This window comes from Tachypleus tridentatus, chromosome 4 (assembly GCF_004210375.1).
Source record: "Tachypleus tridentatus isolate NWPU-2018 chromosome 4, ASM421037v1, whole genome shotgun sequence".
Lineage (NCBI taxonomy): Eukaryota > Metazoa > Arthropoda > Merostomata > Xiphosura > Limulidae > Tachypleus > Tachypleus tridentatus.
Genome location: NC_134828.1, coordinates 20,825,264 through 20,897,352, shown reverse-complemented (window position 1 = coordinate 20,897,352; position 72,089 = coordinate 20,825,264). Strand labels below are relative to the sequence as shown.

The following is a 72,089-nucleotide window of genomic DNA, read 5'->3' as shown; positions in this document are numbered from 1 at the left end:
TGATGATAGTTTCTCCAAAAGATCAGTTTCATGTGCAGCAGAATAATAAAGTAAAAGTGCATTAGATATTTAAACCATTGTGGCTTCTCTGAATCAACCAGCAATTAGTGTAAACCGTTCACTGTATTCACCATACACGCATTCAACTGCAGGAGGCAAACCTTATCCTTTCTGGTAAATTAGCCATGCAAGTGTTAGGACTAGGACTTCACAAAGAAGGTAATAACGCACAGTTATCATTCCTGGATATTCCAGACTGTATGTGCGTGTAGATGTTTATTTGATAAAAAAATGTTTTAGAAATTTCATCAGTACATGCTTAACAAAACAAAGCAAATTTTTCTAAACGTTGTTTCTTTTTGCACTAAACATCACTTTTATTTTACTAGATTATCATATAGAATGGCACTGTTCTTTAAAAATTGTAAAATTCAGGAGAAATTATATATTTATCATCCATAATGACTGTTTGACTTTTCTCTGTTGATATTTTTCTAACAAAGCTAACCCAATAAAAACAATTCAAAACATTGTTAATGTAAGTTAAGTAATATTACCACCAGGTGAGAAATATCCTCCTTCTCCGAATCCCTACCAAGGAGATAAACTTCGTTGGAGAAAGGACCAAGTGCAGTGGCGACACAATGCCGAGCAGTTTGAAAGGTTATGAAACTTTAAGAAATATTGGTGCTATTGTACTGCCTGTATCCATAAAATTTTAAATGTATTAGCTTAGATATTCCAGTGTGGTGGCACTTCCCCACTTCCACCTGTGGGTGTATTATAAAAGTAATAGTAAACTGCACTGTTTAATTGAGAGTAACTATATAGGCTGCAGGTGCTTATTGGCTGCCATTCCTCTGGCCACCAGCTTTTATTCTAGAACCTAGGGGTCTCTGAATCAGCCATTTAGCTGATGTGTCACACAAGATGCTGTGAAGTCAAAAATTCATTTACCAAATCATCCAAATATAAAAAATTAATTTGTTCCATAATACTAGATTTCAAAAAAATAAGTTCTTTCTTTATCTTTAAAAATATTTATTTACTCTACAGACAATATTATATTGGAAATCTGAATATTGTGTAGTTAATTTTCACTAGACCTAAAACTTGAAATGATTCTAGATTCTTAATATTGTGTGTAAGAGACTCAATGAAGATGTTAAGTGAAATAAAATACGTTTCAGTGATATAAAGTTATATTTAAGATTAATATTGTTGGTACACTATGTGGAACTTATCTTTTAAGTGTTTATGTTGCAAGAAGTTAAAAGATATTTTGTCACACCCAAGTTCTTAAGCAAAATATCATAAGTGTTTTGAAATTTGGTTTCAAGGTTGTTTTGTTTTTTTCTTGAGAGAGTGAGAGACATTTTATAAAAAATTATCTTTTTATGTGTAAATGATTAATGAATAAACTTGTTACTCAAAACCTTTTATTAATTAGATATACTTTTTTCACTCAGTCAAACCATATACTCTCTTTACTCAACAAGAACATAAATTATATATACAGTGGAACCCCTCTAAAGCAGCCACCTTTGGGACTGAGACAAATTGGCCTGATTAGAGGGGTTCCACTGTACATAATTAGGGATTATGTAAACAAAAAAAGGGACTGTGATTGAATGACTGCTTTCAAGGGGTGAACGAATCTGAGGGGTGGCCACTTAGAGGGGTTCCATTGTACAAGATCATGTTAAAGGTATTTCCTTTTCTTTAAACCAGACCCTGTAATTTATTTACACACACACCCTCTTCTTTCAGTGAGACCATAATTTAAAAATATGCTCTCTTCTTACTCCCAGACCAAAGATAGAAGTTGAAACTGAAGCCCATATTGAAGCAAACCTTTCTACAGAAGTCAACATGATTATTTTGGATACACTAGAACTCATTGTTCAGGTAGTCTTCAATGTTCATACTGTTTTTTGTTTTGGTTTATCACGTTTGTTTCATTAGCAGTTTTGGAACATTGGTTTTAATTTTTAATCTTCATGTATAAACTATAGAGGAATTGTAGAGGAATGTCTTTTGTCGTCTTGTCTAACAGAGTTTAAGCTGTTTTTCAATATTTAAGAACATATTAGTGTCATTTTTTTAATTTCTGGGTAAAACAGTGTTTTGAAAGTTATTAGATGTTCACAAGTGTTAAATGATTCCACATATCCTAACCTTTTATTAAAAGTAAATGAAATGTAGAATCAATAAGAATTCTGTCTAAAAAGGACACCCTTACACACACACACACACACACACACACACACACACACCTCTTTCAGATTGTACAACTGCTATATACTTGAGGTGGAATGGTAAATTAGTGATGGGTGATAGATTTACATTTTTATTTACATAAACAATCAAGTTATTGTTTAAATGTTATAAATGAAATTAAGCATTAATAAATATAATTTTGTTTAAACTTGTATCTTAGTTTATTTAATATATTACAATGTTTTCAAGCAATGGCTTATTACAGTTATCATCCTGATTAATTGGTTAATGAAAGATGAGGTTATTTAAAGCTATTACAGTAGTTTTAATTATAATTAATTGTAAGAAGAATTGACAGTATGAATAAAAACATGTAACATGATAGTAAAACACGTCAGTCATGAAAAAATTACCGATACTTAATAAATGTATTAATTAATGGTATATGTGATTTATATTTTAAAACTGTATATTATTCAGTTATTTTTACTGTTATATATTACTAGTTGCTCGTTCTTTCTAAAGTTAATGAAACACTGGACTCTAAAAGTGGCTCTTAGCTTCACGACACATCAAGTAGGAACTATATAATTTTAAACAGAATCTGTCTCTAAAAAATCTATTGTTTCAAATTCTGTAATTATTATGTTCTGTATTGTAGGTTGTGGCCAGCTCGGATTCTCTACCTGGGCTCCTTGGAGTAATTCTGCGGGTTCTTTTGCATGCCTTAGGATGTAATCAGAGCACCACGGTGCTACAGAATATGTTTGCAACCCAGCGATCTTTGGTTTTCAAGGTATAACGCCTGTTTTACATATATCATTAAATTTCTTGTACTTGTCTAGAATCATTGCACTAGAATAGAAATGTGGATGGTTAGGTCACATTGGATTTTGCCAATTTTTTGTTAGCACTGTTTAAGAAACAAATACAGTTAAGATGCTGATTTGAAATGCTGTAAAAAATGAAACATTTACTGTAAAATTAAATAAAACTGAATGTGTGTTTTGAGTTCACTATATATTACTTCTGAATGGCTTTTATTCTTTTTACTTCATCAGACTGGGATTTAACTGTTTTGTCAACTTTTTTGTCCTTCTCACAACATCAAATGTTACTATTTTTTAATTTATATAATATTTATTGTTTCTGGAAAGGGCAGAGCAATTTGTTGTTAACTCAGAATAATTGGTCTAATATGATAAGGGAGCCTTACAGTTTGACCTGTAATATTTCTGACAGTGCACTTGATGAAAAAGGTTTCCTGTTTTCCAACCAGCAGCATATTTGTTGGTACTAAACCATCTGAAGACTAATCTTTCTAAGATATAGGAATGTCTCAAAACTTTCCTATGAAAGGTCCAGACCTTGCTGCTGAGTCACTACTTATTAGCCATATTAATTAGGATTGCGTAAGAGTTGAAATACACCAAAGTCTTTAAGAATGTTTTGTCTTGTGTGATAAGCACTTGGGTGAGAGCATTTGCTCATTTAATATAACCTAAGTCACAAAACAGTGAGAAGAAAATTATTTTATGTGTTTAAGGGCAGCTAAGTAAAGACATGAGAGAATAAAACTATTGATTCATGGATTTTCATGTGGCTTATAAAACACATTTATTTAGATTATTTATGGGCCTAATTGCTTGTTGGTTCATAGTGTTGTTGGTTATAGGATTCTTAATAACAAAAACACAACTTAGGTAAAACTGTAAAACAAAATACCATCTCAGTTAATTGCATTAATTATTAATTGGATCCCCTGTGTATTTTACACAGAAAGAAACTAATTGTATCCAGTTTGTTTTTTCAGTTCTTTACATTAAGTGGCATAACAGGCAGAAACATAACATTGCTCAGCATAATGCAGTATGTGGAGCCCTCTATAAACTGTTTTATGGTATGAAAAGAAACTGAGAGTTAATATGCTGTATTCTAACGTGACTTTCAATAGTTTCCTGAACTCCTGTTTGAAGAAGAAACAGAGCAGTGTGCAGACTTGTGCTTGAGACTTCTGAAACACTGCAGCTCTTGTATCAGCACCGTCCGTTCTCAAGCATCGGCTTCACTCTACCTTCTGATGAGGCAAAACTTTGAAATTGGAAATGTATGTACAGACCTTCACTAATTAGTTTATTTCTTAGTTTCGATTTACATTATTTAATAAAAGATATAATAGTAACATCCTGGATTCTGTTACATTACAAGTTGATGTATCTCTTGTACCATTTAAATTAGCATTCAGTAAGAAAATAACTGTCTTTAAGCATAAAGAACATTGTACTAGAGTAATGGTGAATTTTGTTTTGTGAAAATAAAACTTACTTCATCCTTTGTGGTGAATAATGTTTTTTGAGGAAACATCCAGTCTGACACATCAGATTTGTTTAAAGTTTTCTTGTTGTTGTTGTTTGTTTTGGTACTAATGTGTAATGTTAAACATACTTTAATCTCTGGGAGTGATTTTTAATATAACTTGTTAATGGCATGGACTGAAAAGTTGTGTACTTTGGGGAAAAGTTTATAAACTTATTAGAGTTTCAGGTTTTATATATATTTATATTATCAAATTGTAGTTGCAATCTATGTATATTTTAGATCCTATCACCAGTTACACTATAGTGAATTTTTATGATTGAGATAACAATACTTTACCTGCAAGAGGTGCATTTAGAAAACTTGGCTTTGTTGTAACTCTATTTATTTATTTACTACAAGTAGACTGTACAAATAAGCTGATCCTGGTGTTAAACTTTACTTTTAGATCATCTGAATATAGAAAGAAGAGTACACAGTATAAAACCATGCTTTGTTTTAATATTAAAGTTTGTTTTTTAATAGATTGTACAGAGAAATAGCTGTTAGTTGAAAATAACGAACTTGTTACCTGTTGGTGTCGAGGAATCTCCATTAGAATCTGTAAAATTGTGTGGTTTGTTATCGTGTTTTGTTTCATGTTTATTAAGTATTTACATGTTTTACAGAACTTTGCTAGAGTGAAAATGCAGGTGACAATGTCATTGAGTTCATTGGTTGGAACCAATCAGAACTTCAATGAGGCATACTAGCGTCGGTCATTAAAAACTATCCTAGTGTATGCAGAAAGTGACTCAGAACTTCAAGAAACTACTTTTCCAGAACAGGTAAGTAAGTTTTAATGTTTTATAGTAAAGAATTTTCCCTATACATCGTACTTAATAATATAACGCTTCTTATTTATAGATATATGGAAAATTGTACATGACTTGATTTTTATTAGGTTATTAATGGATTATGCCAAAATTAATCTTTTTGGTATTAGGTTAATGTGTTGTAGTGTTTTTCTTATAACCACTATACTGTAGTTTAGTTGAACAAATACGTATTTATTCAATGTATAATAAAATTTTCTGTTGTGGTAGGTGCGGGATTTGGTATTTAATCTGCATATGATACTATCAGACACAGTAAAAATGAAAGAGTTCCAGGAAGATCCAGAAATGTTGATGGACCTGATGTATCGGATTGCTAAGGGTTACCAGAACTCTCCTGACCTGCGACTTACTTGGCTAGCAAACATGGCTCAGAAACATACTGAGGTTTGAAATATTTATTAAAACTGCAATTGTTTCTCAGCAACATAAATAAGTGTATAAAACTTAAATATGTTGTTTATGAGAGTTAATATTGATTTAGAGATTATTAAACAAATGTCCGTAGTTGCAGTTACCATAAATATTTGTGATTGTTTGTGCACTGTAATAAAACTAGTAAATATTATAAATGAGTCGCTGCTGTAAGTAGACATATCATATTTTTTAGTGGGATTTTTGTGGATGAAAATAACAGAGATTATAATTTTTAATGAATTTTCTAAACATTTTGCTATGAAAGATATTAAGTGTAAACTCACTAGAATTTTATTGAAATTGGTTTCAAATACGAGTGGTATCAAACACATAAAGTTTGGGTTTGTAAAAACTGATACAACTAATTTAGCCAAAGAATCCATGCCAACAACTTTAAGTCATGATTTTGTTTGTTTAATCAGGAAGTTTTATTTGTCATCTGGAGGTAGTAAGGACAGTAAAAGCTTAATCAGAAAAATCAGATTTTATTTGTCATCTGAAAACTGTAAGGACATTGACAGTTTAATCAAAAAGTTGTTGTTTTATTTGTCATCTATAAACCATGAGGACAATGACTGTTTAATCAGGAAGTTATGGTTTATTTGTATGCTGAAGGTAGTAAGGACAGTGATAGTTTAATCAGTTGAGATTAAAATGTTCTAAATAGACAATAGTTACTTTTAACATCTGTTGAATATTTTAATTGTTAAACAAGGTTTGAAATCCATGTGATGTCAGGATGAGATGAGTGAGATGAAATTTGAGATCTCTTGAGTATTAGTACTCTTTCCTATTGATTATGTTTTAACTAAAGACATCACTGTTTTATTTTAAGTTAGGCCTGTGATTTTGTTTTGGGTTATTGACTGAGAATCAGCTAAGAGTTTAGTATCAAATAAGAAAAACTGAGAGTCTAAAATATATTGACTTTGTATTTCACACTTTATCAGCTTACTCCAAAAAAGACTGTATACCTTTCAGAGATTTAACCATGTAGAAGCTGCACACTGTCTGGTCCACTCAGCAGCTCTAGTGGCTGAATATCTGCACATGCTAGAAGACAAACCATATCTTCCAATAGGGTGTGTAAGTTTTGAGGTTAGTATTGACGGTGTTTGTTCATTTGTGTGAATTTCAACTTTGGTATGTTAATGATATAGGAATAAGTTACTGTTGTAATTGTTAATTTTTGTGATAAAGAACGTGGACTCACAAGATAAGTACATATATGTATATACTAATACATCGTGATGATATTTAGTCAGTGTTTTGTTTTTGGTGAAAGAAAGTCTACTGCAAGTGTTTATACATGTGTTTATATCCAGTGGTATTACCTGTGGACAATGTATTAAAGTGTTTTTAGACAAGGATCTTTTGATGGTGAAGGAAATTAGTAGGAAAAATCTGTCTCAGTAAATTTCTCATTCATCTTATTATATTTTTCAGACAACTGTTATTTTTGTTTGTTTTTATGTAAGTTTCTGAAAGAATCATATGTATGTCTACTTAACCCTATGTGTAAGGAAGGGTCAAAGTTTGAATGTCAGTCTTTTTTATATATAAAGTTGCAATAAAAAATTTAAGTAACTTGTCGTTAATGTATGCAAGTAAACTTAGCATCAAAATGTAGTTTATAATTCAAAGGTTTAATATTTGAATTAATTCACAGTCTTCTATTCTCTATATCACCTGATGTGTGTGCTTCAAATTGCCCATTATTAGATTTTCTTTTTAATTTTCTTTGATCTTCAAAGTGTTCCATCAACCACACACTTATACTACAGATATTGGTAAGTCAGAATTTAAATTTCTAGCTTCTAATCTTCTTCACTGATATATAAGAAAAAATAGGTCAAATCCATGTGCCATGCCCCTCTTATCTCATTCTGTCTTTTACAAAATGTCAGTATTTTTCTTTGACATTTACTGTTAGATTATTTATGACCAAATTTGTTTTTCACAAGGTTTGTTGATAGGCTAGCTTGTGTTGATGCTCATAATTAGGCATTTGGTCTTGACCAAATAGTTCTTCACAAGGTTCATTGATATGCTAGCTTGTGTTGATGCTCATAATTAGGCATTTGGTCTTGACCAAATAGTTCTTCACAAGGTTTGTTGATAGGCTAGCTTGTGTTGATGCTCATAATTAGGCATTTGGTCTTGACCAAATAGTTCTTCACAAGGTTTGTTGATAGGCTAGCTTGTGTTGATGCTCATAATTAGGCATTTGGTCTTGACCAAATAGTTCTTCACAAGGTTTGTTGATAGGCTAGCTTGTGTTGATGCTCATAATTAGGCATTTGGTCTTGACCAAATAGTTCTTCACAAGGTTTGTTGATAGGCTAGCTTGTGTTGATGCTCATAATTAGGCATTTGGTCTTGACCAAATAGTTCTTCACAAGGTTTGTTGATAGGCTAGCTTGTGTTGATGCTCATAATTAGGCATTTGGTCTTGACCAAATAGTTCTTCACAAGGTTTGTTGATAGGCTAGCTTGTGTTGATGCTCATAATTAGGCATTTGGTCTTGACCAAATTGTTCTTCAAAAAGTTCATTGAGAGGCTAATTCATGTTGATGTTCATAATTAGGCAGGTGGCCTAACTAAATTGTTCTTCACAAGGTTCAGTGGGGGACATGATCTTTTTGATGCTGGTAATTTAACACTTGGCTTCTTTCATTTGTGTGCTTTTCTTCTCCCAGCAGGAAAATACTTTTTAAAACATATTTGTAGCTTAATTAAAGGCTGGTTAAAATATAGTTCTTTTAGGATATTTTGTTCTATTTCCTGATGTTTTTTCTGTTCTAAAACTGATATTTGAAAGCTCTGGGAATTTTTATCTGAAGAACCAACTTTGTGAAAATAATCAGGCCAAGCTCAAATATGGTTTGCACTTGCAAACTCCACATGGGCCGTATACTTCACCTGTAATGTTTGTGATCTATGGCTAATTAATTCCTACTGTGTTTACAGGTTTTGGTGGGAGGATTAGAGCTGATGTACATTTTAAATAGAACAATAAAACCTCAGGTTTACAGATATAATAGACATGAAAAGGTTAACAGTTAACTTTAAAGGTAAGGCCCACATGAAACAAGTGATATTATGTATCAAAAAAAAAAAAGCTGTTGTTCCATTTATTTTATATTTTTCAATCTTTTATTTTACTGTACACTGCACACAATTTGGGATTTTACTACAGTTAGTGTTAGAGTAGACAAAATGACAAATAAAATATACAGTTCTACCCAAAAAAATTGACATTCATTTAGGAGGCTCTAGAGGTTATGGAAATGAAACACAAAAACTGGTTAGAGGAAGAAAAGTATTTCAATTCATAAAATGAAAATGACTTTTCACTCAGTCTGAGTCAGACTGACTTAGTAAATTCACAAACAAATCTTTAGTAAAAATTTAGTATATGTGTGTACAATTGAATTGTACAGTTAACAAAATTTTGTGAAATTTTACAAAAATGTGTAGAATTAATTCAAAATTATGATAAATTATAATTTCCTAATATGGCACTGTTCTATTGGACCAATTCCAAGCACATAGGGTTAAAGTGAGAGTTTAAACTGTGTATGTAACATCTGTTTGTTTGTCACAGTCCCTATCATACAACATTCTTGAGGAAAGTGCTGTATCAGATGACATTTTATCCCCCGATGAAGAAGGAATTTGTACTGGAAAGTACTTCACAGAGAACGGTCTTACTGGTTTGTTGGAACAAGCTGCTAGTTCTTTCTCTTTGGTAAGCATCTTAGTAACCTGCATTTTGTTCAAACATATCTTAGATTTAGAAAGGGATTACACATTAATAAATTTAATAAAAACCCTTTGTAATGATGCTTAGACTATAGTCAAGGGATAGTTATTTTTTTCTATTGCTGAAAATGTTTCAATTATATTTTCCTTTTTGAAGAGAGTTATAAAGAAGTAGATATGCATGTTTATTATTGTCAAATTAATTTTTGCAAATGTCAAGTAAAAGTTAATATTTAAACTCATGTTTCATTATGATTCTTTTAAATACCTCATTTTGTAGGCAGGAACGTATGAAGCAATGAATGAAGTCTACAAAATACTGATCCCCATTGCCGAAGCTCATCGTGATTACAAGAAATTGGCTAATATTCACAACAAACTTCATGAGGCTTTCACCAAAATAGATCAACAGGTGTTAACCATGATTATTGAATAAGTTGTTTTTTTTGTGCATCCAAAACTACTACTATTTTAAGAAATTTGTTTGGATAACTATGGGAAAAAATTTATTGTAAAGTATACATTAAAAAAAGTTTAAATTTGTAGTTTGTTGTAATTTTTGTAGGATTAGGAAGCACGTCTTTAGCACCAAATTTAACATTTGTAGTTTTGTTTACTTTTCTCAAGACTGGAAAGCGTGTTTTTGGAACCTACTTTAGAGTGGGGTTCTATGGCTACAAATTTGGAGACTTGGATGAAAAAGAATTCATTTACAAGGAACCAACCCTGACCAAGCTACCAGAGATATCTCATCGCTTAGAGGTAAAAAGACTTTATGAAACTATTATTGAGCAACGTGAGATAGCCAAATTTCTTATAATAAGATGAGATTGTAACTATATAATCATAACAGATTTCTACTTTTAACATGTCCACCAGTGACAGATTTTGGAGTTTGTCAGTTGTTTTTTTCTTTCTTTTTTGCACAATTCTGCATAGCTTTTGCACTATCAAGTAGTTATACAATAATATTTGTCTCTAAATGAAATATATTGTGTATGTTGTTAAAAAGTTTCATTTTGTATTTCAGAATTTTTATTCAGAAAGATTTGGAGCTGAATGTACAGAGGTCATCAAGGACTCCAACACTGTTGACTCATCAAAGCTGAACCAAGAAAAAGTAATGGATGATAAATTGAGTTTTTCCTTTTAAGTTGTATAGGTCTTTGGATATGTGTCTTTAAAGATATCTTTATTTAAAAGTTTACCTTGTTTGGATGCATATACAATGAGTTTAATATGGGAGTATGGGTTAGCCTTATGGTAGATTTGTTTGTTGCTAAGCACAAAGCTACACAACAGGCTATGTGTTATGCCAACCACAATATTGAAATCTGATTTGTAGTGTTAAATGCCTTCAGATTTATTGCTGAGCCAATGTGCGGCTCCTCTGAAAGAACTCCAAGCTTTATAGATGGTGAACATGGTTTAAAAATCTGCAATACCACAAAATATTATTACCTTGGACTTTTAAACTGTAGGTGTGTTATAAGAGTGAGAATCAATCCCTTAGTGTGGGTAGTGGAGTGCTATTGACAAATTTTCATTTGTTGGTCAGTAGTTAAAAAAAGACAAAATGACTGCAGATTGCCTTAGCAGCTTTGCTATACTTACAAAGATGCCAAAACAAAGTTATCCATTTATTAAGGAAAGAGAATAACTTCTTGAAAACTACAAATAAATAATTAATTAGCAAGACATGATGAACTGTCTGATATTTATTATCATTGTACTAACAAAAAAAAAAGTTGAATGATTGTTGTTTCTTCTAAAATATTAGATTATTAATAACCTTCACAATATGTGCCGATGTCTGATTTTTATCCTTTTGATATAGGCTTACATTCAGATAACCTATGTGGAACCTTATTTTGAAATGTATGAAGAAAGAAACAGAGTGACATATTTTGAAAAGAACTATAATATCAGTAAGTTTCCTTTCTGTTTTTCAAATGCCATGCTTTGCAAAATAGTCACAACTTAGTAAGTATTACCAAAAAGGCATTGGTGAACTCAGTTTTCATAGTGAAATACACTACAGTGTTGTATGTTGTATTATTATAATGTTAATATGGTTTTTTAAAAACTCAATTAAGTTTAAAATGCGTATTTGTATATTAGATTGTTGTGTAGAAAGTTTCATAGTGTACTTGTTTTATACATTAACACTGTCACCTTTACGGCACACAACACAAGGTTTTAGATCTCTTACATTCCAATTATTATTAAACTACTTTTCATTTAAGTTATATCAATTATTATAGCATAAAATCTTGGCTAATAATCCACATTTTAACAGTATATAAGTTTTAATTTCTTAATTCTAAAAGACAGTATTTTTAACACTCCTATGAAAAGACGTTTCTAGTCCTGATTTCTCCAAGCCCGTTCCCCTGGCTGTGGTTTCGCTAGATAGTAGATAGGGACAATTGGAATCTCGTTAATCCATTCATTAATGGATTTAAATGGCAATTTCATTTAAATACAAAATTATTAGCCTAATATTAATAACCTTTCAAGTTGCTCTGGGGCCTATTAGGCCCCACTTTTAAAGGAGTGTTAAAAAATCCTGAATTTTCCTTGTGACATGTGACACATTTTTCTTCTCTATTTTATCTACAACCTCTCCAAAATGTAGAAAATTAATTTGTCATTGTTCAGACAAACTATAATTTTTATATCCTTCAATTTTGTTTGGTTACAGAGCTATCAAACAGAATCACACTTACCTCTTTCATTCTCTTTTTCAGGATTTTTTAATAGTTCTCTCTTATGTTTAACTTTTTATCATCTATTACCAATAGAAAGACAAGATTTTCATGTATCAAATGATGTATTGTATAACATTGTGTTCTAAACAGATAATTGCCAATTTTACTCAGGACCAACATGGGAAGGCTAAGAAGTAGCTATGATGAATTTGTAAGTTCTTGTCACTCAGCTAGAAAGCTTAAAAATGTTTTAGAGTTAGGGGAAATTGTCTACTTTTGACTTGCTATTAGTCTGTTTTATTTGGTGCATTATTTAATTAAATAAAAATTTAGTGCATCACTGCCATTAGTATAAAAAAGTAGGGTTGAATGTGATGGACAATTTACAGTAAGAAAACAGAAGATTGAGTAAGTACTTTATTTTTTAATTTTCATGTTTATTCTTTATTAATAATTACAAAAGGAGCTAAAATGTAACAGTAGGGGTCGTTTTAGGTTCTTTAAGGTTATAAAATATATAATAATGCTAATATAATAAAAATATTTCACAAGGCATGCATGCAAGCATGAAGTTTGGAATAGCTTGTGAATGATGTAATTTGATAGTGCATGAGCTGCATATTCCTCAAGTGATTTACAGCTTATAATGGCACAAATGGTAGGTGGACATGGTTCAAAAAGTTATAAAACAATATAATTTAATTATAAATAGAAGTTTACCATACCAAGTTTAAGGTTACTTAGGATAAACAACTGTAGTTTCAAACTACATTTGAAGTTATTCTAGAAAGAAAAAGAGAGTGATTTAGATGCATTTCAATTTATTTTCTTCTGGTGGTTATGAGGTTAGTCAAATTGATCAACCATGTGTGGAGTTAGGATTCAGAAAATAACAGATAAAATATAAAACATTTGAAGTCTATTTAGGTGGTTTTAGAGATTCTACAAATTAAATTAGAGATTTTTAAGACGAAGAAAAGTATTTTTAATCATAACATGAAAATCACTTTGCACATTGACTATTCAAAACAAATACAGTGGAACCTGTCTAAAACAGCCATCTTTGTCACTGAGACAAATTGGCCTGATTAGAGGGGTTCCATTGTACATAATTAGGGATTATGTAAACAAAAAGGGACTGTGATTGAATGACTGCTTTTAAGGGGTGACTGAATCTGAGGGGTGGCCACTTAGAGGGGTTCTACTGTACTCGCATGTTCAAGTACAAATCTTTTTTTAGTTTATTGAAAATACTTCACAAATATGATTTTTGTATGTGAAATAATTATAATGGTTACTGAAAGACTGCTAAATTTCATGAAAATGTACACACTATTAAAAATTATTAGTATAAAATTGTATAAAGACTTTGAAATGAGTACAAAAAGGTCACAAGGTGGGTCAAATTGACCAAATCCCTGTTGAGAGATTTAATGTCATTTCTACTACTTTGTATTTATTTATTTATTTAAAGTTTAGGATTATTTTTTGAACCATTTAATGTACAGTTACGAACAAATTTAACAGAAAAATGTTGAATAGTATTTAGTCAGACAAGAATAACTTGGGTATCTTAATAATGATCTTGACATAGCATTAATTAACAGATTGACTGTTTCACAGACTGTTTTGTGTATGCCACGCCCTTCACTCCGGATGGTAGGGCTCATGGAGATTTGCATGAACAGTTTAAGAGAAGAACCATTCTAACTACAGAAAACAGCTTTCCTTATGTAAAGACAAGGGTTCAGGTTACTAAGAGAAAACAGGTGAGAAGGTTCTTTCAGAATAATAATCAGTTTACATCTATTTCAAGTTAACATGAGTCAACTTCACCTCTTTAAAGAATAAAGAGCCAACTTTTATCTCTTTCAAACCAATAAACAGCAATTTCAGTCTCTTTCAAGCTATCAAGAATCAACTTTGGTGTTTCTCAAGCTAGTAAGAATCAACTTCACTCTCTTTTAAGGTGTGATGAGTCAATTTTAGTTTCTTTAAAATAATAAGTCAACTTCAGTCTCTCTCAAGGTAGTAAGAGTTAAATTTACTCTCTTTCAAAGTAGGGTGTGCCATCTTCAGTTTCTTTCAAGCTGGGTGTGTGAAAACTGTGTCTTTCAAAGTAGAAAAAGTCAATTTTGGTTTTAATTTTAGAAAGTTTCAAATCGTATATATTACTGACTGAATATTTGTTGGAGTATTATTTGGAAAATGTCAATTACTAAAACATTTTATCACCTTTATTGTAATTTAGGAGTACTCTAAACGTGTCTAAAAATTTATAAAATAAAAACTAGTATAATTAGACTGTAGACATTATAAAACATAAATGAGTATACTTGGATTGCATTCACAGAGTATTACAAAACATAAATCAGTATACTTGGATTGCATTCACAGAGCATTACAAAACAAGTATACATAGGTTGTACTTACAGAGCATTATAAAACATAAGCCAGTGTATTTAGGTTGTAGTTACAAAGCATTATAAAACATAAACCAGTGTATTTAGGTTGTAGTTACAAATCATTATAAAACATAAACCAGTGTACCTACAGTCATGTGAAAAAATTAGGACATCCTATGAAAGCCTGTGTATTTTTGTAACATTTTTGGATATATAGATATTTAATCTCAATTTTAACAATACTGAGAGATTATAGGAATATAACTAAACAATTAAAACTGAAGAAAAGACTTTTCAAGATCTTCTGTAAATGTAATTCTACACAACTGCATATTGTAACTGAGGAAAAAGTTAGGACACCCTACCCCCTAATTATTAGTGTTACCCCCTTTGGCTGAAATAACTGCAGTGAGACACTTCTTGTAGTCATCTACCAGTCTCTGACATTGGTCTGAAGAAAGTTTGCCCCCACTCCTCAATGCAGAATTCTGTCAGCTGTGAGATGTTTGAGGTGTTTCTTGCATGTACAACCAGTTTCAAGTCACCCCACAGCATCTCAATGGGATTAAGATCTGGGCTTTGACTTGGTCATTCCAGGACTCTCCATTTCTTAGTTTTCAGCCAGTCCTTGGTGAATTTACTGGTATGTTTTGGGTCATTGTCGTATTGCAGGGTCCAGTTCCGCTTCAGCTTTAATTTTCGTACAGATGGTCTCGCATGATCCTCAAGCACCCTCTGATACACAGTAGAATTCATAGTGGGTTCTGTGATTGTGAGCTGTCCAGGTCCTGCTGCAGCAAAGGAGCCCCAAACCATGACACTTCCACCTCCATGCTTCACAGTTGGTATGAGGTTCTTTTCCTGGAATGCTGTATTTGGTTTACGCCAAATACGTCCTCTATCCTGGTGTCCAAATAATTCAATTTTGGACTCATCCGTCCAAAGAACATTATTCCAGAAGTCCTGGTCTTTGTCTACATTCTCTCTGGCAAACTTCAGTCTGGCCTTGATGTTTCTCTTAGAGAGCAAAGGTTTCCTCCTTGCACACCTCCCATGCAAGTTAAACTTGTGCAGTCTCTTTCTGATTGTAGAGGCATGCACTTTCACATCAACAGTTGCCAGAGTTTGCTGTAGGTCCTGTAATGACATGTTAGGGTGTTTGGAGACCTCTTTTAGCATCTTGCGGTCTGCTCTCGGGGTGAACCTGCTTGGACGACCAGACCTGGGCATGTTGGCAATTATTTTGAAAGCCCTCCACTTGTTGACTATTTTCCGGACAGTGGAATGGCTGATTTCAAAATCTTTTGGGATCTTTTTAAATCCCTTACCAGACTCATAAGCTGCTACAGTTTTTTCTTTCTGAAGGCCTCAGACAGCTCTTTTGCTCTCACCATGGTGCTCACTCTCACTTCAACAGTCAGGGGCGCACCAAACTAAATGTCTGAGGTTTAAATAGGGCACACCTCATTCACAATGCTGAGTAATGATCTTCTAATCACATGCATCTGGTGTGATACACCTGTGTGGGAGTTGAGCCATTTTATATGGGTTAAATGTGGGGGTGTCCTAACTTTTCCCTCAGTTAGAATATGCATTTTTGTTAAATGACATTTCACAGAAAATCTTGAAAAGTCTTTTCTTCAGTTTTAATTGCTTAGTTATATTCCTATAATCTCTCAGTATTGTTAAAATTGCAATTAAATATCTATATATCCAGAAATGTTACAAAAATACAAAGCATTATAAAACATAAACCAGTGTATTTAGGTTGTAGTTACAAATTATTATAAAACATAAACCACTGTATTTAGGTTGTAGTTACAAATCATTATAAAACATAAACCACTGTATTTAGGTTGTAGTTACAGAGCATTATAAAATATAAACCAGTGCATTTAGTTGTAGTTACAAAGCATTATAAAATATAAACCGGTGTATTTAGGTTGTAGTTACAAGGCATTATAAAATATAAACCAGTGTACCTAGATTATAGTTACAAAGCATTCCAAAACATAAACCAGTGTATTTAGGTTGTAGTTACACAGCATTATAAAATTTAAACCAGTGTATTTAGGTTGTAGTTACAAAGCATTATAAAATATAAACTAGTGTATTTAGGTTGTAGTTACAAAGCATTATAAAATATAAACTAGTGTATTTAGGTTGTAGTTACAAAGCATTATAAAATATTAACCAGTGTATTTAGGTTGTAGTTACAAGGCATTATAAAATATAAACCAGTGTACCTAGATTATAGTTACAAAGCATTCTAAAACATAAACCAGTGTATTTAGGTTGTAGTTACACAGCATTATAAAATTTAAACCAGTGTATTTAGGTTGTAGTTACAAAGCATTATAAAATATAAACTAGTGTATTTAGGTTGTAGTTACAAAGCATTATAAAATATAAACTAGTGTATTTAGGTTGTAGTTACAAAGCATTATAAAATATTAACCAGTGTTATTAGGATGTAGTTACAAAGCATTATAAAATATTAACCAGTGTATTTAGGTTGTAGTTAGAAAGCATTATAAAATATTAACCAGTGTATTTAGGTTGTAGTTAGAAAGCATTATAAAATATTAACCAGTGTATTTAGGTTGTAGTTACAAAGCATTATAAAATATAAACTAGTGTATTTAGGTTGTAGTTACAAAGCATTATAAAATATAAACTAGTGTATTTAGGTTGTAGTTACAAAGCATTATAAAATATAAACTAGTGTATTTAGGTTGTAGTTACAAAGCATTTTAAAACATAAACCAGTGTATTTAGGTTGTAGTTACAAAGCATTATAAAATATAAACCAGTGTGTTTATTTTGTAGTTACAGAGCATTATAAAACGTGTACAAGTATACTTAAGTTGTAGTCACAACATGTTGTAAAACATTGGCTGGTATGGTTAAATGTCAGTATAGATTGTCTATATAGGTTGCAGAAAGATGTGTTTGTTTGATGACTGATTTCCCTCCATCTATCCAGCATCTTAAAATTATCATGATTCTTTTGTCTGACCACACCTTTTAGCCCACATGTCACATAAAACACTGTTTAGATGTGATTGTTTTAGTTTATATGTGTAATGTTCGTTAATTATTTCTTTAAAGGTTGTCCTTACACCCATAGAAGTAGCAATAGATGATATTAGGAAGAAGACCAAAGAATTGGCCATTGCAACTTGGCAAGAACCAGCTGACCCAAAGATCTTACAGATGGTTTTACAAGGATGTATTGGAACTACGGTAAACCAGGTAAAAAACAACAACAAAAAGAAGTTATTTATGTTTATAATTAACAGACAGAAGTTTGTTATTGTCTGGTGATAAATATTTTGCAAGAGCAAAGACATAATGTTCTATGTTTATCTGAATTGTGTGAGTAATCTGTACCTAAAAGACCATAATGCTCAAAAGGCTTGACACTTGTGTTTAATGATTGAAACGTGTAACACGTGTATGTATAATTAGCAAAGGACTTGAGACAGTTATATGATAATCATAGAACTTGAGAAATTATATGTATGATAATACATAAATGATAAAGGCTAAGGTTAAACTACATCAGTGCCATAAGCAAACTGATGAATGTCAGTGTAAGTGATATTTGAAATATACAGAAGACATGAACCTGTGGAGAACCATGACTTCCATTGTTCAAACTGGCACCTAGAGAGAGAAAGAGAGATTGTTGTTTAGTATACTGTTGCTACACAACAGATAAATAAACGTATGTAATATCTGTGTTGATGTATTTATTACTGGTTTATTTTTGTTGTTTAGGGTCCAATGGAAGTTGCTGTTGTATTTTTGTCCGATCTTGTCGATGGTGCCAAAACACCGACACCATTACAAAACAAGCTTAGGTTATGTTTCAAGGACTTTTCAAAAAAAAAAGTAAGTGGTGCGTTCTAGGTGTAATGTTGCTTTATCTTCATTTGATCTTCCAGACACAAACAAAATACTGTAATCCAAGAATAATATTTTTCAGCAGTTGTACTGAGCTCATTTCGTGTTATTGGTTCTGATAAATTCTGTTATTCTATCTCAACCACATCACCTATAAAGCTTAAAGTTCACTTTGGTTGCAGATAATTTTGTGTCTGATGATTTGACTTAGCAACTGTTCACATTGTCCAGTCTGAGTGTTAAAGATGGTTGAAACAACTTTGGAAGTTATTCTAATTACCCAATCAGACATCCGAATGAGACAATTTTAAATTGAAGAATACATGCACATTATTTGTTTACCTCTGTCAAATAATAAGATTAACTAATCACTTTGTAGATTGTTTTTTCTCTATATGTTTTCAAGAAATTTCACTATTGGCATATCTCAACAGTAGAATATCAGGTTTCTCTTGTGTTTTTAATTTCTTTGTTAAAGTGAATGAAACTTCCTTTTACTTTTGTGCTTTATTTACCTAACAGCATCAATGATATTTGTTAAAACAGTTTAAGTTTATTGAGAATCTAAAGTAGATTAGAGTTAGATTATGTTAACCTTTCTTTGGTTCAGATGTAGCGATGCCTTAAGAAAAAATAGAAATCTTATTGGCCCTGACCAGCGAGACTACCAAAAAGAACTCGAGCGTAACTATCAACGTTTCACTGACCATCTAGCACCAATGTTAAGAAACAATGGAACGGCTGTACTTAGAGCTGGAAGGTAAAGGTGTGAAATTGTTCATTATAACATGAGTGTAATGTGTAGTGAAAGTTAAATATATTTAAAATCTGAACATGTGGAAGAGCTACATTACTGTTGTTTCCTGTGATTTACGTAGTTGTGAGATTTCCTGTTTATTACTCTTACAGTTACATAGGTTTCAAATCTTCTTGTGAACCTTTAAAATAGCAGTTTTTTTTTATATATTTTTTGTTATTGGCTTTATAATTTCAGTACACATAGTCTTAAGTCCTGATTTATAGTATATAGATCCCTTTTTTCATAATTGTAATACACATATTCTGATTTGTACAGTGTGTGCCATCATTTCTAGTTTTGATACGTATATTCTGATTTGTGTTGCATGTGCCATCATTTCTAGTTTTGATACGTATATTCTGATTTGTGTTGCATGTGCCATCATTTCTAGTTTTAATACACGTATTCTGATTTGCACTGTGTCCCATTATTTCTAGTTTTGATACGCATATTCTGATTTGTGTTGTATGTGCCATCATTTCTAGTTTCAATACACTTGTTCTGTCATCAGTTTCAATACACATTTTATATTACATGCATGTCACCACTTTCATAGTTTCAATATACATATTCTAATTTGTATTGTGTTTGTCATTATTTTTGTAGTTTTAATACACCTGTTCTGATTTATGTTGTGTCATAACTTATAGTTTTAACATACATATTTGATTTATGTTGTGTGACATTATAGTTTTAATACTCATGTTCTGATGTATGTTTTATATATGTCAACAGTTTCGTAGTTTTAAAACACATTTATATTCATGACTTGATTTGGTGTTAGCCACTTGCAAAAAAAAGTCATGAATTATTCATTTCTTGTTAATAAAGTTAACTAAACTGAATTTTAGTGCATTTTAGAAAACATTCTGTGCTTTAGTTTCAGCTGTTTAGTGGCAGTTGTATTTCTTTCAGCTGTTGTTAAACTCTGTCATTTGTTTTGATTAGTAGAGATAGTCAGGTAGATCCTCGACAGAAGACAAGCCCCATGGTGTGAGAGAAGATAGAATACTCATCTGTGAAATGCTGCCTACGTTAAAGATCAAATTATTATTTGTTGTTGTGTGGAGAGTATAATTTGTTTGCATTAGCACTTGAACATCTCTTTCAGTTTCTCTATAAATACTGAAACCAGGATGAGAATGGATGGATCATATATATGACTTTCTTTTTAATGTAGTCATCCACAAGAAAACTAGTATTATTTGTTAGTTCTTGAAACAGTTCCCACCAGTTGCTTTATTTTTACATGTAAATGATACTTTGTAATTAAGTTATTAATTGTGATAGTTTTACCCATTATTGTAGTTTCTTACTGGTGTAGAAAGCTCCAACAGATACATACCTAAGTTCTTTTGTGATGGCGTAATGAAAATTAACTGTTGGAAGAATACATACTCTATTTCATGAGGTATGGAAAAGGACCTCACAGAATTCATCCTAAATAGTCAACATGAAACCTTCCTTTAAACTATGATTGTGACAAAATGTAATATGATTCGATGTCTTCCTGTAAAACAACATAGTTTGATTTTTTCATTTAACATTTATTGTATGTTAAGGTTTTGATGGAACAAGAGACACGAACATTTTAACATCTACTCATCTATTCTTTTTCTTTCTCTGCGTGTGTTTATAATGATGTTTGATGTGACTTCCAAGTCTCATGATGTTTACAAAGGTGTTTGGTTTTACAAAACGGTTTGACTTGGTAGCACACCTTGTGTGGCACACAAATTCAAGAAGAATGGTTTTGGTTATTTAATATTACCTTAGAAGAAGGTTTTTAATCATAGATGTTATGATGTATTTAAAAAGTTTTGGTGTTCTGTGTATTTATTGTTTTCGTTTCATTGGTGTTGATGAAAATGCAGTGAGAACTTGTTTGAAGCGTATTCACTAAAATAAAATGTAATTAATGTCCTTTAAAAATAATCATATTGTTACTGATTTCTTTTAACAACAGAAGGTAAAGATATTTAAACTTTCGTGCATCTTGACTGTGAGAAAAGAAGTGTAATCGTCTATTTTGTTATTGTCATCCTTTATATTGATATGTTCGAGAAATTGTTCAGGGCTGGCCTGTAAATAGTTCCAAGTACATGTTTCCCATGGAACAGAGAAACTAGGAAAAGGTGGTTAATTTGATACATTGTGGTCCTGGTATGGAAAACATCGAGAAATTTCACCTCACAGATGAAACCCAGTAATTTCATGTGATATGGTGATACTTCTCAGACACAGATCACAAAATTATTAATTATCATTAACTTGAAACAATTGCTTACAAGTTAATTCTAGGACACGTAGTACATCAGTGTATGTATTGTATTCAGAAACTCTTTTGGTTAGATCAGTCTTTTCATTTATCGTTTGTTGTCTTGGAGTACAAAGATAGTGGTAATAGAGTATGTTCCTGCCTAAACAGAGTATGAAGATTCTGAACAAGGCTTTGTCTCGTATCCCTAAACATTATAAAGGAGCATTTTACTACAGCCCGAGAACCCTTCATAAATATATACTTAGGAATAGACTGTTTCCATTAAATAAATTATTTTGATCATTCAAAGACAGTGCAGTCATAAAACAGCCACATCCCATGTCAGTAGTCTTACAAAAAGAAGTGATACCCTGGCTGTACTATTTCATTAACAAACTTGTTTCGGAGAAAGTTAATAGATGTCTAAACAAAAGCAAGCAGTTTGGTTATTTAGGTGAGTTTTAAACTTCAAAGATAGAACAAATGTACACAATTTTGGTGAGTTTTTCTTTGATACATGTACTTATATTTATTCATTTAGTCATCAGAAGTAGCTGTAAAAATTATATATGATAGTAGTTTGTTCTAATTCTTTATCAGAGAAAATATACATCACTAAGCAATGCCTAGAGCACACAACCTCATGATAAGTAGTACAATATAGGGAATGGGCTGTTGATAGACGATAACTCCGAGAGTCCGTAGAATATCACCAGTACAGTTAAGGAAATCCTGTATAAAGAAAAATATGAGTGGCAAGGCGTAATATTAGTTACTTAAAGATAAGGTTTGGAAAAAAAGTGTAATTACAAAATAGTAAACTATAGAACATTTCATGGGCTGTATTTAATATGCCACACGTTAGGGTTTTAGAGAACGTAGCACAAACTATTATCCATGAATCTTTGTAGAAAGAGCTTAACCTGTGTAGAGTACCTAACTAGATTGTGTTTACTTAATAATCTATAATGTAATGAATACACCCTGTTTACTTTATAATAAATATGTCCTGTTTACTTTATAATAAATATGTCCTGTTTACTTTATAATAAATATGTCCTGTTTACTTTATAATGAATACGTCCTGTTTACTTTATAATGAATACACCCTGTTTACTTTATAATAAATATGTCCTGTTTACTTTATAATAAATATGTCCTGTTTACTTTATAATAAATATGTCCTGTTTACTTTATAATGAATACGTCCTGTTTACTTTATAATGAATATGTCCTGTTTACTTTATAATGAATATGTCCTGTTTACTTTATAATGAATATGTCCTGTTTCTTTATAATGAATATGTCCTGTTTACTTTATAATGAATATGTCCTGTTTACTTTATAATGAATACACCCTGTTTACTTTATAATGAATACGTCCTGTTTACTTTATAATGAATACGTCCTGTTTACTTTATAATGAATACGTCCTGTTTACTTTATAATGAATACGTCCTGTTTACTTTATAATGAATACGTCCTGTTTACTTTATAATGAATACGTCCTGTTTACTTTATAATGAATACGTTCTGTTTACTTTATAATGAATACGTCCTGTTTACTTTATAATGAATACGTCCTGTTTACTTTATAATGAATACGTCCTGTTTACTTTATAATCTACGTTTTAATGTTTACTTTATAATCTACGTTTTAATGTTTACTTAATAAGCTGTGTTTTTAACAAATATGTAACGTTTACTTAATCTGCATTTTAATGAATACATTCTACTTACTTAATGTACATTAGTAACAAATGTGTCATGTTTATTTAATAATCTATATCTTAATGGATACATTCTGTTTTCATATTAATCTGTAATTAAATGCATCTGATACTTGAGAATATATCAGGAAATGTTACTGTTAAACAAGATGCTAGGAAGAAAGATACAAGACTGGGTGTAAATATGAGTAGGCACAACCTGACAGAACTGGACTGATAGTTTTGGTATTGTTTTGAAGCTATGGGCTTCCAGATCTTGGTATGTTTGTGAGGTGTGGTTATTATGGAGATTTAGGGTGGTTGAGTAGGAGTGAGATGTTAGTCTTTGTCACTGTGTTTAAATATAAGTAACACGAGTGTTTATTGTACAAGTCTTGCTTAGTGGCAGTTAATGTAAAGTATCATCACATAAGAAGAAAATTAAAAACTTGATACTTGAGTGACGGGACACTATACCACTGTCAGTTATGAACACGTCTGTGTACAGTAAGACCTGTACCTGTGTCAGTTACTGTAACCTTTACAAATATGATTGTATGTCATGATGGTGTTAAGTTTCTAATGTAATTATAAATATTTTGAATGTTTTAGCAAGAGGTCTGATTCTGTGTATGAAGTGTCCTAACTCTATGATTAGAATTTGCAACTTAGTTATTTGGTGATCTTGTGAACAGATAAAACATTCATGAACTTAATAATAAGTGTGATATTAAGATTGATTGATAAATGTATAGTCAGTACTTTTGAGATAGATGAATTTGATAAGCACATGCAAAAATAATACAATGTCCTCTGTGTCAGTGAATAATTTTATTAACATGTGTAGTTGTTTTATGAAATATTGAAAATATGAGTTTACCTCAATGTGAGGTCAGCAAATGTGAGTTATGTGCATGTGTAAACACATCAGTAAATATTGCTTTCATGAATGTTTGCCATATGAGGAATGTGCTTGCTGAAGAATATTCCATTTTACTACAGTTATAAACATTCCTTCCACTTATATAAAGTTGAAATGTAATAGTCACATTGTTAAAAGCTGTAGGGTTGTTTACTTTCTAATATTTTGTGACTTAAAATTAGAAAGTGTAGTTAGTATTTAATATGATAAACAAATGGATAAACGGCCCTTGTTCTCTATACTCAAAGTATGAATAATTCAAGAATGTCACAATTGATCATATTGTAACTTTGCAAAGTGGTATTTCAACAAACTGTGGCTCTTTACATAAAACTTTTGTATTTGTAAAACAATAGAGAAACAATGTTTAAAATTTTGTACATTATTGTAGGTAATGATATATTACAAGAATAAAACATGTGGTCAAGGAATAACATATTTTGATAAGGGAATGGTGTGGTTAAAGTCAAAGAACTTCATTCTATATAAGGTGTGGGAACCATGTAGATTAATGCATTTTGTCAAGTTCCTATAGTTTACCTTCAAGATAACTTGCAGATGTAGATTGTATTAGCCAATAAAAAAGCATGCCTTTTGTGATAATGTGCCATCTTAGTATTAGTAAAACCTATTACATATCTCTAAAATATTGAAGAATTACTACTACCCTGTGTTTCTAAATAATGAAAGAGAAACTAAATTAGAGCATTTTATTACTGCACTTAAACTTGACACAGGAAAAAAATTTGGTAAAAAAAAATGTGTAATTTCTAAGTAAGTTTTATTCACTGAAAAAATAACATGGATTGCTGTAGTGAGTCTAAAGTTGGTGTGAGTTTTAATACATGTTGTAACATAATGCCATTTTATCGTGTAGTTTCTGTTTAAAATTAGTGTTATATATTAGGTATTTTTTTCTTATATTCCACCCAAGTTAAAGGTTTTAATATTAGTATTACTTTTATGAAGCTAACCGGTTAGAACTCAAAACTCACCTTGCATATCTCTATCAGTTAGAACTCAAAACTCACCTTGCATATCTCTATCAGTTAGAACTCAAAACTCACCTTGCATATCTCTATCAGTTAGAACTCAAAACTCACCTTGCATATCTCTATCAGTTAGAACTCAAAACTCACCTTGCATATCTCTATCAGTTAGAACTCAAAACTCACCTTGCATATCTCTATTAGTTAGAACTCAAAACTCACCTTGCATATCTCTATCAGTTAGAACTCAAAACTCACCTTGCATATCTCTATCAGTTAGAACTCAAAACTCACCTTGCATATCTCCATCAGTTAGAACTCAAAACTCACCTTGCATATCTCCATCAGTTAGAACTCAAAACTCACCTTGCATATCTCCATCAGTTAGAACTCAAAACTCACCTTGCATATCTCCATCAGTTAGAACTCAAAACTCACCTTGCATATCTCTATTCCATCTTTGTGATGTGGACGTTGCAAAAACTTATATTTTATATTAATCCCTTTGTTTTTCTTGATTTTTTGTAACCAAGTTGTATGTAGCGTTGTTTAAATAACATTTCTTAAGTTACAACTTTAATTATTTTGTCACTCTAATTAATAACTACGTGTAAGCATCATTTCCTTCTGTAGGAGAAGTTTTACATTTTACAGTTACAAAATAATTTGGTTCGCCTGAATCTGGAAATAGAACTCATTAAAATTTGTAGTGAGTGTAAGAACAGAAATCTGTAATACATTCATTACTTAAGTGTAAGAACACAGAGTGGTAGGTGATACATAACATTTCACCTTCAGTCATCCTATAACACATCTAAGAAATATGTACGACAAAATTCTATGTAAATAAAACTTCGTTTGCGTGTATTGATGTGCCAGCTTTTAATTATTTCGTTAACGTTTTCTACAAATACTGTATGTTTGTTGCTACTCCGTTTTCAATAATAAAAAGACATTTCTAAATGATCATTTGCCTTATTTTTGTTTTCATTATAACGAGAGATATTTGTTTAACACTCCTACGAAAAGTGGGGCCTAATAGGCCCCAGATCAACTTGAAAGGTTATTAATATTAGGTCGGCCCGGCATGGCCTAGCGCGTAAGGCGTGCGACTCGTAATCCGAGGGTCGCGGGTTCGCGCCCGCGTCGCGCTAAACATGCTCACCCTCCCAGCCGTGGGGGTGTATAATGTGACGGTCAATCCCACTATTCGTTGGTAAAGAGTAGCCCAAGAGTTGGCGGTGGGTGGTGATGACTAGCTGCCTTTCCTCTAGTCTTACACTGCTAAATTAGGGACGGCTAGCACAGATAGCCCTCGAGTAGCTTTGTGCGAAATTTCCAAACAAACAAACAAAATTAATATTAGGCTAATAATTTTGTATTTAAATGAAATTGCCATTTAAATCCATTAATGAATGGATTAACGAGATTCCCACTGTCCCTATCTACTATCTAGCGAAACCACAGCCAGGGGAACGGGCTTGGAGAAATCAGGACAAGAAACGTCTTTTCGTAGGAGTGTTAAATGCTATGATGACATGACCATTTTTGCACGAAATAAATCAGTCTGTTTGATATACAAAACTGTTTTGTGTAGGCATTACTATTTAATTCATTTTGTGAGTTAATACTTAAAGATTTAGTTTTCATAATAAGAATGTTAAATGATAATCATTTTAAAAGCGGGAAGAGTCATACGTTATTTGTGTAGCTCATTTATTGTGGTATTGTTGACTCCAAGTTACTCGAATCCTTGGTTATATTTCTTGTTATCTGAAGTGAGTATTGTTATATTATAGTGACCCTCGTGTTGTTTAGAAAACGTTCGAGGCCTCAATCGGTAATCTATAAATATACGTGATCAAGCGAGTTCAAGTGAAGCAAAATAAAAGTTTAGTCACATCCTTTCCTGGGAAGATATGAAAGATTCACCCAAAGTCAGAACTGGGGCAAAGGTAACTGAGCAGTCTGTCTCAGCCCACTTCTTATAGGAAAATGTCTACAATGATATGCAGGCATGGTGTTAGAAGATGCCATTGACTATGAAGAATTAAAAGAAGCCTTGCTGAAATGATATAAACATATAAAAGAAGGTTTTCATTCGAAAGTTGAGAGAAGTCAATCCTAACTCTGGAGGAACTGTATTTAAGCTTGTAGTATGTCTACGTCAACACTTCACCAGATGAACTAACATGGTCAAGTGTGAAAATAGTTTTGAAGAATGGTTCATAAGCATGTGTTCAATTGACATGTCACTGTTCTTAAAGAAGATAACACCAAAAGATTTGGAGGAAATGAAGGGAGGATAATGGACAAGCCCAAGAATACCAAGCTAGAGTCAAAAACAGTGCTGGCTGACCAGGAACAGGAGTCTACCAATAGCAAATTGAAGATAGTATGCTACATATTTGTTATAAAATATGACACATTTCAAAGAAGTCTATCATAACTTCAAACATCTGAAGCTACTCACAAAGATGCTGGCAAGAAACAAGAAAAAGTCGCTATCACTGTGGATACTGGTGCCAGAAAAAACCGAATCAAGACAACTCATCAGATTCATCGCAAGAAGAAAGTGCCATTTCCATGATTGGTCAATGTACAACTAATGGTCAGTCGAAGTTAGCCAATGGATCATGTTACAACTATCGAGAGGTACCTAAAAATTACAGTGTGCCAGTAAATGGAAGATATGTCAGGGGCCAAGAAAGTGAAAGTCCTATAATACATTGGATGCAGCAGTGAAAGCCAGCCTAGTATCTGATGACCAGATGACCGGCATCTATGTGTGTGTTATTTTATGAGACAGTGAGAAAATTTCCCATAGCAGAAATAAAGGTGGATAGTCTTTACTATGTAGGAGATCTTGAGACAAAATGTGTGAAAGCACCAATAGACGAGATTAAAAACATACCAGATACTAAGATGCTTGGTTTGTTTGTTTGTTTGTTTATAATTAAGTACGAAGCTACACAATGAGCTGTCTGTGCTCTGCCCACCACTAGTATTGAAACCCAGTTTTTATTGGTATGAGGCTGCAGATATACCACTATGCCATTGGGGAGTAGTAAGAATTTGGAGAAACAAGACAAAAAGAAATCGAGAAAAAGAACAAGCAAGATATCGAGCCTCTTAAAGTTTCAAAAAGTGGAATCCCAAATGTGGGTTCACGAGAGCAGAAAAAAGAAACTTAGGGGCAGTTTCCGAGAGAAATTAGATTAAAAACAAAATAGAGGATTGTAAAGAAGTAATGGGTCAGGCCTATAAAAGTGGTTAAACCTATTAAAGACAGTCAGAATCATTTCTATAACAAGAATGTTATGGGTCGACGTTTAAAGGTCGGACAGAAGGTCTTAGTTCTGCTACCTACAGCTAACAATAGATTCACATGGTAATGGAAATGATGCTGTGTAGTTCAGGAAGTAGTCAACAGAATGCAGTATAATGTGAACGTGGACGCAATGACAAAGATCTACCACTCCAATTTGTTGAAGACGGAAGAAGACCTTGTGGTGTAGCTCACTCCAATCTGTTGAAGACGGAAGAAGACCTTGTGGTGTAGCTCACTCCAATCTGTTGAAGACGGAAGAAGACCTTGTGGGTGTAGCTCACTCCAATCTGTTGAAGAGGGAAGATGACCTTGTGGGTGTAGCTCACTCCAATCTGTTGAAGAGGGAAGATGACCTTGTGGTGTAGCTCACTCCAATCTGTTGAAGACGGAAGAAGACCTTGTGGTGCAGCTCACTCCAATCTGTTGAAGACGGAAGAAGACCTTGTGGGTGTAGCTCACTCCAATCTGTTGAAGACGGAAGAAGACCTTGTGGGTGTAGCTCACTCCAATCTGTTGAAGACGGAAGAAGACCTTGTGGTGTAGCTCACTCCAATCTGTTGAAGACAGAAGATGACCTTGTGGGTGTAGCTATTGAGTTACAGATGTGGCTTTCATAAAAACATAACCTGAATACGATGACTTCATTTTAGAAGATAAAAACACAGTAGACGTAAAACGATTGGGTGGAGATGAAAAGTAGAAACGTCAATGTAAGTGAGGAAATGACTGGAGGGACAAGATGTATTGTGCTAGTATACAGATAGATTAGGTAAGACAGACCTCAGGCCATATGAAGATGATGACAAGGGATCCTGTTCAGGTGATGCGCTACTGGAGACACTATGCTAGGAGAGACAGGAACTATAAATGTTGGTGTATATTGTACGAGAACATTTAGTATATGAAGTAAAAGTAATCTTTGTGTAATAAGTATTGTATTTTTTTATTTGAAGAAGAGCTTATTCTTGGATATACAAGCTTAAGTGGAGGCGTTTATTTTACTTTGTATGTTGATATTTAAAAAGGGTTTACTCTTAGTAACAAGAGTGTTGAAAGTTAATCATTTTGAAAGTGATAGTTATGATAGGCATATTTGCGTAATTTGGTAAGAGCCTTACGTTATGTGTGTGATTCAGTTGTTGACTTGAAGTTACTCTAGTCTTCAGTCATTTTCCTCGTTATCAGAATTTAGTATTGTTACGTTATATTGCGGCTCGTGTATATTAGAGAAAGTTCGAGGCACCAATAAACGACATATAGAAATAGGCGACCAATCAAGTATAACTTAAGTAAAGTGAAAGGAAAGTTCAGTCACAAGAATATTTGAATTTAGCCAGCGTGTTTTTTAAACATATTAAGGTGTGTTTTTTTTTATTTCGCGCAAAGTTACCCGAAGACTATCTTCGCTAGCCATCCCTGATTTAGCAGTGTAAGACTATAGGGAAATCAATTAGTCATCACCACCTACTGCCAACTCTTGGGCTACTTTTTTACCAATGAATAGTGGATTGGCCATCACATTATAACGCCTCTACAGCTGAAAGGACGAGCATGTTTGGTATGACGGGATTCGAACTCGTGACCCTAAGATTACGAGATGAGTGCCTTAACCACCTGGCCATGCCAGGCCACTTTTAAAATGAGTTTCACAGTTTAATAGAGATAAGGAAAATATTTTGTATTATTAAAGGGTGATCTGAAGTAATTTAACCCTTACATGTGGACTTTAACGAAAAGTAGACCATTATTTAACGTCCAGTATACAACTGTGGTAACCCATGGGATAACGCAAGTGACTTATTAATTGACATTATTATGATAAGAGTAGGAAAAAATAATTCGTTTTGTCAATTAGATAGACGAACTGTATTATTTGAGAAATTCGTCAATATCTGTGTCTGTGGTACTAGCTAGGTGAATAAACGAACTGTATTATTTGAGAAATTCGTCAATATCTGTGTCCATGGTACTAGCTAGGTGAATAAACGAACTGTATTATTTGAGAAATTCGTCAATATCTGTGTCCATGGTACTAGCTAGGTGAATAAACGAACTGTATTATTTGAGAAATTCGTCAATATCTGTGTCCATGGTACTAGCTAGGTGAATAAACGAACTGTATTATTTGAGAAATTCGTCAATATCTGTGTCCATGGTACTAGCTAGGTGAATAAACGAATTGTGTTACACGTGGTTGATTTTCATATCATTAGTACTGGCTAAGTGAATAAACGGAACTGTGTTATTTGCGAAATCCGTCGATTTTCATGTCATTACTACTGGCTAACTGAATAAACGAATTGTATTACGTGTTTTAACATTTGATTGTATTTAAATATATTTAAAAGTTGATTCTTGAAGTATCAAGGATAAATTGGGGGATTCATCTCCAACAACTGACAAGGTAGCAAATTGTAACATTTAGGTAAACCTTTGATTGAATTTGAATGTTTTTAAATGTTTCTTCAAAGAGAGATTAATAAAAACTTTAATTCTGTGATATTTATATGATAGCAGAAACAATAAGACCCACTTGTTGAAACTGTACAACACATTTATAGTTATTGAAGCACGTACAACATACTTACAATATAATTTATTGGGAAAAAAACGTACACTGGATTAAGGTGTTTCAAAGCTTGTTTGGTTTTTCTTCTTTATTTCGTACTTAGAGTAAACGAAGGTGAAGTCGTAATGTTGATGATTTCACAGTCAATGTATGTCTTCAAAAAGGGCGGTTTTAGTCTGTTTGAATTAGACTGTCTACAACAATAAATCCCAAGATACAACAAACTAGAAAACCTTTTACTGCTGCATACCATATGTTCCCGGCATCAGCGAAAAATTAACCAACATTTGGAAAAAAAACTTATAATAAAACACAACCTTCCAGTAAAAACTATGTAGAAACTACGCTGACAAACACAACAGCAACATAATTTATAAAATACAATGCAATAACTGCCACCACTTCTATATTGGAGAAACAAGCAGAAAAATGGAAACTAGATTCAAAGAACAACAACAAAAAAGTCACACGTTTTTCAACATTGCAAATCAAATAAACACAACATAACCATAGAAAACACCCAGATATTAAGTAGGGAAACAAATATAAACAAACGCAAAATCAAAGAATCCCTACTTATACAGCAAATAAAACCAAAATTAATCTCGTATAAAAGAACACGTTTATACCTATACTAATTAATAACCTAACATCCACCTGCAACGCCCCTTATAATCCCGTACCCATTTATACTCTCGTCCCTAAGACATTTGTCCAGCAACGATCACTTTCAAACTCTCTTTTTTTGACCTGAAGATGACCTAGGAAGGTCGAAACGCTGTTCTGTCCTTATCAATTAAAGTGTTAATACCCACACCAGCCGTTCTGAGATACAATGTGACAATCCCACTATTTGTTGATAAAACAGTCCAAATGCTGGTGGCGAGTGGTGATGACTAACTATCTTTTCTCTAGTCTTGCACTGCTAAATTAGGGACAGCTAGTGCAGATAGCCCTCGTGGAGCTTTGCGCGAAATTCAAAAACAAATACTTTGGTTGCATTGCGAATTGATATTGGAATAACGTACTCAACTACATTACTGAACTACAGCGCCACTCGAAATAAAGTCTCAGTAACATTCAAATCTCCACCGCCCACCTGTGAAATTCTAGAAATTTAACATTGAATTTTTTTTTTAATTGTTAAAATGTGTTTGAAATAACAAACGAACTTTCCAGAAATAAGCTTGTTACTTGTTGTAAATTGTTAGCTATTTGACGACACTATGGTGAAAAATGTATCACAAACCTCCACTACCAGTAGCTAGAATGACGTTTCTCTCTATTCATTTTATTCATATAATATTCTATTTTCCCTGTTTGATTTGTTAATCTTCATGTTAATGAAGATTCGTATTTTTTGACGCATTGGTACAGAAGCGTTTTGGGCCTGGCATAGACAAGGTGGTCAAGGCGCTCAACTCGTAATCTGAGGTTCGTGGGTTCGAATCCCCGTCACACCAAACATGCTAGTCCTTTCAGCCGTGGGAGCGTTATAATATCACGGTCAGCTCCACTGTTCGTTGGCTCAAGCGTAGCCCGAGAACTAGCTGTGGATGGTGATGACTAGCTAGCTGCCTTCCGTCTATATTCATACATTGTTAAATTAAGGACAGCAGTGTAGATAGCCTTCGTGTAACCTAGTGCGAAATTCAAAAGAACACACAAACAGAAACGTTTTAATTACAATTAATTTTTATTTTCTCTCAACCCGTCATGGACTGGTATACCACTGTACAGTAAGAAAGAAGAATGAGGCACAAACGTGTTAATAACTTAATATGGATACTTCTTGTATGTTTTCTTCAATATCTGTTACACACACTGTTTAAACGCTTCCATTCTTATCCTGTGTTGTTAGCAGATACTTAGTGTCCAAGGTTTCAAATAAATAAATAAATAAATAAAAGTATCGACACATTACAACATCGCCACTAGAATTACTCTAAATGTAATTCTAAAACAACAACAACGCAATGAAATAAGTGATAATGGTCGTGGCTTAAATAAAGACGAACATCGATTTAGAAGATAGAGCGGGCTGTTCTCGAGGTATTGTAGTTATTTCTTCTTTCCATACAAGTAATCTACAAAAGAGTCGAGCTTTTGCTGTTCAGGATCCAGCAACAAGGCAGAGACACAATCTGGAAACATGTCGTTATTAAAGCAGTTGAACCTAAAAAAACAGTAACAACAGAATTATTTGTATTAACCTGTATGAATTTCTCTTTGTAGAACATTTTAACGGGATAGCCTAATCTAAATATAATGGCACAAGGTTAATAGTTAAAAAATCTGCAAATAGAGATTGTAAATGAAGTAAGAAAACAAAGCTGGGGATAATTTTGACGTTATTTACTCAAATTACAAACCCCCTATTTTGGCCCCATGTTGCTACCTAGAACTACTTTTGGTGAGATCGAAATATGGGTTTGTCGTTTGGTTCAATAATGTTTACAGAATCTCTAACCTTGTTTCCTAACTTTTTTTAGGATCCCTATTTTTACTTGATATGGTAGCTAATTTTATATATTGTAATGATAACGAACATGCTTGCTAGTTGATACAGTTCATGATGATTCACTGTAGCTATTGACTATTTGATCGCATTATTTCAAGATGCAAAACTTTAAGCCGTTGCTGAAGATTTGTTTTATGGTTTCTGTGTAATTAAATTCTATAAATGTACATACGAGGGCTGTTCAAAAAATACGCGGACTGACGTCATAAAACAAAATGTACTTTATTTAGAAGTTACAGGTCTGGGACCCCTTCAAAGTACTCTCCTCCCCAACGCACACACTTATCCCAACGGTGTTTCCACTTGTTGAAACAGTCCTGGTACGCTTCTTTTGTAATGTCCTCCAGCTCCTTCGTCGCATTTGCCTTAATCTCGGGAATCGTCTCAAATCTTCTTCCTTTTAAGGGTCTTTTGAGTTTGGGGAACAAGAAAAAAATCGCAAGGAGCAAGCTTCAGGTGAGTAGGGGGGGGGGAGAACAGTGATCGAGTGTTTGGCCAAAAAACTCACGAGTTCTGAGGCACAAATTTCGCAGCAACGCGGTGCATCTTCAATTTTTCGGTCAAAATCTCGTAACAAGATCCAACTGATATCCCACACTCTTCAGCAAACTCCCTGACAGTCAGACGTCGATTTGCCCGCACCAGGGTGTTGATTTTGTCGACGTGTGGGTCGTCAGTTGACGTGGAAGGACGTCCAGGACGCTCATCATCTTCAATGGACTGTCGACCATCCTTAAAACGTTCATGCCACTTGAAACATGCCGTACGCTTCATAGCAACATCACCGTAAGCCGTGTTAAGCATAGCAAAAGTTTCAGTCGCAGATTTTCCAAGTTTAACACAAAATTTCACAGCAAGTCGTTGCTTCTTCAGGTCATTCATTCTGAAATCCGCCAAACGAAAAAATCGCACTTCACTTAAAACCGCGTAGCTAATACACAAATAAAGATATCTGCAATCGGGAAATGGCGTCGTAATCAGCTTATCTGTGCGAACCTAGCGACACCAAGCGGATTCCCCTGGAACCAACTGGAGCCGCGCAATTCAAACAGTCCGCGTATTTTTTTAACAGACCTCGTATATTGCATAGCATTGGGCAAATACGTCTTTAGGCTAAAGTCATAACCACCACTAATCACGTATAAAATTTTACCTGTATAGAAAAGCAGCGTTTCCAAGTAAAGCATATACGTCTAAAACATCTCTTTTCGCCCCCTAGTGGCACAAAGGTATGTTTGCGGACTCGCATCGTTAAAATCGAGTTTCGATACCTGTGGTGAGCGGAACACAGATAGCCCATTGTGTAGCTTTGTGCTTAATTCTAAAACAAACATCTCTTTTTACTAAAAATTCGTTTCTTTTTCAAGTAATTATTCTATCAATATGTGTAGTAAAATTTAATATTATGTAAACTGACGTTTTTACTCCTTTATTTCGTACGTAATATAGAGGTCGCTTCTTGAAGACACCGATTTTATAGTGTACAAAGCATTGAGTATCTACATGTTACAGTCAACTAATGTTCGTCTATTATTAGCTGTTATTCCTCAATTCACACGCCACTCAGCTTTCTTTAAGAACACTTGTAAGAAAGCTAACTTCAAGGGATAATGATAACACCGTTTACATTGGCATTATGATGTTTGTAGTTTATATAAAATATGAAAGAAACAAATCGAATTTTTAATACCCCTACGACCTTCGTAGTACCTTATTTAGTATTCTACAAAAGGTTTATCGATCTGTTTTTGTTGTTAGCTGATAAATATTAATTATGAGAAAAATTACAAACAGGACATTTTGAACGGATTTTCTGTTCTTTGTAAGTATAACATTTGTGCATTTTTATACGTGTGTCCAGCAGACAGTATTAAAGGTTTTAAATCGTTGTTGAACCAAATCTTTACTGTTTGAGATGAGTTTCGCCCAAACGTAATGTTAAGGTTTTGTGTAGTTTATTGTGATCCATATTATAAACCTATGATATGGTTCATGATGAAAAAAAACAACAACAACACGGTTACATTTTTCCTTGCTTCCTATAAGCTGTGTCCTGATATATTAGGAAAATCTCAGAAAGTGTTTATTTAGAAGATTTTAGGAAACTACCCCATCTTGGACACAATAAACAAATCTCTGTTGCTTCACTAAATTGTGGCTGCTACACAAGTTTAACGTCTAGTACTGTCAGCAGCCTATTGAAAGAGTTGCCACTTAAACCTCTATTACTGAAAGCTTTATGTTTGTTTGTGAAAAAAAAAAGTTTTCAAGTGAAAGCCACACAATTGGCTAAGTGAGCTTTATCCACTGCGAGGAATCAACCACAGAATGTAGTGTTGGAAGCCAGTAAATTTACTGCCAACTCATTGGGGCTCCATGGTGGCTCAGCGTGAAGTTTTACAGCTTACAACAAAACCAAAACCCATACTATTGTTCTTAAATCAATTCATAATTCAAACCCAGTATTACTATCTTAAGTTAATTTAATGTATCAAAACCAATATTATTAGTTTTAAATTAACTTAATAAATTAAAAATAAGGTTATTCATTTCCGATCAGTTTGATAATTCTAAGTTTACAGTTAGCCCACACAGTATGATAACTTATATTACTCTTTTTTTATTAATTGAAAAAAAAGCCAAATTTTTTAATATTTTAACTAATATATGTGATTTGAAGAGAACATAAAACATCCTTCAACAAGATGAGACATTCTGCTGGAATAGAAAAAAAATAAAATAATTACATACCTATAGATTTATCATAATGTAAGAACAGGTTTCACTGAGAATTAATAAACTTTTATTATCCAAAATAATTTGAATTATTACACCGTTTTCAAATTCGTCATGGTTAATAATCATTAGATTGGTCTATGCATTATATATAATACCATGACTATTAGACCTGAACGTTGGCCTAGTGGACGCTAAATCTATCTGTGTATCATATGCTGTTATCTGATATGTATACCATGTCTAGTTGAACACAAACCCTTAACGTTGGGAAAGACCAATGGGAAGGCAGCTAGTCAACAGCAACCATCGCCAAGTCTTAGACTACTCAAATCGAATATTAAGATTTTACTGTCGCTCTCATAACACGACCAAGCTCCTAAGGTACGGCAAAGATATTCGAATCACGAGTCTTCAATATTGACAGTCTGGCACGGTAACCATCAGATTACACTAGTCTTTGAGACTAGTAATTTTGTATTACTTGTTTAGATACCTAATGTAAATGTAATAAACCTTATATGAAATTTTTCAGCGTAAAAATAAGAAGTAATCGATGGTGGGATTTTTTACTACCTGTGTGGTGTGGTTTTCGGTGTAAAAGAAGCAACAGATAGTGGTATCTTACATTACTGGTGTAAAACCTGTATTTAATTTTCTTTGAATACTGAAAATTAGGCCTAAATCCAAAAATTCGGGAGTCTAGCATACCTGCAATCTTCCTGCACACTTGGAATTCTGTATAGGTTGTAACATTCTTCACATACTCGATTCAGTCGAGCAAACTTGGCCTTGTCATAAGTTCCCATACAACCCAATACAGAAAAACTTCGCTTCTGTAAAATCTTCTTCTTGGCCACCGTTGTGGAAAGCAACAGTATCATCAGGACGAAACGGAAATACTTTGCTGCCATCTAAACAATAAGAAATATGTAGATAAACTATCTTACGTTAATGTTAACTATTTTAAAATCATCTTTTATTTGTTTTGTTTGAATTTCGCACGAAGCTATACGAGGGCTATCTGCGCTAGCCGTCCCTAATTTACCAGTGTAAGACTAGAGAGAAGACAGCTAGCCATCACCACCTACCGCCAACTCTTAGGCTATTCTTTTACCAACGAATAGTTGGATTGATCGTAACATTATAACGCCCCCACGGTTGAAAGGGCAAAAATGTTTGGTATGACGGGATTTGAACCCGCGACCCTCAGGTTACAAGTCGAATGCCTTAACCCACCTGGCTATGCCGGGCCTATCATTTCTTATTGTTCGATGTTAAACATTTTACTTCAAGACATGAGTATCAGTTGTTCAAAGGCCAAACCACATGTACACTTTCAGTTACAATACAACCGGAAGTGAATAAAATTGTAGCGCATGCTAAAATAAAATAAGGAACTGGGGCTCGGATATGAGGCGAATTTTTAATGACGACAAAAAGTGATAATTATATGATGTGTCCAACACAGAGCCATAGTGGTCATATGAACACCAAGAAGTGCACAACGACCAGGAGTTGAAACGAAACACTAGGACGACAGTATTGTGGTAAAAATGTGATTTGTACATTATAAAATAAAATAAGATAAAAAGTATATGGTTGTGATAAAAGTTACAGTTCAAGTTCTCGCAATTCATAATTCGCTATAATAATTATACACTCTGTAAGATCATGACATATGAACTTAAAAAGCAAGAAATAAAAATATTTATTATTTTTTAAATTTTGTGTTTTATTTACTGTTGAAGCAGAACAATTGGGGGGAAACTGCGGAAGTACATCTAATATTAGCTCAATGTTTAGGGCCTTAAAACCATGAACAGAGACCCGAATTAAAACCTAAACCTCGAATTTGAACCATTCAAATAATTTTAAAAATCTCTCTTAAATGATTTTGCAGTTCATCCCATCTCAACTAATTCTAATAGACTGAAACGTGCAATTGAGAAATGTTGCTTTCTGTCTTCTCGGCGTTTGGCTAAAGACCTAAGTGTGTCTTCCCATTGAAAAATAAAGTTGTAGTTGGCTAGGAACAGCATGAACCACTTTTACTGTCAGCGGAACTTTTATATTAAAACACTGCTCAGAGCCAGTCTCAGCAGGCGACACATACAGTTTTTCGGAACACGATATTAGCATATCTCAGCAGTACTCCCATACAATATGTTTTAAAGTAAAAATGGCTTTGATAGTGGTGTTCTGCAAAATTTTTAATATGAACCATGGGAACCACTGATTGCCTTATTAATAAGAATATGTGTATTATGTTTCTCTTAGAATTTAGTGTGTTATAAACTAAAATGAATTTATCAGCATACTGCTGGTAAAAATTAGTCCAATTCTATAATTTAAAAATTTCTTTTTTTATTACAATTAATTTATTATGTGTTGAGAGAAAAAATGTCTGAAAAGAACTAAAAACTGCAAACCTGGAAAAAAGAAAACTCTCGATTTTTTGATCATCTAGTTTGTACAAGTGAAATCCAGTTCCGAGATAGTTTGAATAAGCAAGTTGCACAAGGTACCTCCCTGACAAGCCGCCGATAAGGGAAGATAATTATTTCTTGTATAGAAAATTATCCTATGTTCATTCAATAAAACTAGCCACAAACTGAACAAATTAAAAAAACAAAAATCTTATATAGACTATGAACACCAACAATGCAGTTAAGGGAGGAAAAACACTTAATAATGCAGTTTAAAAAAATGCTAGCAATGCAGTTTAAGGAAAACTTTCGTCGACAATGCAGTTAAAAAAACTGATAAAAGTGAAGTTAAAGGTGAAAAATGTTGTCCAGAATGGTGTTGAAAATCAAAAGACGGTGTTTTCCTGTTCCTTGATATTACAGTGCAATAACACTTGCATAATGACTGCGTATCATATGAAAGGTAAGTTTTATGTATAATTAGCTGTCACACAACCTACGATGTGATAGTTATATACATGTATTTTCAAGAAGTATCAATAACTTATATTTAAATGTATTGCGCTATTGTCGATTTATTGAACAAATGTAGTAATGTAATACATGTAAATTATTAGTTGTTTCCCTTCAAAATTGCCCCCCCCCCAATGGCACAGCGATATGTCTGCAGACTCACACCGTTACAAACCGAGTTTCAACACCCGTGATGCGCAGAGCATAGGTAGCCTATTGTGACAGCTTTGTGCTGGACTTCAAACAAACAAACAAATCCTTCACTATTAATGTGATATTTATTAAAATTCGTTTTCAAAAGCAAGATAATAATGATTTCATTGACGAATAAACAAATCACAATCGTACCTAGAGAATGGGTAAACTTTCTTAGAGACTTGTGAAGTTGTGGGTCCATTTGTTAGCTTTCTTGAAGATTTGAGCAGTTGTGATTATATTTGTCAAAGATTCTTGGAGACTTGTGAAGTTGTAGTTCTGTTTGTTAAAGATTCTTGGAGACTTGGGCAGATGTGGTTTTATTTGGTAAATTCCTTGGAGTCTTGTGAAATTGTGGTTCCATTTGTTAAAGTTTCTTTAAGATTTATGAAGTTTTGGTTCCATTTGTTAAAATTAAAGTTTCTTTAAGACTTAAAATATTTGTAGTATTAGATGTAATACGTCATATTCACGTTATGTAGCTACCAATAGACATAACATCTTTCGATATGTATGAATCAGAAATACTGACTTAAAATAGCAATTAATTATTTGTTATGTATTACTTGACATGTCCTAAAACGATAATTGAAAACATTTCTTTGCTGTAACAGACACTGCTAGTAAGTTCCCTAGTTTGGGTGAATAGTTTGAAGTTAGTAGGGAAAGGATATCACAATGTCTTTCAAAGCACCCTCATAATAGGAAGACATTAAGTACATAATTGGTTACTTTTCGTATGTGTTTTTGACATTGACAATCTAGCGTAAATGCTTTTTTTTTGTTTCAAGTGAGAGTTGAAACGCTACAATCAAGGTGTTCTACTTCCAGTGGTGAACATAATAGATAGCTCAGTGTAGCTTTGATCTAAAACAAACAAACAAAATATTAAACTGATATATTTAAGATCTAAAAGTGGACATTTCCTGGATAAAGTAGTGCCATTTCCTTCTTACATCCAAATCAAAATTATCTTTCGCGATATTTCCTTTAAAGATTTGAAGGTGTTTGTGTTTTGTTTTTGTTTTAACTTGTAAAGTCGATTCACTAAAGTTTCTCACTAGAGGTGAAAACAATGAAAATGAATATTTCTTATGTGGGTCTTTCCATCATTGAAAGCTTGTAATGATGGAAGACCAACTACGTGTGATTATTTTAAAAAGAAAAAAGTGAAGTCCAGAGATCGTTAACTTTGTTTTTAGTCTAATAAGCTCGGGATTTGTTCAATAAAGCATTAGTAAAACGTAAAACATGCAAATGTGGATAACGTTTAACGTTTTATTTGATGGTTGCAAGAGAACTAATCCACACGATTTAATGAAATCTATAGAATATAGGGTGTATTTCACTGACGGAAAGAAGGGATAAATCCACTAAACTAATTCATACGATTTAAAGAAATCTATAGAATATAGGAGGCTATTTCACTGACGAAAACCAGAGATAAATCCCCTAAACTAATCCATAGAATCTGATGAAATCTCTGAAATTGTGGATCTCAGATATTGTTTTCATCACAGACCATCTGTTTTTTTCTTTATCTCGGTGGATCACAATGGGATTATAGACTGTGCTGACGTTTCCTTTCCATAATTATGCAATCTGTCGAAAGACCAGAGACTGAGAACTTCTGTTCTAGAATGTATAAAACCAGTAACATACTTGATAACACAAGTCTTCAAATCCAACACTGCTCTCAGCTTTAAAAACAACAACACAGACATAAGTCTTCTATATGAATAAAATATTGTTTAAATCAGGGTCTTACTTACCTCATTAAACTTTCAAAGACCGAATAGCAGGACTGGCAACCAACCACAGCACACACTAACGTATTGCTTTATTGACCAAACTACTAACTGTTACCGAACCTCCAGTTTATAAGCTATATATGAGTGTGTAAGTGTTTGCGCGTGAAAAACTTGATTGTCACGTCACTGGAAGGCGGGTCTTTGAAATCATACACATAAACGTTGATTTGGTAAAAAAATGATTATTATTTTTGATTTTGAAACGCTGATTATAGTAATAATGTTTGATTGTTTCTAAGCGCAAAGCTTACAATACGCTATTTCTTCGCTGCTCACCACAAGTATGGAAACCCGGTTTATAGCGTCGTAAACCTGCAGACTTACATCTGAACTATGTAGTAACAAGAATTTTTGTTTTATTTTCTTTCAGTTTTGTGAAAAGCTACACGAGGGCTATCTGCATTAACCGCCCCTAATCTAACAGTTTAAGAGGGAAGGGAAGGGGTTCGGATCCCCGTAACGCAAAACATGCTCGCCCTTTTAGCAGCAGGGGCGTTATAATGTTTCAATCAATCCCACTATTCGTTGGTAAAAAAAGTAGCCCAATAGTTGGCGGTGGGTGGTGATGACTAGCTGCCTTTCCTCTATTCTTACGCTGCTAAATTAGAGATGGCTAGCACAGATAGCTCTCGCGAAATTCAAAACAAACTAGAGGGAAGGCATCTAGTCATCATCACTCATCTCCAATTCTTGGGCTACTCTTTTATCAATGAATAGTGGGATTGACTAAACATTGTAATGCCCCTACGGTTGAAAGGGCTTGCATTTTTGGTGTGACGGGGATTCAAACCCGTGATCCTTAGATTACGAGTCAAGCAACCTAACACCTAGCTATGCCGATCCAAGTAGTAAGAAACGGATAACTTTTTTGCTTTCACAGAAAAAGTGGACTTTCTATTTCATTATCTTGGACTTTGGTTTAAGGAGAGATGAAAAAACTAAAATCAATTACTTTAGTCAGATTTATAGTTTCAAATATTTACTAAACAAACCCAGAAAGAACTCAAGGAAAAACGTCTGAATTTTAGTTCAGGCTTAAGTATTAATACTCTATTTTAACCCAAAGTGGTCGTCTTAAAAAACACGATCCAACACCTCAGTCCCACATGTCGGAAGATCAATCCAGTGATATCACTCTTATGTCTGACCTTTGTGGATTCTGATGATATGTACAGTAGATAGGAAAATAACAATGATAAATACAGCTGTACCCAAAACACTTTATCAGGCTATAATTAATTTACTGCGTTTAAAGTTAGTGTATTCACGAAATGTTCAGATTTTCACTGTGGAAATGAAAGCCACCTGTCGTCAACTTCGTATTTTTTCATTCACAGAGTGAAAAAGATAGAGAGATCAATTCTGGTTGTTTTCCTAATGATAAAATAATAGTGCGAAACTAAGTTTTCTAAAAATAGTTTTTTTGTATTGGTAGAATAGATACGATACTATAGGTTTACAGTGGGGATATAGGGCTAAAAATAGGTTCTTGTGTTGGTAGAATAGATACGATACTATAGGTTTACAGTGGGGATATAGGGCTAAAAATAGGTTCTTGTGTTGGTAGAATATGTACGATACTACAAGTTTACAGTGGGGATATAGGGCTAAAAATAGGTTATTGTGTTGGTAGAATATGTACGATACTATAGGTTTACAGTGGGGATATAGGGCTAAAAATAGGTTCTTGTGTTGGTAGAATATGTACGATACTACAAGTTTACAGTGGGGATATAGGTTTGATTCTACATTGAACATACGGAATAATTCAAAGAATTATTGACGAACAAGAAACTGTAATTTCGCATTCTTATATTTAAATTCTGAATAATTTCTCTTGAGCGTTAATATACTGTTAGAAATCAAAAAAATTGAAAATTATTAGAAATCTTCAGGTGTTTTGAATGATATCTGTTTGTTTTTTAAATTTTACATAAAGCCCTCGATGACTATCAACGCTAGCCGTCCCTAATTTTGAAATTATAAACTAGAGAGAAGACAGCAAGTAAACACCACCCACTGCCAACTCTTGGGCTATTCTAAACGGCCAAATCAGGTTTTCAGGTTTCAAATATAAATGTCCCAATTTTTAAGTTACTGACCAGCCAACTAGTATCACACGCCTCCACAACTGCTTTGTTCAACTGTTTAAAGAGAATAACAGAATTGACTGTTACCTTTATAATGCAACTCAGCTGGACATACGTGGTATATTAACCAACATTGCGTCTCGAGCCATAGACCCTTCGAATTATAGGTCGATACGTTAACCACTAAGCTGCGCTCGGCTGTCTAAGTAATTATTTTGAGATACATAAGCTTTGTATAACGGTTTGTTTGTTTTTTCACTAAATAAATTAACGAATGAGCTTATTATGTCACTCACGTGACGCTAACAGCAAAAGGCCTTTAAAGAGCTCATTAGTAATGATGCATGTGATATTGACCTGAATGGTAGCGCAGAAGTGGTTACAGCTCTTGTAAGTTTCATGTATTGCTATGTACTTAAATAATACTTTGTTTGTTTGTCATTAAACAAAGACCTAAAACAATGGGCTATCTATGTTGCGCCCACCATGGGTATCGAATCTTGAATTTTAACGCTATAAACTTTCATGCTCACCGCTAATACACTGGGAGCATTTAAAGAGTCATTATGATCATGAAGTTAATTAGCATCTGTGTTCTGTACAAATTATTACTATTTACACGAAACAATGATCGCTGTTATTAATGTAATTACTAAAAAGTTCACCAAAAAGAATTAAGAATATCTGTTATCAGATTTCACGTATGTTTGGATTTTCTTAGTAAAAGTTGTCTTTCACAAACGATGCCGCAAGATTAACCGCCATTTCTCAAAAACACATTTTTCGACTCTTGTATGTAGTTGTTTCGTTGGCTGACAAATCGAGAAGCGAGACTAACGTTCCGCTATTACGTTGCTTTGATCACGTACTTCTATATATAAGTGTTAGGTTTAATCTCCTACATTCTCGGAGTCTTAATCTCCTACGTTCTAAGATAATCTCTTAGAAAATATTCAGTTACAAGCTAGGCCTACTCATTGTCTGGCTCGTAATTTACAGCAGATTAACACGAAGTTAATAATAGATCGGGACTCGTTGAAAGCGGTCACACTCATTGCCAATTTTGAAACTGTTTTTGGAATTTCGCACAAAGCTACTCGAGGGCTATCTGTGCTAGCCGTCCCTAATTTAGTAGTGTAAGACTAGAGGGAAGGCAGCTAGTCATCACCACCCACCGCCAACTCTTGGGCTACTCTTTTACCAACGAAGAGTGGGATTGACCGTCACATTATAACGCCCCCACGGCTGGGAGGGCGAGTATGTTTGGCGCGACTCGGGCGCGAACCCGCGACCCTCAGATTACGAAGTGCACGCCTTAACGCGCTAGGCCATGCCGGGCCCCCCCAATTTTGAAACACTAAATCATTAACTTATTAAAAAAGTATTGTAACTTTCTTACCAATTTTCTCACAAATTATCAATCTCACAGTTTATCCAATATTAAGATTATTTAATCTCATAATTTATCTAATCTTAAGATTATCTAATCTCACAGCTTATCCACTCTAAAGATTATCTAATTTTACAGTTCACCCAATCTTATGGTTATCAAATAGACTAATAAAACACTACGTATCAACGTCTATCTGTTGAATTTTCAAAACAGGATTGTAAAAAACATCGTATTTATCAGTGACAAAGGAGTAAAATGTGGTTAAAAATACCTCAAGTTTTTTAAATTACTTCTGTGTACTGATGTGTGTTAAAGGTTTTTACTTGTTTCTGATAAGGTAACAAACATACAAAAAATCCACTGAATGTTTTGTCACAATATGACAAAAATTTAATAGAAGTTTTGTTGTGTTCACATTTATTTATTATTGTTAAGCACCAAACTAACTCACTTGTTATATATTTTAATCAATATACAATTGCTTAAGCTTACACAATAAAACGACTACACAATAGGAAATCTATACTACGTCCACTAGTGGTTTCCGAAATCTGGTTTTTAGGGATATACACTTTCTGACTTACCGCCAGCCACTGGGGAGATACAAGAATCAAATGAAACAACGTAATATTGTAACCAAAACAACCATTCCGTCAAGGAACTAACGTCATTACGTATAAGTTTTTGTTTGTTTAAATAACGTTTTCTTTCAGATATCATAAAACAATACAAAAAGATAAAACTTTATCTGAACATTATTTTGGTGCTGAGGTTGACTAGAAAGATCAGTCCAGGCCATTTGTACTATTCGATAGGTTAAAATAAAGCGTGAATTTCCCCCTAAGGTTCGTTTTCTGAACTTGCTTTTAAAGTTTTGAAATTGAAATGTATCTAACGGTCAGTGACCCTCAAAGAACATTTTATATAATAACTCAAAACTGTTTCCAGCTAAGTGTCCGTTCCTTTAACAATGAGAAGTGACAATAGGTGGCGCTAAATTAAAGTGCTCAGCGTGCGTGTGTATGTGTGGAGTCAAATAGACGTTACGAAACGTGCTCTCAAGCTGTGTTAATTTAATCGGTGTAGGGGTCTACATTCGTGGAATTGAAGTTTAAACAGTACGCTGCTCAACTGCTCTAAAAGCTTTATCAGGAAAACTAAGTTTTGTATTTCTCAGTTTGGCTGCTAGTGACGTCAAACTGTAGTAACTGCAGGTATGATTTCACTTTTTTTTTTTCCTGTTAAATCCAGTAATCACCCACTTGCATTTTCAGTGTCTTAGGAAACAGATTCTACATAAAGATTTCTTTGTACAACTATAACACTACGCACGAGGGCTACAAGTAATCGGTTTTTTATTATTATTCTAGAAAATGAGAATAAAAAATACAGAAGCGATCAGACAGAATTCAGGGAAGTATACACAAACGAAATAACAGAAATTTCATTTGTCGGAATTCTGTTTTTTCTTTATCTTTTTTTTTTAAATACGAACTCTTAAGTTATGTCAAAGGGAAAATAATGCCTTAGTTACACCACAAAGCTAAGCCTCGTACTACATGGCAATTTAAGTTACAGAGGGTGGCATTATACACTTTTAAAATCTATTTAAAAATAATAATTTAATTTGTCAAATAATATTTATTAAATACAAAAATTATGAAAGCTTAATGAAGTCAGTCAGTACCGATGTCGTTGCATCGAATAAGAGTGTAATTTGTAAAATATTTTCTACAAAGTTACAAATTTATCTGAATGATTTTTTTTTTCATTTTCAGAGTAATATTGACCGAGATATTTTACACTTAAATTAAAACGAAGCATTTCCCAAGGATGTTTATGCTTTAAGACGAAGCTCTTACCAAGAACTTGTACATTATAAAACAAAACACATACCAGGATTCTACATATAGTATGTGAGACAAATATCAAATTTTTATTAAGAGACCCATATTTCTATAAAGCAACACAAAAATTGAGTACGTTATATTAAAATAATTTTCGAGCCTCATTATGTCGTTATAGTTCATGCTGCCATGTACGATCATGTTATGTCTGACGCTATGCATTTTATTGAAAATGACTCCGTTATAAGACTGTCATGTCCAAAGTGCACAATACCTCCCCGCATGTTTTTCTCTATCCGTCTTGTAAACAATGGCAGTGGTTTACCAGCGCCTATTTTAACAACATTATCGTGCAGAAATCCAATGGAGCTGAGACCAGCAACTTGGAATAATATAAATACCTATTTCATTCCCCAACTGCTTGAAGTATGAGACGGCTCAAAGAGAGAGTTTGACTGGAAGACTTATTTTGGTGGCCAATAACGTATTGGCCCTATTTCCAGGCAGAGATTTATTATTATTATATTGCGAACTATTGTCTGGTACACGTGAACAAGACTTTTGCCTCTGGCCTTTGCATTCATGAATTCTCACCTGTTACAAGATGCTGCTCTTTGCTTACCACAGTAAGGATACGACTTGTTGAAGATCCCTTTATTGACAGTCGTGGTGATTCAAGTTGATGTTTTCCAATGTTATTATGTAAAAGGGATATCTTCGTCTCAGAAATTATAGAGTCCTCATCTGAACACATCTTTATGATCGAGTATTTGAATATTTAGCGATTGAAAAGGCTGTTACGCATCCGTTCCAAAGATGGTGAATTTTTAGTGATTTTAAACTACGTACGTAACGGTAAGCAATGTCAAAATTTAGTTTTGATACATACCGTTCCATCGTGACTTTACATCGGTTGTTGTTTTGTTGTGATATCTGAATTTCATATTCAGAATATTATATTATATTAATGTTAAAATCTTATGAACACACCTATAGCTCTAGTAGATAGTATACAAAACAAATCCTAAAGTTTATGTATCCAAAGATGTAATTGTTTGCATTTTTTTATGATTAGCGGTCATAACAGTACGAAAAACTGTAAAACAAAATTTAAAATACCGTGGGCTGATTGAACTTTTTATAGATTACTTTTCATGAGATTAATTATTAGTAATAAAGTAATTAATTCTTTAGTATAGTGGTTCCCAAACAGTGACAAGTTGAGGGACGATCTTATTTTGGAGTGAGGCGTGAGAAGCGCCAAGGAAAATTTTCGTTTTCTTAGCGCTAAGTTCATCGTTGTCATTACTGGATTTGTGTTGTTTTGTTTTTTTTGGAAGAGTGTATTATAAAGAAGAAAAAAGGAAGCGCTTCCTAAAAACATTTGAAAAGCACTGTTTTAGTGAACAGTGTATTACTATACGTTGTGTTCAGAGTAGCATGGCTAACATAGTAACTCCTTTACTCTTCCTCCTCATAGGGTATGGTTAGTGAACAGTGTATTACTATACGTTGTGTTCAGAGTAGCATGGCTAACATAGTAACTCCTTTACTCTTCCTCCTCATAGGATATGGAAGCTGACATTACATTAAGAGAGAGAATCAGGTAATCGCTAGTGTAGGGCTGGTCTACAGAAGATAGAAACAGTAAAGGGCCAAAACTTGTTACTTCCATGTTTTCATTGGGATTCTTCAACGTGATTGAATGGTATGGCTGTGGCTTATAACGTTAAAATAAGAGTTTCGATACCCGTAGGTTTGCGCTTAACAACAAACAAATCAAACTCAGTGTTGTAAGGTCGGATACAGCTGTCATAAAATAATTGTTATTGAAAGAAACAAAAAGCCTTCATTTTGATAAAGAAACATCATGTCTGAACTGATACGTATTACTCGTTTTACAAGACTTAACCTTGGAAAATAATGTGTAATTCGTAACGAACAAGTTTAACAAGTTCTGAACAATGAGATACGAAACGAAAAGGCCAAGTGATAAAGTATGCCATCTTTTAGTTTTCAAAATGAAAAAAATCTACTATCGTTGCTTGATCGATAGATGTATTCCTGACAGAAATAAGTTGGATTTAAGTGCGGTGTACTGCGATGAAGCACTTTAATGTTGGTAGGTCCAAATTTATAACAAGAGTGATCAGACAGATGTCGCCATATCACGCTAAAACACTAACCTAAACATAAAACAAGTGTTAAAAGACCAAGGGTGGGGACTGTGGGTAGCATTCTCAAACGATGTTAGCTGAAAATATATTCATAACTTGTATCTGCTTACAAGTTCACAAACTTCTTTTATATCACCAAATCTACTAACCTAGTATATTATTGCACAGTAATTAACCTGATCTCATATATTGTTGTACAGTAATTAACCTGATCCATTTGTTTTACAGTAGCTGATCTGATACATTGCTGTACAATAACAAACTCAACACAGTGTTTAACAATAGTTGATCTGATACACTGTTTTACAATAACTAACCTGACACAGTTTTACAATAACTAATCACATACAATGTTTTACAGAAACTAACCTGACACATTGTTGTACAATGACTAGCCTAATATATTGTTTTACAATAACTAACTTGGCACAATGTTTTACAATAATTAACCTGATACAATGTTTTACAAAAACTAACCTGACAAATTGTTTTCAATAACTAATCTGACACATTGTTGTACAATGACTAGTCTGATACATTGTTTTACAATAACTAATCTGACACAATGTTTTACAATGACTAACCTGACACATTCATTTGAAAAATGAACTATAGCATATTTTGCATATATCAGTAGAGAAAAGTAAAGTTTGTAATTAACATACCATTTTTTATTTATCTTATGCTGTATTTAAGTTATTAGACAAGTCTGTAATGAGTAGGTTTCATTTTTCTTTTCATGTTTTGACCGGATATTTTCTACAAAATTGAGTGTAAGCGAAAAATCAGAAGCTAGGATAGAATGTGAGAAACGAAATTTGAGTAAAAATATATATGAAAAACTAACTCGATACATTTAACGTTTTACAGAGAAAAGAAAAATACCCCCCCCCCTCACCCAGAATAACTGTAAATACTATGAACTAATACCCACAAATATATATATTTAATTTTGTATCAAATCCAAGATTTATTAAAGAGAATTATTTAGTGCTGTACTAACCTCAGTTGTGAGTGCAGAGAACACTTGGAGACGAGGAGTTTAGGATTGGTAAGATATAAAGTTCAGCTTATATATAGCAGAAAGTATCAGCGTTTAATGGCGCCCATTTATAGTGAATTTTAAATCCCGAGTGTAAGGGCTTGTCTGCAAAGAAGTGAAAGTTGAAAGCAGTACTAGCTATTCGAAATTAGTATTAACGAATGTTTGACTTGACATCGGATATTAGGTACTTTGAGGATGAGTCGGCTGTAACTTTATGCGTTCGTCTTAACATACTAACTAATCTCGCTCGATTACTCTATAATAGATATTAACCCTAATGACCGAGGCAACGTTAACACAGAAGAATGCTGCGCGAATCACAAACTACAGGCGTTGTGTTTAATAATGAACATCCGACAGTGACTTACTTTCTGTCAGCTAACGTTTCAGAAGATTCATGAGTTTTCCTGTTTATAAAAAAAACAAGATTTGAAACAGTTTATCGTGTATTCTGAAGAAAGTCAACAGAAATTGTTCTAGAGTTGTCATTTCACATGTGTGCACAGTCACGTGGCACATGTAATTGTGTGTTTATAATCACGTAACACATTTAATCAAGAATTTTAAATCCTGTGTTTACAGCCATGCGATCTCTTTAATCAAATGCTTAGAACAATGTGACATATTTAGCCGCGTAACACATTGATTCAGTGCTCAAATTGTCTGTATGACACAATAAATAGTGTTCATAATCGTATATTTACAAAACTGTGTCTCATTTAAACATGTGCTTACAAAATCGTGTAGTTAAACTACGTGGAAACGTTTAAAAGTTTATTTCACCTCCGCATATATTTTGTTGTACAAGGTGGCTCGTACGTCCCTACCCATCCATATATCTTATGTATCCAGTGTGCTGTCCCTCATTCTACGCTGCATATTATTATGCGACGCCATGTTCTGTGAGACATTTTCCTCAACATGGGCTTACATCTGCCATATTCCTCTAATAAAAAAACAAAACATTTATAATACATGCGTAACTGAATATAACATAATATCATATGGACGGGCAGGGACTTACGGGCCACCCTGTATATGCGGAGGTGATTCTTAATATTTTCAAGCATGTTACCCAAGGTTTCGTATTTGGTCAAGCTACATACTGTTATAAACTATATTTTAATGTGGTAAGTTAGTTGTAAACTAGAAGTTTTAGATTGTAATGATGGCGTTAAGATCAAAAGGTTTAATAAAATAGGCTTAGAAAATTTTTAGAAATGTGACGTTAAAGATTGTAGTAAATTCGAAGGTAGATTAAATGTATGGGGTTCAGTGAACCACTAAAAAGTAGTGAAGAAGACATAGCTGTTTCTAGCAGATATCACAAATCAATCAATGTATTTTCGTTTCAGTCATAGTTTTGTTTTTAGAAGTGTCTGGATCTGTGTTACCTATCATGCATATTGAGTTACTTTTTAAATGCACGTTTATTAGCTTTCTATGTTTGTGTCGGGTAACTCGGGTAGTGTAAACGTGGCTTGTAGGTTTGTAGAAACGTAATTTGTTATTGTTATGCCATGTTATTCCCATAAAAAAAAAAGAGATCCACTGCTTCGTTTGTAGATTATAAAATGCATCTTTTATTTTAACATTGTGACTAGAAAAGAAGCCAGTTGAACATTACAGTCCACACATACAGAAAAGTACGATTTAGGCTTAGCAATAATAGTAAGTTGCAGAAAGACATCTCAACTTATTCTTAAAGCTAGCTTTCTAATTAGTTAATGCAAGAATATGGTTATCATAACAATTATAACTTCAAATTAACTTTTGCGTATTGATTTTAAGAATAAAAATAGTTTGTTCAACTAAAAACAATAGCCATAATAATCACTGGAGTAATGGATTGGATACTTAATTGGTGTGGGCGAATCACGGTCTTTCACTGTCTCCCATTAAGATGTTAACAAAGCTTTCAAACTTTGACTTTTCCTTTTCAAGCAACAGAACGTCAACACAGGCGGTAAACATGTCGTTCTTGAAACAGTTGGCCCTATAATAATATGAACATTTAGCAGTATATTAATTTGATAAAAAAAAAAGTAAAATATGTTTCGTGAAATGTGGTAAGATAATTAATTTAAAAAATGATGTAAAAATTAGAAATATATAAATTTGCAAATAGCCTGTAAATTGGTTTGAATTTTGTGCAAAGCTACACGAGGGCTACCTGCACTAGCCGTCCCTAATTTAGCAGTGTAAGATTAGAGGGAAGGCAGCTAGTCATCACCACCCACCGTCAACTCTTGGACTACTTTTTAAACAACGAATAGTAGGATTGATCGTCACATTATGACGCCCACACGACTGAAAGGGCGAGCATGTTTGATGTGACTGGAATTAGAACCCTCGACTCTCAGATTACGAGTCGAGCGCCTTAACCACCTTACCGTGCCGGGCCAAGTCTGTAAAAAAATGTAGTGTAATATGAATAATATTTTATACGTTGTAATTTTCAACATGAACTACACTTTATGCGACACATGTGTCAAGTGGTTCGTTCAGCTACTCTTAAAATAACCAAATAGTGGATTTAACTCTCAAGTTATTGTGCCCCCACCATACATACACACAAGTAAAAATCTCACTTTTTTTAGTTTAATTAGAAGAAACTGATAATTGTAGCGTAATAATAGTTCATGGGAAATAAAGGACAGTGAATAATGTTACTTGAGTAGGTGACATTGAAAATTTATAAGCAACAACGAACTATATAAGACTATCAATAAGAACTTTAAGGGTGAGCAAGTTTTGTAGCTCAATTGAAAGTAAGAAATGAAAGATTAAAGAGATGTGAGCTTGTAGCGCCGTCTTTTGTTGGTAAGAAATCGTTAAAAGTCTTATGTATTTCAATAATGTTGAAAACTGTTTTCTGTGACAAAGAATCGTGTTCACACCAGTAGGCGTCGTGGATAGCCATATCTTGGAGACAGTAAAAAACAAAGAAAAACAATGATTTTGGAGACAATCTAACAAAGAAAACATGTTCTCACAAAAATAACTAGATCTTGGAGACAGTGTAACAAAGAAAAAACGCGTTCTCACAACAATAGCTAGATCTTGGAGACAGTCTAACAAAGAAAAAACGCGTTCTCACAACAACAGCTAGATCTTGGAGACAGTCTAACAAAGAAAAAACGCGTTCTCACAACAACAGCTAGATCTTGGAGACAGTGTAAGAAAGAAAAAACGCGTTCTCACAACAATAGCTAGATCTTGGAGACAGTGTAACAAAGAAAAAACGCGTTCTCACAACAACAGCTAGATCTTGGAGACAGTCTAACAAAGAAAAACGCGTTCTCACAACAACAGCTAGATCTTGGAGACAGTGTAACAAAGAAAAAACGCGTTTTCACAACAATAGCTAGATCTTGGAGACAGTGTAACAAAGAAAAAACGCGTTCTCACAACAACAGCTAGATCTTGGAGACAGTGTAAGAAAGAAAAAACGCGTTCTCACAACGATAGCTAGATCTTGGAGACAGTGTAACAAAGAAAAAACGCGTTCTCACAACAATAGCTAGATCTTGGAGACAGTGTAAGAAAGAAAAAACGCGTTCTCACAACAACAGCTAGATCTTGGAGACAGTGTAACAAAGAAAAAACGCGTTTTCACAACAATAGCTAGATCTTGGAGACAGTGTAACAAAGAAAAAACGCGTTCTCACAACAACAGCTAGATCTTGGAGACAGTGTAACAAAGAAAAAACGCGTTCTCACAACAATAGCTAGATCTTGGAGACAGTGTAACAAAGAAAAAACGCGTTCTCACAACAATAGCTAGATCTTGGAGACAGTGTAACAAAGAAAAAACGCGTTCTCACAACAACAGCTAGATCTTGGAGACAGTGCAACAAAGAAAAAACGCGTTCTCACAACAATAGCTAGATCTTGGAGACAGTGTAACAAAGAAAAAATGCGTTCTCACAACAATAGCTAGATCTTGGAGACAGTGTAACAAAGAAAAAACGCGTTCTCACAACAATAGCTAGATCTTGGAGACAGTGTAACAAAGAAAAAACGCGTTCTCACAACAATAGCTAGATCTTGGAGACAGTGTAACAAAGAAAAAATGCGTTCTCACAACAATAGCTAGATCTTGGAGACAGTGTAACAAAGAAAAAACGCGTTCTCACAACAATAGCTAGATCTTGGAGACAGTGTAACAATGAGAAAACGCGTTCTTATAACAATAGCTAGATCTTGGAGACAGTCTAACAAAGAAAAAACGCGTTATCACAACAATAGCTAGATCTTGGAGACAGTGTAACAAAGACAAAACGCGTTCTCACAACAACAGCTAGATCTTGGAGACAGTGTAACAAAGAAAAAACGCGTTCTCACAACAACAGCTAGATCTTGGAGACAGTCTAACAAAGAAAAAACGCGTTCTCACAATAATAGCTAGATCTTTGGGACAATCTAAGTTAGATATACTGTCCTGACAACAGATCGTAAGCCAACCTCGATCATGTATTACAGAAAGTCACTTTTACGTTTAACGGCCATATTGTAAAATATTTTTTATGTGCCAAGTGTTAACACAAAGGAACCCAACACAACTTATTATACTGATATAAACAGTTGCTCCTCCAGTAATTATCTATTTTAATTATCAACATAGAAAATTCGGCAAAAATTCCGGTACAAAATCAGGATTTTGACACGAACAGTTTCTTCCTTTGTAACTATCTATTTCAGTTATCAACATAGAAAATTCGGTTAAAACCCAGTACGAAAGATAACTTTATCATAACCAACTGGTTCACTTTGTCGCTTCCTTCATCAAAATAGCTCAGCTGTTGTTCTGGTTAAAAGTAAACAAACAAATAACGCCAATTGAGCTCATTACGAACATCCAAGAAGTAAACTTTGTACACCTAGCGGAGAAGTCCGCTACTAATGTTCATGAGATAAATATTAATCAAAACTATTAATTAATACTTTTACAAGTAATTATGGTTTTGCTTTTTTGTTAGTTTACTGTTATTTGATCTACGTATCTATTTGTTTGTCCGTCTGTTTAACCCATTGTAACAGAAACAACTGTAAATGCACTGATTTCGCAGTTTAAGTAAAACAACCTGCTTGCATATTTTTGTAATAATCTGTTCTTTTGTTGGGTTTGGCTTGTTTTGAATTTCGCGCAAAGCTACACGAAAACTATCTGCGCTAATCGTCCCTAATTTAGTAGTGTAATACTAGAGGAAAATCAGCTAGTCATCACTACCCACCGCCAACTCTTGGGCTACTCTTTTACCAACGAATAGTGGGATTGACCGTGACGTTATAACGCCCCCACGGCTGAAAGGGCGAGCATGTTTGGTATGACGGGGATACGAACTCGCTACTCTCAGATTACAAGTCGAGTGCCTTAATCACCTGGCCATGCCGGACCCTTCTGTTGGAATCTTCTATGAAACTTTAAAAGAATGAAATTTTTGTGTGTGTTTGTTACGTATCCAATAAATTGTTTTTGTTCGTAGTAACAATTTGTTTGGAATTAAGCACAAAGCTATAGAATGGGCTATCTGTTCTCTGCCTACCACGGGTATCGAAACCCGATTTCTAGCGTTGTGAGTCCGCGAACATGCCGCTGTGCCACTGGGGGAAAACGTTGTAACATCTGTAGAGGTGTAACTGTAAATATCTCTTATGAACAAGACTTAGTCCTCACCGACACTTAAGTACGACTTCCGGTGCTACATACAGGTTGTAGCATTCTTCACAGACTCTGTTCAGACGAGCAAATTTAGACTTGTTGTATTCTCCTTTACAGCCAATGTCCCGGAAAGGTTTCAATTGGATGGACCTCGTTTGAGCCATCCCAGAAGCGAAAATTGCTAGTAGCGTGACAACGACCAGAGCAAACACGCTGTTCCATCCGTGAATCATCTGTGAAAAAAAAAAAAAAAAGTTACGTTACAAAAACGAAATCTCAGGCTGTTTTATTTTATAAATATGAAAATTTAGGACGTTATTTATATCAGATCAGTTGGTGTGAGTTTTATAAACATGTAACGTTTCCTGATGACAAGACGTTATCTTAGAATGTTTTTGCTCACATATAGCATCCTCTTGGGAATTTCGTGGGTTAAATATAAAATTATTTGTTTATTTGTACAACAAAGCTCATAAACTTCAACACTGTATGTTAAAACTGGCATATTTACGAAACTATAACAACACAGAAACAATATAGCTGATGTATCACAATATTGTGACGTTAAGTAAAATATTGTTAAATTTACTGCACTACCGGTGACGTTAAATAAAAGATTGTTAACTTGACTACAATACCGGCGACGTTAAATAAAAGATTGTTAACTTGACTACAGTACCGGTAACGTTAAGTAAAACAATTGATATATTTACAATACCGCTGACGTTAAGTAAAAAAATTGATAAATTTACAATACCGGTAACGTTAAGTGAAACAATTGATAAATTTACTACAATACCGGTAACGTTAAGTGAAACAATTGATAAATTTACTACAATACCGGTAACGTTAAGTGAAACAATTGATAAATTTACTACAATACTGGTAACGTTAAGTGAAACAATTGATAAATTTACTACAATACTGGTAACGTTAAGTGAAACAATTGATAAATTTACTACAATACTGGTGACGTTAAAGTAAATACGGTGTGTTTTCTGTACAGTTTGCTTCACCTCATTACTTCTTTCCATCGTGGTGAGTTAAAATTATCCGCCACATTAAAAAAACACATAAGTTCTGTTTTATAAAGTATTTAATATATCGTAAATTTAGGGTGAGATATAAACAAACATTATTTGCAAAACATATAAATGGTTAAGTTATAAAAACAGATGTTTAACGGCTGCTGATGAATGAATTACCATTAGCTCTCCTGTTTACCATATATTCCATGTCTTTTGAATTGAAAAGATACAACTTGTTTTCAAGATTTAGATAAGTTTCTAAACAGCTATATTGTTAAACAGGTCTTACCTAAATAACCATTGTTGTTAAACACATATTATTTAAACAACTTTATTGTTAAACAGGTTTTACCTAAATAACCATTGTTGTTAAACACATATTATTTAAACAATATTGTTATTAAACAGATATTACATAAACAACTTTATTGTTAAACAGGTCTTAGCTAAATAACCATTGTTATTAAACACATATTATTTAAACAACTTTGTTATTAAACAGATATTACATAAACAACTTTATTGTTAAGCAGGTCTTACCTCAATAACTTGTTTTTAAACAGATGTTCTCTAAACAACTTCGTTGTTAAATGTATCTTTTGTAAATAGCTTTGTTTTTAAATATATCGTATCTAATAACTGTTGTTGTAAAACAGATCTTGTGATTTCACCTTACTTTTCTGTTAGAACTAAAAGGTTATAGTATAATATAGTATAGTATAGTATAGTATAGTGTAGTATAGTATAGTATAGTATATAACCCATATTTAAGACAAGCATGATTTGAAAACAATTTCGAGGCGAAACATTTTCATTTAGCCATTTATTCTTGTAAGACTTTTAGTGAAACACTTTACAGTATAAGAAAGTTGAAACCTTACCTTGAAGAGTTAAGCTGGAAAGCAAACCAAGACTTTGTGAAGACAGGAAGAAAGGTTGTTTCCAAGGTCTAGTTTCCTAGAGATCTTCTGGTTTAAATACTCTCTCTTTCCACCATCCACGTGGAAAGGTGACGATGTACACCACGCTGAGAAAATTGTGGTTCTTTTGGAAATAAAAGGGACAAAAGTGGTTAGATGTACAAGATATCGTACGAGTGAGCTCATTTGTACCGCATTGTCCAACCCATCTCTCAGCAGAAGTTTCATAACTGAAGCCGTTTCAAACCTCCTTGTTCCATCTTTAACTCTTGGCCCACCTACTGGACTGTATTTGTACGATTCAAAACGTGCCTAATTATGTATGTTTAAATTTAGAATAATTACAGAGCATATAACTCAAAAAGGTATGAATGAAAACCACTATGGTGCTGCTGTAGGATTGGAACCCCATGGATGAAGGAAACACAAAAATAAGCTGATCTCCACGTGCAGAATCTCATTGATTTTTGATATTTCTCCAAACATCGAAAACATTATCGAAATATTCTAAAAAATTTTGAAATCTGATTATTGTAGGTAGATATGAGGTATATGGATTTCAGTATTGTTGAATGGCGATGGTCATTTCTAAAGATGTTTTACATCAAGGGTTAGTTGATTTACTTATCGGTTATTTCTCGAGGCTTCATAAATTATTTAAGACTAAACATTTTTACAAGGACAAAATAATGTTCAGATAATTTCACAAACTCTTTGTAGACTTTCATACATGTTGCTACTTCATTTAGAGCTTCATATAAAAACTAAACATTAATTAATGAATTTCCTGACCGAACATTTTCATTTTACCGTTTGTTTCTGTGACATTTTTACTGGAACATGCTGCGGTCTGAGAGAGATGTCACCTCACGGTAGAGAGTGAAGCTCAGAAACAGTAGCCATAGTGACTATAAGTTGATAGCAGCTACAGTTACTTTGAAACTGTAGTAGTTATAGTCATTATAAATCGGTTGTAGTTAAAGTTACTTTCAAACTGTAGTAGTTATAGTCAATTTAAAACGATTGTAGTTATAGTTACTTTAAAACTGTAGTAGTTATAGTCATTTTAAAACAGTTGTAGTGATAGTTACTTTAAAACTGTAGTAGTTATAGTCAATTTAAAACAGTTGTAGTGATAGTTACTTTAAAATTGTAGTAGTTATAATGATTTTAAAACAGTAGTATTTATACTCACTTTAAAATTGTAGTAGTTATAGTTACTTTAAAACTGAAGTAATTATAGTCATTTTAAAACGGTTGTAGTTATAGTTACTTTAAAACTGTAGTAGTTATAGTCATTTTAAAACGGTTGCAGTTATAGTTACTTTAAAACTGCAGTAGTAATAGTCATTTTAAAACGGTTGTAGTTATAATTACTTTCAAACTGCAGTAGTCGTAGTCATTTTAAAACGGTTGTAGTTATAGTTACTTTAAAACTGCAGTAGTCGTAGTGATTTTAAAACTGTAGTAGTCATAGTCATTTTAAAACGGTTGTAGTTGTAGTTACTTTAAAACTGTAGTAGTCATAGTCATTTTAGAACAATTGTAGTGTAGTTACTTTAAAATTGTAGAAGTTGTAGTTACTTTAAAACTGCAGTGGTTATAGTCATTTTTAAACGTTAATCATGATGATTTTAAAATGGTAGTAGTCAGAATGATTTTAAAACACTAATATACATAAGTCACTTTAACTAGGTGTCAGCTTTTTATATGGCCAGGTTTTTACAGTAGGTGTCTGTGACTTGCTAGCGATAAATTTCAACAATAAACAGATAGCTCAGAATCCACTTGTTTAAAATAATGTATTCAGAACAAGTCAATCTAAAGGAAGAGCGAACAAGAGCAGAAAATTAGAACGATGAAAAGGAGAGAGGTGAAAGAATGGAAATAGAGAGAATAATAGCACAATCTGAAATTTTTAAGCTCACCCAACAGAAAAGTGAAGGATCTGAGAATGACAGTTGGGTGAGGTTCAATATACCCAAACTATTTATGTTTAATGAACAGAAGGACGACATAGATATTTACTTGGAGATGTATAAAATTTCACTCAAAGTCAGATTTGGGACAAAGGTAACTGGGCATTGTGTTCCAGCCCTCTTCTCAGAGAAAAAGGCCTAGAAGTATATGTCGGCATAACGTCAAAGATGACATGAACTATCACAAGTTGAAAATGCTGTTGCTGAAAAGTGACAAACTTATCTCCGTAAATTTATAGATGTTAAACCTGGCATTGGAAAATCAGTATTCCAGTTAGTGGCATGTCTACGTCGATACTCACAAAGTTGAAAAACATGGCAAGGTTTCAAAATAGTTTTGAACGACTGGCAATTCTTCCAAAACGTGAAAATTTTTTGATCACGTGCTCAACTGCAATGTGTCTATTTCTAAAGTAGAGATCATCAAAATAGATGGATAAGATGATGCAGCTGGCAGAACAGTAGATGGAAGTCCCTGGAGGGAGTATAACTGGCAAGTCCAAGAATAACCAGGATAGTAATAAACGTGATAAGAACTTAACAGAGAAGAAGGAAGTGGGGTGCTACACTTGTTATAAAATGGGACACATTATGAATGGGTGCAAGTCTGCCACCAACATGTAACAGTAAAATATTTTAACATAAAACTGCTGAAATTACCTACAAATGTATGATGTTGGAGAGAAACAAGAAAAGAGTGACTATTGCCAAAGATGCTCTTGCCAGAAGGAGCAAAACAGAGACAACCCGTTAGATTCACCACATGAAGGAAGTGAGTCAATGTGTATGAAGCATGCATTTATGACTTGGTGACTGGAGAAACCAAACAAAAAGATGAAGCATCTGCAGTCACCACTAGAGCACATGAAAAGAAAAGCAAGCAAGACATGAAGCCCCTGTAAGCCTCGAAAGGTGAGATTCTGAATGTAAATATACAGGAACTGAAGGAAGCACAGAAGAAAGACCTTTCAATGCAGAAACTTCAGGAAAGTGCCTAGTCGAAAGTCGAGCATAAGACAGAGGGAAGGGTACTTACACAATAGAGGACCGTGAGAGAGTGCTGCACCAGTTCTACTAAAACATTTATACTGGGAAAGTTAAACAGTTCATAGTACCAACAGACTAGTGGACTCAAATGATGAAAATGGCTCATGAGTCGATTGTGAGAGGACACCTTGGAGCAAAGAAAATACCAAACAGGTTAACTCTTCCATTGGTCAGGGGAGATTGGAGATGTGACTAGATTATGTAGTGACATCCATCAAAGGACAGTACCTAAAGGGAAGGTAATCAATGTGCCACTGGATAAGATGCCTCTCACAGAAGAGCCATTCAGCAGAGTAGCTGTGAATTTGATGGGGCCATTAACACCTGTATCTGACAAGAGCAACTGGTATGTACTGGCAGTAGTCGATTATTCCACACGTTATTCAGAATACATTGAACTGACGAAGATACAGATGGAAAGAGTAGCAGGAGCCATCCTGGAATTGTTCAGTGAGATATGCTTTCTGAAAATTTCTGAGTGAGAAAATGATCCATTTTACTTCAGAACTGATGCTAGAGGTATGCAGACTCATCAGCACTAGGCAACTTTTTACCAATCTGTATAACCCTAGATGACATGAAAATGTCAATAGAGTCTTAAAGAGCATGTTAAAGACGTGCAAAGAGAGACTGGTACAAATGCATGCAAGCAGTATTATTTGCTTACCGAGAAACCACTTCTGCATAGACTTCCATAAGCTGAATCTCGTGACGAAATTCAACTCCGAACCTATGAACAACTAAGGGTTATCATGATGAAACTAGATGGAGCCAAGTTTTTGTTCAAGATCAATTTCGGAAAAGGTTATTGGTAGGTTCCGATGGAGACAGCTTCTAAAGAAAATATAGCATTTGTAATACAGATGGGTGTCACTAGTTCAAGAGAATTCCATTTGATTTGCTCAGCTCTGTAGCAACCTTCAACCACATTCAACATTAAAAAGTTAGTTCACATTCATGATGCACCAGTTCCAACAACCGAGAAACAAGTCATGGTACTACCAAAAAAGGTCAAACTAACAGGGTCAAGTGGGAACAACCAAACCAAATACCTTTCCAGAAGTTAAAGAACGTGTTAATAAGTTTGCCAATCCTTGGAATGCCAGACTTCAACAAACCGTTCATCATTCAGGCCGATTCTTCAGACATTGGAATTAGGGCAGTACTCCTACAATAAACATAAAGATGGACTATTTCCAGTAATGTATATAAGTAAAAATCTATTGAGTAGGATAAAGAACTACTCTGTGATTGAACGAATATGTCTGGCCATCTTATTTGCCTTCCAGACCTTATAGAACTGCCTCAATGGATAGGAGTTCATGATCCATATGGATCATCAGCCCCTTGCATACATCTTAAATTACAAAACCAACAGTGCAAGGAAAATTGAAGCCATTAAGGGACTGCAAACAGTGGTGCAGACTATATGAGTAGATTTTGAGTATGAATTGAGAACAGTCTTTATTTATAGTGTAAAAAATATTGTAAATATTTTTCTTGAAGAGGAGCTTATTGTTAGATCTGTACAACTGTTCATTTTAAGTTTAATACGAGGGTATTATTTAGTTTATATTGTGTGAACGTAAAAGTGGAAAAAACAAGTGAATTCATACTGCGTGACAGTGCGTTTAGCTATAAAAAAGCGTATAGTAGTGATTTCTAAAGTGAGTTCCACAGCTTATAATTGTAATAACAGAGTAGGTGAGAACAATTTGTATTGTTACAGGGTGTTCTGAAGTAACTGAACTCGCCTATGTAGACTCTGACGAAAAAGAGACAACTGTTTATAGCTCTGGATACAATTGTGATAACCAACAGTATAACGAAGCTTGGTATGTATGTTTGACTTCTTTAAAAAATATCATTTCAAAACAAGTGGATTGTGTGCTGTCCGTTTGTTTTTGAAATTTATCGCCAATAAATCACAGACATCTAGTGTGAAGAATCCGGCCCTATAAAAACATAACAAACAGTAGTAATCACAGTCAGTTTAAAACGGTAGTAGTCATAGTAACTATGATACTACAGTAAACACAGAGTAAAAATCCATAAGAAGCAAACAGGCCATTTTTTATTCCTTGTTTAGTTACTCTTACAAAACACTTTTAATACCTAAAACTGAACAGTTAAAATTTACATGTTAACACTTAATAGCGTATCATAATTATTTTTTTTGCATTGTAAAAAGCTAAAAATACCTGTGTTTCATTCATCTTAAAACTGAAATCCTTTTTCTATTTTTATAATAAGCCTATTAAAGAACGACCTTTAGACTCCTGTTAAGTACATAAGAACGTTTATTTCAGTACAAAAATTAATAGGAATTTCAGTAAGTAATTTATTAGAATGTTATTTTACTTGTTTGTAGTGTAGAAGGCGTGTTTAATAACCTTTTCTACGTGCCTAATAACTCGTAGCAAGCAGAGTATGAAAGCAGACGTAACTTTTTGAACTTGACAGTTTTTATGACAGGGAGAAAAAATGACATTTTTTAGGCAAAACATCAGGAAAAAAGGGGCTCAAATTACACAGCCACTTAACCCCACTCCCCCTGTGCACGTCACTTTTATAAACACCTGCTTTGCATTTTTGTGAAAGCTGCTCCGAGAAATTTCTGTTTCTTCGCATATATTCATAAGTTTCTGTAATCGATATTATTAAAGAACACAAACATAGTTATTTTAGTGCCCTGTAAGAATGTGTGTTTGAGTGTGTTTTCTTATAGCAAAGCCACATCGGGCTATCTGCCCAGCCCACCGAGAAGAATCGAACCCCTGATTTTAGCGTTGTAATATAAGAATGTTTCAGCAATTTATCCATTTTATTTCATGTGTTGTCCACCACAGAGACCCACTTCAAGCTGTTCTGTGTTGTTTTGTTCTTGTTTTTTTTTTTTGGTGGTGGTAGAGGATTTGTTTTACACATTGGTGGAATTTAAACATTTTCGTTCCATGAGCGTCAGCAGAAAATACTCAGGGGGGGGGGGCGCAAGGGGCAAGGAAGTGTGAGATCGTGAACTAAATTTTAAAAATTATGTATATATGAAGAATGAATAAATAAATAATTATGTTTCTCATTTCTCAAAGTGGTCAAGTACACCCCTCTTGACCCTTCTGTGGACACCCATATTTGCCTCTTGTACCACTAGCGCTGGTGAAGCCGCAACGGCTGAATGTTGGCGGAAATAAAATATTATTATTATGTGCACAATAAATATCGGTTTTAGTTGGGGTTTTTTTTCTAATTCTAATGCTAAAGTTTCTCTCACTAATATAAAATATTTCGAATCTTCATGAAGTTTCATGTTTTCTTAGTGCAAAGCTTTGCGTTAAAATAAAACATAACAAATCTATTTATCTGTTGTAATAATAATTTAACCATTTTCAGTTCTCATAAAGGTTTAATTGAAATATTTTTTTTTATTTTTATACCAAAAATAAGTTCTAGGTTTGTATTTCTTGGGACTCTCATTCGTTTGTGATCCTCTAATGGTTGTAGGTTATATACATATCCAGTAGGGGGCGTTGTTTCTATTCTGTGTGTGTGTGTTTTCTCATAGCAAAGCCACATCGGGCTATCTCCTGAGTCCACCGAGGGGAATCGAAAACCTGGTGTCTACTGTGAAACAAACATGACTTTCTAGTCACTAGATGTACTTCCATATGGTCTCCGAAATTATTTTATTTCAAGAGTAAATACAACCACAATTAAGAGAAACAAATATTTTTATTTCTTGCTTTTGAAGTTCATATGTCATGCTCTGTTTTACCCTATAGAGGGCATAATTCTTTTCGTGTTTCTTGGCATGTTCACCTTTTACTAATAATACAAAATGCAACGTTAGCATTCCTTATATGGCATTATTTTAGTGTCTACTGACTTCCTGACAGTATGTAGGAGTGCGAATGGTTAAAACAGGTGAACCCTCCAGGCGAAATTCGGCCCCCTTTTGGGGAAATTAATAACTATTCTATATTTGTAAGTGTGAAACTCTGAAAACATAGTTGTTTAGAAAAAAAGAACACATTTTGTTTCTAGATAATAATGGAAAACAATATTTCATACGATATTTCGTCATTGTGACAACATCAGGATTGAGAACAGTTCTTGTTATCCCTGATGAAATTGCAACAGCAAAACGTTGGCTGAAATATAAATTTTCTTTTATTGTTATGTGGAAGGTTAAGGTAGTTTTAACTTTGTTGTAAAAACGTCTAAATTCCTTCAGTATACTTTACAAACTAAAAACAATAACAATAAAGTGTAAAATTTGTTTGTTGGTTGTTATGTATTCAGTAACTTTTTTTTTTGCAAGTAGCTGTAGAAGATAAAAAAAAGAAAGCTTTAAATGCGTAGGGAACAAATCAATAACATTACAAAGCACTGGCGTTTGCTGTTATAGAAACATATCAAACATAATCTAAATATTCCTATTTTTAGTGCCGAAAAATATTCGATTTGTTTTATATGAAATCCTGAGCCCGGCATGGCCAGGTGGTTAAGGAGCTCGACTTGTAACGTAAGGGTCGCGGATTCGAATCTGAGTCACACCAAACATGCTCGCCCTCTTAACCGTGGGAACGTTATATAGTGACGGTCAATCCCACTATTCATTAGTAAAAGAGTGGCCCAAGAGTTGGCGGTGGGTAGTGATGACGAGCTGTTTTCCCTTTACTCTTACGCAGCTAAATTAGGGATGGCTAGCGCAGATAACCTTCGTGTAGCTTTGCGCGAATTTCAAATACAACTACAAAATGTAGACTTTTTACGCCACCTGTCGTTAAGTTTTTTAAAATTATAGTTTATTCTTTTTAAATGCTTCAACCAGCTTGTATTAATACAATTAATAACACAAATCATCTTCTCAATCAGTTTGTGCACACCCATGAGATAACATTTTTGGTTATTTATTGTTTACTAGAATAAAAGAAAACAGTTTGTCACGCTCTTTATTGGCTCAGCAGTAAGCTTGAGGACTTTTAACGCCGAAATTCAGGGTTCAAAATCCGAGGTGGTCAGTGCGAAAATTGTCCATTCTGTAGTATTATGTATAAAAACAACTGAAATGAATTTTGTGTATACGTATACACATATCGAGATTAAGTACAATTTCAACGTTTAAAAGGAAATACATGGAGGGATAATTAACACTTTATGAAAATACGGCAGAAAAAATATTTTATTTTAAATTGTTATTTGAACAGGTCTATATTGCACAAAATATGTTTTTTAATATATCTTGTTAAGTTATAAATGAGAACATTACCAAGAAGTATCATTTCGATTGAGGAACCAACAAAAATGATTACATGGTTTATTTAAACTGTTACCTGGAAGTTATGTGTGTGTATTATCTTATAGCAAAGCCACATCGGGCTACCTGCTGAGCCCACCGAAGGGAATCGAATCCCTGCTTTTAGCGTTGTAAGGCCGTAGACTTACCGGTGTACTAGCGGGGGGCTACCTGGAAGCTAAGGCTTAAACTAAAGGACTGAAGCATATGTGTGTTAAGCAATAAAGACAGATTTGTTTGTTTTCTGAATTTCGCGCAAAGCTATACGGGGGCTATCTGCGCTAGCCGTTCCTAGTTTAACAGTATAAGACTAGAGAGAAGGAGGCTAGTCATCACCACCCACCGCCAACTCTTGGACTACTCTTTTACTAGCGAGTAGTGGGATTGACTGTCACATTGTAACGCCCCCCACGGCTGAAAGGAAGAGCATGTTTGGTATAATGGGGATTCGACTAAATCGTGTTAAGCTTACTCCATTAGGCAAGAACTTGTCCTGTAAAAAAGATATCCGAATATAGACGATCGATCAGTCCAACTATTTGACTACCACGTGTATCTATCTGTTGGTCTTCGATTCCATAGTTTTCAGCATTGTTAAAATCTAGACTGCCCAAATTACCAGCTGTGTCTTTTATTCACATGTCAAATGACTTCTCTTAGCTTCTCCATCATAATGCACTAAAGTTTCTGCGTAGGCCTTATATACATAAAGGTTGTGAGACGAAGAAATTAATTTATCATTCAGGTATACAACAACTTGAGAAAACAGAAAATGAAGTGAGAAGTTGATACGTGCAGAGGTACCTTCATCCTTTATGTCAGTTCCATCAGGCCTGCCAATCTTTGCCTTTAGACGAGGATACGATTGTCTTCCACAGTATCCGAGTAAATACAAAAAAAAAAAAAAATCTACCATGCATATTAACAGTATGTGGAGCTGTGGTACGTCCTGTCCATTAACAGTATGTATAGCTGTGGTACATTCTGTCATCATGCGATTATTATTACATCCAAGTATAACTGGTAGTACAGGATTGCATGTTATAGAAGATCCATCATTTACAATCATGCTTACTTTTGGTGTAAACGAATCACAAGTAAATATCAGTTCGTTGTCAGGGTTAAGAAATGTGTCTTCTAATTAGTTTAAGGTTCTAATTAAAACTTCAGGTTCTCTGTAACGACATGGTCTAATATAATGTATTATGGTATCAAAGTGAAAGCCGGGAAAGTGTAATATTCATCGTGTAAGATCAGGCACGTTATGACAACTTAGGGTATTGCAGTTCGATCCATATCACTTCCTACGAACCTTCAAGGTTGATAAATCTCGGTAGACGAGTAATATACTTTGTTTGAGTACTATTACCGTTACTAGGTGGCGACACATGCAACTGATCCATATTTGATACTGAGAAATAGATAGAATTATACATAATATTTCACGATGGGAGGTGAGTCAGATCTGGTTTAGGGATCCAGCTATTAAATTTATTAAGATATTCTTTCCATTTTGCAAAATATTGTTATTGTTTTTTATTCTTTCCTCGTTCATGTAATATTTCTTCAACAGCATAGACGTCATCGAGAGACCTTTTAACTCTTTGTAGTTCAGTTTCATAAAATGTTCCATTTATTTTTTTTCTCCAAGATAGTCTTACGGTTTACACACTGGTAGATGTCTCTACTCTCTGGTAAATCGTAAATATTTCGTCTGTCCATCCAGACTTATAACCTTTCTTAAACTGGTGCTTCAGTGTACTCGAACGTACTTAATCGCTGACGAACCTGATGTGTAATTTATAGTGTTTTCCATCAGACTGATTAGAATAATCAGTCTCGTTTTAATGCTGCGGTGGTACGATTGATTAATTGTAGACATTGGCCAGATATTTCAATACAGTAACATATTTATAACTTCTACAAGGAGTAACATAGCGTCACCTTCCAAATTTAAGAGCGTGGTTAAATCTTTCTACTATGGATGCTTTGCTTTTGTTTTATTATATGTAGCACAGAAGTAAATCTGTTGTTTCTTGATACATCGTTGAAAAAGACATTAGTAAGCTTTGTCTCAGCATCGGGTTGAAATTTACAAGGTTTTCTACCCTATTTTAAATTTGTTTGAAAGATTTCTTATCCTTGAGTTGAACGACCTATGAATATTTAGAAAACACGTCGATAGACGTAAGTAAATATTTAAACTGGTGCATCGATCACTGAAATAATATCTCGGTTTCTCGAAAACTTGTATTTTACTGGTTTGTGAAGAGTGTATGTATCCTGTCGACTTAACCAGTTTTTAACCTGATTTAGAGTTACAGGTTTGCCTAGTACCTTTATAGATATAAATAAAGACTGTACTTCATGATGTGTAGGGTTACGATAGATAGATTGTAGGGTTTTATTATACATTATTTTTACGTCTCCCACTTTTTTCTTTTTTTTTTTTTTAGATTCCAGCAGCTCTACCGGTAACCCGTCCTGCCAAACAACTAGATATTGAAAATATTGGTGTCACAAATAACGTTAAAAACCCTCCTTTCTGTATCAATAAGTTTATTTTATATTTAACTGGTGATGGCTGGGCATGGCCATGGGGATTAAGGCGTTCGACTCGTGATCGGAGGGTCGCGGGTTCGAATCCCAGTCGCACCAAACACACCCGCCCTTTCAACCGTGGGGGCGTTATAATGTGACGGTCAGTCTCACTATTCATTGGTAAAAGAGTAGCCCAAGAGTTGGCGGTGAATGGTGATGACTAACTGCCTTCCCTCTAGTTTTACACTGCTAAATTAGGGACGGCTAGCGCAGATAGCTCTCGAGTAGCTTTGCGCGAAATTAAAAATAACAAAATAACTGATGTTTTCTTGTCAGCCAACTCTCACAAAATGATGTCTATTGTCTAAGTTTCTGTTTGTTCGTCATGGGAACGTTACTCTTTAGAACGTTTAAAACACATTCACAAATACTCAACATACAATCATTTTTGGCTCCGTCAGTCTGTTTATCTGTAATTTTAGGTATTGCATGGAGCGACTTCTGATATTTTTTAATTCTTAGTGTCGTGATGAATAAATGACAAGAGACTGTGAATACAACATATAAAAACAATTTATTGATACATCCGTTTGAAGGTAACATCAACTTTTTTTCACACTACAGTGACGACAATTACACTACGTAAGAATTTTTTTTTTTACTTTTTCTTATTCCTGGGGAGAAAGTGTTACTTCCCAATTGCTTATGCCTAAAGTAAATAGAAAAGACCTATTTTTCTCTTCAAACTTTGCTTTTGTGACCTGGGTAATGAAATTTTCAAATTTACCCATTTTCCAGAACATTTCAAGTAGATTCAGTGCTGAGTAGTTGATAGAGAATTTTCTCCAACTTTCTAGAATGTTGTAGAACTTACGAGAATTTTCTAGAAGTATCCGTAGTAATATGTATACAGGGTCTCACCACTCACCACTTCAGTTTAGTTGCAGCTGCCTAACTGAACACATAGACCTATCTGATTTTATCAGAGATGCCATCAAGAAGCTGCAAGCATCCTCCAGATGCATTCTGCTATGTATGTGGCCAATTTATCAAGACAAGAGGGAAAACGTACTCTGTGACAGCACCTGCTTAAATGTGTGAAGCCTATAAGGCATATTTCGGCATGCCTATCGGGGATCAAGTCAAACCTTGGGCACCTCATTTTACCTGCGAGCATTGCAAAAACAATCTAGAAGGTAAGACGGGTTATTTTTGCTTGCTTGAATAGTAAGATTTTATATTATACAAATTTTAGACCTTTTAAAATGTAAATATCTTTTGGTGCACCTCAAAGAGGAATACAACAGCATCAAGACCTTGCTAGAAACCTTGAAGTTTGATGAGTATAGCTGGGAGGTTATCGGAGACTTCAAAATGGTGGCATTCCTGATGAGTCTCCAAGGAGGCTTTACCAAGTTTCTCTATTATCCTTGCCTTTGGGACAACAGGGACACTGCAGCACACTACAACAGGAAGCGCTGGCCACAACGGACCGTGTTCTCTGTGGGGAGGCACAATGTCAAGTGTGAGCCACTAATTGACCTCCAGAAGGTGTTGTTCCCACCATTACGCATAAAATTGGGTCTTATGAAACAATTTGTCACAGCTCTTGATAAGGTGTTTGCAGCCTTCAAGTACCTTCGAGACTTCTTCCCTAAGCTGTTTGAGGCAAAGGTCAAAGCTGGTGTCTTCGTTGGACCACAAATAAAGAAGATTCTTGAGTGCACAGAGTTCCCCAAGAAACTCAATAGGAAGGAAAGAAAGGCTTGAGACAGCTTTGTCGCAGTGGTTAGGGGATTCTTGGGCAATTACAAGGCCGAAAGTTACATGGAACTGGATGAGGTTCTGATGAAGAACTACGGCAAAATGGAATGCAGGATGTCCCCGAAGGTCCATATCCTTGACGCTCATTTTGATAATTTCAAGGAGAACATGGGAGCATACTCAGAGGAGCAAGGCGAGCGCTTCCACCAAGATACACTGGATTTTGAACGCCGCTATCAAGGAGCGTATAACAAAAACATGATGGGAGACTATATTTGGGGGCTGATACGTGAAAGTGATTTACATTACAATTGCAAATCTCGAAAACCTACTCACTTCTAAACATTTTTGTATAACTTTAGTATAAATACATGTAAATCTTGATTCATTCATATGTTGTTTTATTGAGACTTTATATAAATGAAAATGTGCAAATTTGCCCGTTTCTACATAGAAAATGGGTTAATTTCTAAATTTCATTATCAAGGTCACAAAAGCAAAGTTTGAAGGGAATAATGGCCAGTTTCTGTACTTTTACAACATAAGCAATTAAGAACTAACACACACTATCCAGGAACAAAATTTATGTTACATAGTATTATTAATACGAAACGGACACGACAGAGACGATTTTCGAAATTTATCAACCTTGGGGCATCCAAACAATTCCAGATTGTAACAATGAATTTTCCACAGTCTTCTCAATATCTCTGTTTTCTCTTTCCCCTTTATATAAACAGTTGAAAATTCTTTCTTAACCAAAACCACACTCAACAGTTAGGGATTGTCGGCGTTACCAGGTTTTCATGGAATATTATAAACGTGTGTCGTCACCCGATTACACTGACGGTAGGTCAGCATCTAAAAAGCATTCACTCGAAAACGGTTATTTAAAGTAAAATGCATATATATATATGTATATATCCAGTCACTAAACATTTAAATACAAGCTTTTACACATGGCTCGCTCTTCAAACAAAATGTTTCTAATTCTATGACTGTTGTAATCATGGTAATAAATGAGTATATATTCAGTTAAACAGTATTATTACCTAACGTTGTCATCAGTAAAACGTTGGCCAGGTGGGTTAAGGCGTTCGACCCGTAATCTGAGGGTCGCGGGTTCGAATCCCTGTCGCACCAAACATGCTCGCCCTTTCAGCCGTGGGGGCTTTACAATGTGACGGTCAATCCCACTATTCTTTGGTAAAAGAGTAGCCCAAGAGATGACGGTGGGTGACGATGACTAGCTGCCTTTCCTCTAGTCTTACACTGTTAAATTAGGGACGGCTAGCGCAGATAGCTCTCGTGTAGCTTTGCGCGAAATTCAAAAACAAACAAACACTGGATTTCGGTTAGATGAGGCATGTATAAGTGTAGAAAAACAAGGCGTTTTTCATCATTTAAACAAATAACAGCATTATTTCAATTGCAACACATTTTAAGGTTTTGACATACAAAACGTGATGTAAAAATAAGTATAATATTAATTTTAAAAAGTAAACATGACGTATATTTAACGCATAAAAAGGTACTTTGCTTCCATCTAGCGACGACTTTATAAAGTTTCAAGCTTTTGATGTAATACGAACATCGAGCTCATTAGCACAAAATAAGGCGTAATATATTTTCTTTACTTTTTTAATCATAAATTATTTGAATTGAAAATAATAGTTTTTTACAAATATTTAACGTTTGGTAGCACATTACTGACATCAAATGTTTACTTGAAACTTCTATTTATATTTATTTTCTTAGCAATACCAGAGACTGACTCCGAGAATTCAGTTTTACGGAATCAGTGTTTAATTTTTATATTTGCCAGTAGATAGCACTGCACCAGTGAAGAATGTGCAGTTAAATATGTACAGTGGGCCTACATTTATATTTACAT

General features: G+C 33.9%; 4 protein-coding genes and 1 long non-coding RNA gene across 8 annotated transcripts in view; 3 read left to right on the top strand and 2 right to left on the bottom strand.

Moving 5' to 3' along the window:
• The window catches only part of LOC143248073 (dedicator of cytokinesis protein 7-like), a 19,484-nt gene extending 249 nt beyond the window's left edge, over positions 1 to 19,235 (top strand). The window contains 16 exon segments of the mRNA XM_076496509.1: positions 564 to 663; positions 1,812 to 1,908; positions 2,882 to 3,016; positions 4,175 to 4,327; positions 5,205 to 5,363; positions 5,622 to 5,798; positions 6,810 to 6,926; positions 9,437 to 9,580; positions 9,875 to 10,006; positions 10,222 to 10,356; positions 10,625 to 10,714; positions 11,432 to 11,522; positions 13,929 to 14,074; positions 17,822 to 17,965; positions 18,494 to 18,607; positions 19,230 to 19,235. Of these exon segments, the coding sequence (XP_076352624.1) occupies positions 564 to 663; positions 1,812 to 1,908; positions 2,882 to 3,016; positions 4,175 to 4,327; positions 5,205 to 5,363; positions 5,622 to 5,798; positions 6,810 to 6,926; positions 9,437 to 9,580; positions 9,875 to 10,006; positions 10,222 to 10,356; positions 10,625 to 10,714; positions 11,432 to 11,522; positions 13,929 to 14,074; positions 17,822 to 17,965; positions 18,494 to 18,607; positions 19,230 to 19,235 (1,940 nt within the window).
• LOC143248645 (uncharacterized) lies at positions 19,236 to 26,267 on the top strand. Its single transcript, XR_013027127.1, has 2 exons — positions 19,236 to 19,379; positions 20,367 to 26,267. It is a non-coding gene; the product is annotated as an uncharacterized LOC143248645 (long non-coding RNA).
• A 6,608-nt stretch (positions 26,268 to 32,875) lies between these two features.
• Positions 32,876 to 50,178, bottom strand: LOC143248644 (crustacean hyperglycemic hormone-like). Of its 2 annotated transcripts, none has more exons than XM_076497163.1 (3): positions 49,914 to 50,178; positions 37,167 to 37,369; positions 32,876 to 33,374 (listed from the first exon to the last, which is right to left on the bottom strand). In XM_076497163.1, exons 2-3 carry the CDS (start codon positions 37,367 to 37,369, stop codon positions 33,260 to 33,262), a joined length of 318 nt encoding a protein of 105 aa, XP_076353278.1. In that variant the 5' UTR covers positions 49,914 to 50,178; the 3' UTR covers positions 32,876 to 33,259. The 2 variants fall into 2 exon arrangements, with proteins under 2 accessions (XP_076353278.1, XP_076353279.1); XM_076497164.1 differs by lacking the exon at positions 49,914 to 50,178 and adding an exon at positions 41,365 to 41,470.
• LOC143248642 (uncharacterized) lies at positions 45,927 to 70,482 on the top strand. Of its 3 annotated transcripts, none has more exons than XM_076497160.1 (4): positions 45,927 to 46,100; positions 48,302 to 48,441; positions 62,324 to 62,429; positions 68,347 to 70,482. In XM_076497160.1, the coding sequence occupies exon 4, from the start codon at positions 69,806 to 69,808 to the stop codon at positions 70,199 to 70,201; it is 396 nt and encodes a 131-aa protein (XP_076353275.1). In that variant the 5' UTR covers positions 45,927 to 46,100; positions 48,302 to 48,441; positions 62,324 to 62,429; positions 68,347 to 69,805; the 3' UTR covers positions 70,202 to 70,482. The 3 variants fall into 3 exon arrangements, with proteins under 3 accessions (XP_076353275.1, XP_076353274.1, XP_076353276.1); XM_076497159.1 differs by lacking the exon at positions 45,927 to 46,100 and adding an exon at positions 46,824 to 47,588; XM_076497161.1 differs by lacking the exons at positions 45,927 to 46,100; positions 62,324 to 62,429 and adding an exon at positions 46,824 to 47,588.
• Positions 50,870 to 57,612, bottom strand: LOC143248262 (crustacean hyperglycemic hormone B-like). Its single transcript, XM_076496673.1, has 3 exons — positions 57,530 to 57,612; positions 55,636 to 55,853; positions 50,870 to 51,951 (listed from the first exon to the last, which is right to left on the bottom strand). Exons 2-3 carry the CDS (start codon positions 55,851 to 55,853, stop codon positions 51,831 to 51,833), a joined length of 339 nt encoding a protein of 112 aa, XP_076352788.1. The 5' UTR covers positions 57,530 to 57,612; the 3' UTR covers positions 50,870 to 51,830.
• Positions 70,483 to 72,089: the final 1,607 nt, after the last annotated feature.

What these genes read in the sequence shown, in the direction of transcription:
- LOC143248644 (XM_076497163.1), bottom strand. Translation starts at nt 37,369, where the DNA reads ATGGCAGCAAAGTATTTCCGTTTCGTCCTGATGATACTGTTGCTTTCC. An exon ending in AGTGTGCAGGAAGATTGCAG is followed by an intron (nt 33,375 to 37,166) that starts GTATGCTAGACT and finishes CTGTTTTTTTAG; the next exon opens with GTTCAACTGCTTTAATAACG.
- LOC143248262 (XM_076496673.1), bottom strand. Translation starts at nt 55,853, where the DNA reads ATGATTCACGGATGGAACAGCGTGTTTGCTCTGGTCGTTGTCACGCTA. An exon ending in GAAGTCGTACTTAAGTGTCG is followed by an intron (nt 51,952 to 55,635) that starts GTGAGGACTAAG and finishes ATATTATTATAG; the next exon opens with GGCCAACTGTTTCAAGAACG.
- LOC143248642 (XM_076497160.1), top strand. Translation starts at nt 69,806, where the DNA reads ATGGTGGCATTCCTGATGAGTCTCCAAGGAGGCTTTACCAAGTTTCTC.